Raw genomic sequence first — 72,089 nt, 5'->3', positions numbered from 1 at the left:
AAACATAGAAAAATAGAAGCAGGAGTAGGCCATTCAGCCCTTTGAGCCTGCTCCACCATTCAATATGATCACGGCTGATCCTTTATCTCAATACCATATTCCCACTCTCTCCCCATGGCCCTTTTGTGTCTAGAAATCTATCTATCTCCTTCTTAAATATATTCAGTGACTTGGTCTCCACAGCCTTCTGTGGTAGAGAACTCCACAGGTTCACCATCCCCTGAGTGAAGAAATTTCTCCTCATCTCAGTCCTAAATGTCCTACCCCGTATCCTGAGACTGCGACTCCTTGTTCTAGACTCCCCAGCCAGGGGAAACATCCTCCCTGCATCCAGTCTGTCTAGCCCTGTCAGAATTTTATACGTTTCAATGAGATTCCCCTCTCATTCTTCTAAACTCTAGTGAATACAGGCCTAGTCGACCCAATCTCTCCTCATACGACAGTCCTGCCATCCCAGGAATCAGTCTGGTGAACCTTCCCTCTATGGCAAGTATATCCTTTCTTAGGTAAGGAGACCAAAACTGCACACAGTACTCCAGGTGTGGTCTCACCAAGGCCCTGTACAACTGTAATAAGACATCCTTGCTCCTGCACTCAAATCCTCTTGCAATGAAGGGAAACATACCATTTGCCTTCCTAACTGCTTGCTACACCTGCATGTTTGCTTTCAGTGACTGGTGTACAAGAACAGCCAGGTCCCTTTGTACATCAGCATTTCCCAATCTATCACTATTTAAATAATACTCTGTCTTTCTGTTTTTCCTACTGAAGTGGATAACTTCACATTTATCCACGTTATACTGCATCTGCCATGTATTTGCCCATTCACTCAACTTGTCTAAATCGCCTTGAAGCCTCTTTGCATCCTCCTCACAACTCACAATCCCACCTAGTTTTGTGTCGTCAGCAAACTTGGAAATATTACATTTGCTTCCCTCATCCAAAGCATTGATATATATTGTGAGTAGCTGGGGCCCAAGCACTGATCCCTGTGGTACCCCACTAGCCACCGCCTGCCACCCCGAAAAAGAGCCATTTAGTCCTAATCTCTGTTTCCTGTCTGTTAACCAATTTTCAATCCATGCCAGTACATTACCCCCAATCCCATGTGCTTTAATTTTGCATACTAACCTCTTATGTGGGACATTATCAAAGGCCTTCTGAAAATCCAAATACACCACATCCACTGGTTCTCCCTTATCTATTCTACCAGTTATATCCTCAAAAACTCCAGTAGGTTTGTCAAACATGATTTCCCTTTCATAAATCCATGTTGACTTTTTCTAATCCCGTTGATATTTTCAAAGTGTCCTGTTATCACATCCTTTATAATAGGCTCTTGCATTTTCCCTACTACTGCTGTTAGTCTAACCGATCTGTAGTTCCCGGTTTTCTCTCTTATTACCCTCCTTTTTTAAATAGTGGGGTTACATTTGTCACCCTCCAATCTGCCAGAACTGTTCCATAATCTATAGAATTTTAGAAGATGACAACCAATGCATCCACTATTTCCATGGCTATCTCTTTTAGTACTCTGGGATGCGGATTATCAGGCCCTGGGGATTTATCAGCTTTAAGTCCCATTAATTTCTCCAGCATTACTTTTTTACTAATACTAATTTCCTTTAATTCCTCCTTCTCACTAGACCCTTGGTTCCCTCACATTTCTGGGAAGTTATTGGTGTCCTCTTCCGTGAAGACAAAACCAAAGTACTTGTTTAATTGCTCTGCCATTTCCTTGTTCCCCATTATAAATTTTCCCATTTCTGACTGTAAGGGACCTACATTTGTCTTCACTAATCTTTTTCATTTTACATACTCGTAGAAACTTTTACAATCCACTTTTATGTTCTTTGCAAGTTTACTCTCATATTCCATTTTTCCCCTCTTGATCAATCTCTTGGTCCTTTTTTGCTGAACTCTAAACTGCTCCCAATCCTCAGGCTTGCTACTTTTTTTGGCAACTTTATGTGACTCCTCTTTGGATCTAATACTAACCTTAATTTCTTTTGTTAGCCATGGTTGGGCCGTTTTTCCTTTTGTGTTTTTATGCCAGAAAGGAATGTATAACTGTTACAATTTATGCATTCATTCCTTAAATGCTGGCCATTGTAAGAGAGGTTCTCTACCCACAGGGGCCAGGAGGCCCTCCAGAAAGAAGGAAGTGGGACCAAATCACAGAGGCCGTCACTGCTAGCAGTGTTACCCCCATCACCTGGCTCCACTGTCCAAATAAACTTCATGACATCAGACCACTGGTCAAGGTTAGTGAATGCATCTTCAAAAGCCATCTCCTAACTGAACCATTAGACTCACACACTGTTCATTGCATGACAACAACCATTCCCTCCCCCCTTCCAATCACTCACCTACCAACAATCTCTATCAAACATGATGCCCACCTTCCATTCCTAGTTTCACCTCACCCCCTTGGAGGGGATGGTGTTGGCCATTCTTGGCAGGGGCATGGCTGAGTCCTTGGCCAGCAGCAGGGCTGAAAGGATACAAGATGCTGGTATCCTCATACATTATCCTCCTTCTCGCATGCACCTTTTGCTTTCCCACCCTCCCCTCACCACAACTCCACCCTTGTGCCTTCCTCATTTCACACCCCCAAGAAATGCAGCCTGCCCAGCCAATGGTTGACCAAGAAGAGGGAGAGGAGAGAGAAGAAGAAGAAGAAGAAGAAGAAGGAGAAGAAACACCGTCACTCAATTTGAAACTCCCAGTCACCAGTTCCTCAAGGTTGACCCACAAGGAAATCTGCAGTGTCCCCCACTGAACATCAGCTGCCTTCCACCAGCCATGCTGCAGCCACTGGGGTAGCACAGCATTACATCAGTAGGATAAGCAAAGGCACATGCAAGACAGTCACTAAGAGAATGAATAAGGGTGATTAGTTGATTTCTTGATATCATATTGGAAGGATAGATGTATAAAGTTGGATTGGAAAGTTTGCTTTGTGGTGGCTTTTATTTCAGCATTGTGGCCAAGAGGACGCTGTGATGGTCAGTAACAGAGGGAGGTTAGGTGTGGGGGTTATTTTGAAAGGGGAATTGGAGTTGTGGTCACTAGGACCGCAGGTGGATGATTCCGTCACGGATATCCTGGTCAGAAAGGGACTGTCTGGGTGGTATCCTTCCCTCCGCTTCCTCCTCTTTTGTTTCTTCCTCTTCCGTGTCTTCCTTTTCCCTCTGTGAGTGGATGCTGGAAATCTGAAATAAAAGCAGAAAATGATGAAGCACTCAGCAGGTCAGGCAGCATCTCGACCTGAGACGTGAACTCTTTTTATCTCTCCACGGATGCTGCCTGACCTGTTGAGTATTTCTAGCATTTTCTGTCTTTTCAGAGGCCTTCCTTTACCATACGAGGCCTTGCAAGCATCCAGCAGCACTCGCTGCACACTTTAAAAACTTTTAACATCTATTGCAGCAAGCCACTAATTCAATAAAATATAAAAAATCCAGTCCAAAAGCTTAAATGCAAACTTACTTGAAAGACTTGTGCGTCCCTTTAAGTAGCACTGACAGCATCTCTGTAGGTCTGCTGTATGCTCGCTATTCAGAGCGAGCTTAGGACCCAGCATTAAAGTCAACGCTAAGATCCAAGTTTGCAGAGCGTGTCATCAAATCAGCGATGCACAACGGCTGACATCACGCTCTGTTGTTTTGCATTTCTAGGGCCAGCGCTGCAAATATGCAAATAGCAGCGCTTTGGCCCTCACCAAAATGGCGGCCGCCGAGTCCCGTGTCAAAGGCAGGCGGAAGTGAAGCGGCCGCCATTCCTTTTCAAGAAACGGCCCTTACCGTTGAGCGGTAAGTACACAAATTTCTAGGCCTAAGATCCTCAATGTTTTAAAAAAGACATGTATACAGTCCATGGGTCAAATTCAGCCTTCCATGTTATCTGGCTTGATAAAAAGCGTGTTAAGAAAAAAACTGAAAAAGGGTTTGTAAAAGTTTTCACTTAAACATAAACATCAGCAGTGTATATTTTAGCATTCAATGTATGTGTCATTTGGGCTCATTTGGTAGCACTCCGAATTTTGTGCTCAAAAGTTACAGATTCAAGTCCCACTCTAGGTCTTGAACACAAAATTTAGGTTAACATTGTTGAAGATGTTATTCTTTGGATGAGACTGAGGATTAAATTGTGGTCCATCTGACAGTTTCAGGTGGAAGTTAAATATTCTATTACACTATTTTAAGAAAAGGAGAAAGTTCTCCCAGTATTCTGCTCAACATTTCTCACTCAACCAACACCACCAATAACAGAATAATGACTCATTCTTCTCATTGCTGGTGTGCACTCTTGCTGTATGCAAAATGAGTATACTATTTGCTTCGGTAGCAAATGTCATTGCATTTCAATGTAATTGATTGTGTATAAGCATCTTGGAATGTTTCTGACATTCAATATAGTGGACAATTTTCAGATTATTCCTACTTCTATTGAAAACTTTGTCTGCCTAAATAGTGACCACATCAGAATTTAAAATAGAGCATATTTTATAGATGAGATCATATTTAGAAATGAGGGCTGATTTTGAGAAGTTGCAAGTCTGACGTTCGAGGCTCCCTATCAAGCACACATTCGTCCTATAGAGACAATCTGGCCTCTGAAATTGAACATGTTCTCAAAACGATTGCCTTTTAACGTTATCTTGAATACAATTGTTAAGTAAACTTCAGTACTCAAAATCTAAAAGATCCTCCACATTTTTGATCTGTCAGTCCATTGACATCAACAGGCTTTGGTTAAAGTTGTTATATAGAGATCGATGGATTCTGATAAGTGCACTCTATTTGTATATCATATAATTTCATACTCAAGCTGCATAGTACCACATTGCAGTTTAGTCTCAGAATGACCCAAATTACATGAATGTTCTACGTTGTAGTGCGTTCCAAATTCAAGGGTCAGAATAGTTATATCAGTAAATGTTTGTGAATGTACAGAATTTGCTGGAGCGGGGCATCTCACAGCATACTCGGTTAGTTAGACTTGTTCCTGCACGCTTCAGCTCAAAAATGTTTTGCCCATAATGTTGCTAGAAGTGCGAGCTGATAACAGCATGGCAAAGACAATGGGGCATCTGGGACCTCGGTGAACAACAGTCTATCTCCTTAACGAATGAGCTTTAAGGATTGAGAAATAAACAGAAGAAGGACTGAGAAAGTGGGGAATTAGATTAGGTGAATTAGAGTCAAATCAGGTACAGAAAAAGAAATAAAGAGAAGGAAAGAAAGATTGGATTAAGAGAGAGCAAAAGAGACAGAAAGGAAAAGAAAGAAAAAAATAATTACAAATTTGACAATAATTCACTACATGCAGGAATGAAACTCTACATTTTTAATTGTGCACTTTCTGGTCCGAAGAGGTTGATTGGCAGACATTAACAATTATCATGTCATTAAAAGGGTACGAATTACTATTAATTACTAGACTAAACTTTCTGTGGCAAGTTTAATGGGCAGTTAACATGCACATGCAGCAACTTTATGAAAATCACGGGGAGGTTAAGGGCGAGATGCCATTTTCACAAAGCTATCGGCGGGGCGGCGTAAGACGTCCAGCAACTTGTGGCGATTTGTAATTCACAGGCTATCTCTTCCTCGCCACAAGTTGCTGGCTGATTTTCACGTTAATAATGGCGTGCATCGTTCACCATATTTTTTCAGCAAATTCTGGGCCATTGTTTCCAAGTGAAATAAAACTTTAAAACAGTAGTAAACATTAAAACATCAGTAATATGTTATAATTTATATCATTAACATTTGCATCTCACATAGCTTTCCCACACTTGAATCCATTTAAATGATTCACAACAAGTTGATAGATCTATGCATGTCCCAGGGTGTGGAATCCCCATGTAATGATCTCTGATGATATAGATGGTAAATCAAGCTGTGCAGTAACCATAGCTTGAGGTGTTTGACTTGATTTAGTTTGATGCGCACCAACAATTCCTGCCATCTAGCAATGTAATTACAACTCTGAGTTCCAGTCTATGGTTAACTATTGGAATGATACTAACTGTTAATATCCAAATATCTTGGTCTCCCATTGACACATAATTTGCTTAATAGGCTAGAAATTGCTGTTGGTGTACAATTCAGGAGTTAGCTTACTAACTTACTAAGAGTTTTGGGGAATAAAGTTAAGGCAAGGTTGTTAAGTATGTGTATTGTATTGAACAATTAACACAAAGACTTAAACGTATAACTCAAACAGGTCTTTACTGGTTGGAGGTAGGGACTGCACGTAGGTCTTTACTTCATGCCCACAGGCGGGAACTGAGGGGAGATCAGTACCCACAGTACTATTTATACCCCATGGCCAGGAGTGGTACTGCGTATCACTACGCCCTACAAGTAGTGCAGTCCTGTCCATAGGTTCAAAGTAGCACACATATTACATACACAACATTCCTCCCTTCTTAGCTTTACAGTCATCTCCCCATTTAACATAACGTAATAACCTATATACATATATAACTTCAGGTTTACATAACAGAATAACATAGATACATAGATAACTTCATGTCAAAACAGATCACAGATTCAGTCTCTGCGGAAAACAGTTCACAGATTCAATCTCTGTGGTGTAGTCGGTTCACGTTGCTGGAGTGACTCATTCAATAGTCCTTCCATGGATTTAACAGTTTGAACTTCCGAACTGAATTGGCTCCGTTCGGAGGGACCACGTGTGTGATCTGGTAGAGGTAATAATGGTTCAGATGGGTCATCTTCTGTTTCGACTTTTCCTTTTCTGCTTCTTGGAGACTCTCTGGGCTCCACTGTCAGCTGCCAGCTGCATGCGCAGTTCCTCCTTCTCTTCCTCCTTTTTCCGTAGTAGAGCCACCTTCTCCCGATGTTCCGTAGACTTTCGGTGCTCCTCCATGATTTCTGTATGGTGGGAGTCGAAGTTACAAGTTGGGCAGGACAGGACATAGTAATATTCGGTGTCGTCCTGATCTAGGCCAGCGAGAGGGTCTTCTATTTCCTCCATACCCAGCTGGGCGTTAGCCAGCTTTTGTTCCAAGTCCAGACATCTTTCCTGAAGAGACTTCTTCATGCGTACCTCTTCATCCAGCTTTTTCTGGGCTTTCAGCAAGTCGTTTACTAATGACCTCATTTGAGATTTTACTACTTCAACTTCTTTTGGAGATTGATTGATCGGACTATTCAATCCCTCTACCGGAGCAGCTGTTTCAGCGGTCTGTTGTTCTACGTTGATGTGAGTCAGCGTACTTTTGGCATCCAAGGGCTGCTCTGTTGCAGTCATCTCAGTCTGTGTTGCCACCTCAGCTCTTCCAATAACCTTTGAGAGCTCCGAACCCCTTTCGTTTGAATATTGAAGTTCGTGTTCAAGTTTTTCCCATTTCAGAGTCCTGTCCTTCAGCATATGCAGGAGTTGGCTGACCGTTAACTCCTCTGACATCAGACGTTTTGTGTGCTCCTGCTCCATTTTCTCCATCAGCTGCTTCTGTTGTCTTTCCAGATTCTCCAACTCGATATCAAAGAACTCTTTCGTTGCATTCAACTCTTGCTCAAAACGGCGAAGCATTTGTTCTAATTGCTGTTGTAGTTTGAAATGGAGTTGAGTTCGAGCCCGGTGTCCCTCAGAAATGGGCACATCAGTAGACTTGCCAGACTCAGAATCCACAGTTAAACTATGTTGTTGTTGCTCAGTGGAATTCTGTGCTGAAACTTTGTCTTTTGCACCTGAGTTGGGCTTACCATCATCCGTTCCAGAGTCTGGGCCGACTATCTTCACCGAGTTCTCACTCGTTATTGTTTGTAGGAAATGCCAGTCCATATTCATTTTCCTAATCCACTCCCGTCCTAGTAGTGGAGGACCTCCTTCAGATATCACATATAAGTCCATTATTTGACTGTCTTCGCCCTTGTGGACCACTGCAACCTCTATTTTCCCGATGGGGTACACTCTTTGCCCCGTGTATGTTTTCAATATAATCCCCGTATCCTGTAGGGGAATATGTTGGAATAACTTTCCGTAATCTTTCTTATTTATGACCGTCAATGCCAATCCAGTGTCCAATTCCAGTTTTACTTGGACTCCTTCTATCTGAAGAGTGACCCAAATTGTCTGGAGGTCTGCACCCTTACCAGCGTTGAGTACTCTTAAGCTAGCCAGTTCATTACAGCTTAAGCTAGCCAGTTCATTACTGCTAGCGTCTGAATCGGACTCCTGTTCGGTCACCTTGTGTACCTTTGTGTATTTTCCTTGCGGTGACTTCTTGTTGCTGGTCTTCTTCCCTGACCTGCATACTCTAGCTATATGTCCAAGCCTACCACAAGTTCTACATTCTTGGTTTTTAAACCAACACTGGTTCTGATCATGCGTTGTCTTTCCACAATGATAACATTTGCCAGAACTCACACCCAATTTGTGTGCACTGAGCTCCGGTGACCGTAGCTGCATTACTGCCGTGCCTCTCGCTGCGGCTTCGTGTGCTGCTGCCATAGTGACCGCCTTCTCAAGCGTCAGCTCATTCTCCTCGAGCAGTCGCTTTTGTGTATCCTGTTTAAATAAACCACACACAAATTTGTCTCGTAGTGCATCTGTCAGTCCCGTTCCAAACTGGCAATATTTCGCTAATTTACGCAATTCCAGCAAATATTCAGCATTGCTTTCATGCTGTAGCTGCCTTCTGTCGTAAAATTTAAATCGTTCCGCTAGCATCAGCGGCGTGGGGTTTAGATGATCTTTCAGGACAGTAACAACCTCATCGAACGTCTTATCCGTCGGTTCATCTGGTGATAACAGATGTTTCAATTGCCCGTATGTCTTCGCACCCATTAAATTTAATAATGTTAGAGCTTTATCTTGGTCACGAATTTTATTGGCCTTACAATAATTTTTTACTCTTTCAACATATATGGCCCAATCTTCGAGGTCACTATCAAAGGTGCTAATATTCCCGTGTTTAGGCATTGTAGATTTGCAATTTCTCAGATTTTCTTTTCTTTACTTGTTATCAAAGATGGCGGCTTCCCGCTCTTGCCGTCGTCCTCCGCCCACAAAATGGCAGTTTTCCCGCGCTTGGCGGTCTTCACCCGTCCCCCGACGCCGTCTCCCTTCAGCCCCCGAGTGCGGCCCTTAGCTTCGCCGCGATCGCCCAAGTGCGGCCCTTATCTTCGGTCCCGATCGCTGGCCCGCGCTGCGCCTCGCACTTGAAGCGGCTCCCGGCCTCTGGCTCACCCGCTCGCGCGGCTCTTGCTCGCTCCCTCCCGGGCTCTGGCTTACCCACGAGGTTATGGAGGCTTCAGGGTCCTAATGCCTGTTAATTCCAGTCGCTGGAAGCTGTCAGGATTTCTGCTGCCCTTCAGTTTTGAGTGGGGTGTTGAGGATTGAAACCTCTCTTCAACGTCCTGTCTTTGGACGAAGCCGCCGTGGAATAACTGCCGCAGGGTTCGAACTGACTCGTCGCCAGTGTTAAGTATGTGTATTGTATTGAACAATTAACACAAAGACTTAAACGTATAACTCAAACAGGTCTTTACTGGTTGGAGGTAGGGACTGCACGTAGGTCTTTACTTCATGCCCACAGGCGGGAACTGAGGGGAGATCAGTACCCACAGTACTATTTATACCCCATGGCCAGGAGTGGTACTGCGTATCACTACGCCCTACAAGTAGTGCAGTCCTGTCCATAGGTTCAAAGTAGCACACATATTACATACACAACAAAGGTTTAATAGAAGTGTTGAAATTATGAGAGGTTTTGATAGAATAAATGAGAAACTGTTTCCACTGGCAATAGGGTCACAGATTTAAGATCATTAGCAAAAGAACCAGAGGGGAGATTAGGAGAATTTTTTTTATGCAGCAATTTGTTATGATCTGGGATGCACTGCCTGAAATGCTGGTGGAAGTAGATTGATTAAGAATTTTCAAAAATATATACTTGAAAAGGAAAAATTTGCAGGGCTATGAGGAAGGAAGCAGGGGAGTGGGACTAATTGGATAACTCTTACAAAGAGTTGCCATAGGTGCGATGGGCTGAATGGCCTCCTTCTGTGTTGCATGATTCTACAACTAATGGTTTACACACTGTATGGGGTGGCGTGTGCCCAGTCAGCTCTGCCCCTGACTGTCTCTGAGCAGTTCAAATCGCTCCCACACCCCTGGGTTCTAGACACCGGACTTAGATACAGGCGGTGATACAGAATTAGAGTAGACAACTGGTTTGGTACAAGAAAACCGTAATTTTATTAAAGGCACAACAATATTACAACACTGGAAATTACTAGAATAATTACAGACATATAAAAGTACACTTACTTGGGAATGGGGAACACACGGCACAACGAGGGAACAATCACATTAATAATCCCTCTACCCTTGTCCCACCCCCAATACCTAACTAGATTGAGCTAAGAAGGGTCAGGGATTTATGCTCACCAATGGGGTTTCATTGACAGTTCGAAACCTGTCAGTTAAGCTGGTTGCGGTTTTTTGGGGTTCGCTCTTTGTGTCCTTTGGGGCCTGCTGTCCCCACGTGGTCTCAGTCTTGGGAACTGCAAAGGTCCCTCAGTTGTGTTGAGTCTGCTGATGCGGTAAGGGCACGGTTATGGATTTGTCCAGTAAGTCCCCTTTTCTTTTGCTAGAAATAGGGATAGTAAAGTTTTTGTTGGATACCTTAGTTTGTAGAGTGGAAACTTCGGGTTTTGTTCTTCTTGTGGTGGTTTGGTCGTCGAGTTTCATTGCGGCTGGGGCTCGGTTGGTGGTCTTCGGTGTAGGCTTGGTCCTTTGCGGCCTAGTTGTCCTCGGTTGAGCCTGCCCAGCTGTTGCGTCGATCTTGCTGTTTGGCTCTATTCCTTATCGTGTCCCGATGGCTGGCTCTCTCCTGCTGCGCGTTTGGCCCCCGGTGTTATGGTGGGCGTCCTCGGTGTCAGCGCGGGACGAGAAGAGAAGAAGAGAGCTTGGCTACCGGTGGGCCTACAAGGGGTTCTTCACCCCTTATCTGCGTGCCAAATCAGGTTGAGTTCTTTGTTTAATTTTGGCGGGCTCGTCTAAAGTGTTTACAGTCATTCACCTTAAATGCTTTTGGGGCGGTTGTCTCCTTGCTTAACGGCTTCAATATCTTGGCTGTTTGTCATTTATGAAGTTTAATTGTCTTTTCCTGGCTTGGTAGCTACTTTGAGCTGTTACCGATTAGTTATGCAGAAAGTTAATGGCTTCAAGATTAGGTCTATCCTGAGTCGATCTGTTTCAAGATGAAGAATGCATATTCTATGTTTATCTAGCTGTCTGGCTTTAAAAATGACAAAGTCTTTCACAGGTCCATGCATGCCAGGTTTCTCTTCAAAGCTTTGAATGGGCCTGCTTTTGCAGGGCCTTGCTTTTTAAAATCCTGCAGGCTTCTGTCACAAGTTTTCAGAAGTCATTTTCCTTTGGGTACCTTTTTTAATAACTTGTCCATTCAGGGTCCCTTTTCTTGATAACTTTTGGGGATTGTGGGAATTTTGAGGACCCTACACTCCCCCCTGTTGATACTAAACTCGCTTTAAGTATCATACTTTCAAGGTGAGCAAAATTCCCGACCTTCCATAGTCAACCTTCCCTGTAATTAACTACCCATGATCCCATGACACATGCACTTCCCACTCTTTAAAATGTAGTGTACATAAGCATACATAGGCAGAATACAGTCGTTTACACACATCCAAGCATGGAGGGGGTCCAACACCCCTGCACCACTCGGTACATACACATCTTTATTAAAAATAACAAATTGAAAAGTCTTTATTAAAAATAACAAAAACACAAAAAAAACCAACAATCTTTATTCAGAAATACAAAAACAATTCAAACAGGTGTGTCTCCCTCCACCTTAACATAATGTTCCTTCCAGGTCCTTTGGTTTCGGAATTCTAGCATTTGGCCTTTTCCCTTGCACTGAGTGCACACTAGGTACAATACTATTCCCAACTGGCAAATCAGAAGGATGTGGGAAGCCAGTCTAACCCATGAAGGGACTTCTATGTTTTTAAAAATGTCCCACAAGGGTGGAACCACAATATCCAATATTTTGGCCCCTATCTCTATCGTCTTCTGCTCCAGAGTGTAGAAATGTTTCTGTGAGACTATTACTGCTTTTAGTATTTTGGTAAGGTGTTCTGGGAGAGGGGGGATTTCGTAGCCAAAATGCACCACATATTTTTGCAGGTTGGTGAAATTCTCTTTTACAGTGAGGTGAACAGTGGAGGGTTCAGGAATGGGGAAATCCGTTCCTGGGCCACTTGAACTTCTGCCTCGGGTTTAAAGCAGAAACTGCTGTCACTTACTGGACACCAGCTATGCTGTCCATGCTGGTAGTGGGGCATACCTGTGGTGACACACTATGTCCCACCTCCTATATATGCTACCTGTGGGGGAACATGGTCTTGTGCCATTACCTCCATGGTACAGTTAATAGGTTTTGCGTCAGCAGCTTTAAACCCGCACTGTGGTTTTGAATAGGTGTTCAAGTGCTGGGGACACAGTATTATGTGTGCTCCCCGGCTCTGGCACCCCGAGAGGTCAGTACCTGTCATAGCGTGCTCCCACTTTATGACATAAGGTGGGACCACCGTGAAACGGATGTGTGCACCCCCTTGAATGACTCCAATGTTCTCTACCCTGTATACCGGTGCGAGTCGGGCTGTCCCACCCATGACCGGCATCCTTACTACTATACCCATGATAGTATGGTTGGACCGTCCACAATCTACTGGGACTGGGTAGGCCTCAGAAGCTAGCCGGAGTTGACACGGAGTTGACATTCTCAAATGGATGGAGGGCTGCAAGGTGCTTACTGCTGATCCAGGAGGGGACTAAACCCAGTTTTAAATCCTTCAGATTACTGCAGCCCTCGCCCAGCAACCATGCCCCATACAGTACGCACACCTCGTTCTGTGCAGCCTGATCTGAAGCATTTCTGTCCTCTCTTATGAGGGCATTTACAGTCTTTGCGTGCTTCTCCAGCTCAGCTATTATCTCCTTTAAATGGACCGTCATGGCCTGATCCTCATGTAACTGAGCCTACTACCTTATTTTCTTCCATTAGGATTTTCCTCAATTGTGTTTTTAGACCGTTTATCTGTGTCTGCAATTCTGTGTCATCCAGGCTGTTGATGACAGAGGACCCTGTGTTAAACGCTGTAAAAACATAATTCCAGGCTCCCCTTCTTTGTCTCCCCGCATTACCAAAATACTCCGTGTGTGTAGTGTACAGTTCTGTTTTGTCTACATTGGCAAAATCGAACTCGTAGAATTTCCGAAACATTTCTTTCAACAGCGCCTGATATAGCTGTTCTGTCTCTTTGGGACACCACTCAGGTAAGTGTACCTCGGTAAGATTCAGAATCACGGACGCTACCGCGCAGTGTACCTCCTGGTATAGCACCTTTTCCATCGGCACTAGTACCAGCCCATTCCCTGGTCCCTTGGTGGTGGCAGGGCACCACTCTCTGTGTGTCCTTGCTGCCTGAGTCGTGGGCAGGGGCTTTCGGGCGCGTGCCACTAGTTCAGTGGCTTTGACTGGGGCTGGGTAGCGTGGGGCTATGCAAGTGTGTCGGTGGGAATCCCATTCCACCCCCTTCCCCTTATCCTGCCATGATGCGGAGAAGATGATGGATATGCCTTTGTGACCCCCACATGCAGACATAAATTCCCTGTTCCGACTCCCACCACTTATCCCAGCATACTCTAGTCCCTCCTCGGGTCCCTGTGACCGTCCGGTAGGTGTCGTTCCCCATTCATTCCGAGTCAGCTGTACGATCCCCCATGTCTCTGCTCAGCTTCCTGAGCCACCACCACCCTCCCAGGGGAATCTGTCCTCTGCAAGTCAGGCACACGCGTTTCCCCTCGGTGACCCCGACCCGTGAGGCCACAACCTGTACGCTGGGGCAGGGGAGGGAGGCCTCCCCGTAGGTGAACCCGGTCTGGCTGGAGTACCGGGTGGAGTTGGATCCCAGCCACCCTGGCCATCTTCCCTCAAGGGAATAGATAGCGAGCTCCTCCACGCCTCGTTCGCCGCCCCCAGCAGTCACAACCGGTGCTCTCTCTCCTGAGCACCCATAGATATGGGAGTCCTCCACGTCACCTCACTTCCCAGTGCTCATTCCTATCAGGGCGAGTAGGAGTATGCCCCCCTTCATCTTGAAATCCTCTCCTGCAAAGAGACACAAGAGCATATAGCCAGGTCCCGAGGAGATTCTCTGGCTTGGGTAAAGCATAATCGAGTCTCGCGACCTCGACTTAATACAAGCACTCTTAACAATACTGCTACTTTTCAAACTACCAATCACCTCGTTTAAACTTAAACTAAACACCCAAACTTAACTAACAGAAGTTATGTACATCCGCCGCCCATCTCCGGGCGGCCAGGCTAATCCCTGTTCGGGCTGTGGCACACTGCTCCCTTTGGTGTGGCCGCACTGTCCTGTACTTTTGGTCCCTCGCAGCCTGTGGCTGCTGGCTGGGGAACTCTGTCCTTAGATTTACCCCTGACTCGGGAGGCTGTCCCTTTAAACTGGGGAGCCGGTGACCATGGTTTCCTTGGCTGGGGCGTTCGTGGGGACCTTCTAGAGGCTTTGGCGGGTGGGGTTTTTCTGGCTGGTGGGCCTTTAACCCGAGCCACTGCCCCATCCGGTGCGGTCTGTGGGATTCCCACTACCGCTGGCTGGGGATCTTCCTCCTCAGGCTTTACCTCTCCTGAACCTGGGCTAGGGGCAGGTAGCCCTTCGCAGCCTGATGCTGTGGGCTGGGGGTCCTCACTCTCAGGTCCCACCTCATCTAAACCTGGGTCAAGGGCAGGTAGCCCTTCGCAGCCTGACGCTGCGGGCTGGGGGTCCTCGCTCTCAGGTCCCACCTCATCTAAACCTGGGTCAGGGGCGGGGTCTTCGCCCTCACATCCCTTCTCATCTAAATCCCAGTAGAGTGGGGGAGTGTCCCAAATGTTGGGTGGGATGGCTCCTCCCCTAAAACAAGCCACTGCACCTGCCTGTGCAGTCTGAGAGTTTTCTCCTGCTGCAGGCTGAGGATTTCTATCCTCAGACCTTGCCCCAACTAGCTGTTCCCTTTTCTCGGGCTTAAACAATTTGCATTGGTTAATGTAACTAGCAGCCTGCCTTAAAGTCTCGTCCGCTGCCCTGAACGGGCCTTCTATGGACTCCCCATTCTTCTCCGTACTGGGACGGCCTTAAGGACGGGATCTTGGGCTTGGACCTGCTTTAGGTCCGGGGCCAAATCTACCCACTGTGTGCCTCCCTTGTCCTGGATTGCGGCCACTGAACCTGTCCGATAGGGGTCCCAAGACTCTCCTTCCCTAGCCCTCTGCTTGGCCACCTCGTTGGTCTTTTGGTTACCCTCCCACGTGGCATGGAGGGATCCTAAATCTATGGCCAAATGTTTGGCCATTTCCCCAGCCTGCTCGTTCCCTGTGAATCCCATTAGGCTAAATGGGACCTTGTTAGTCCTGGGTGAATTGGTCGGGTCTTCCGAATGGACCACCATGCTGGAAGCTCCAGTGTCCACCGAATATCTCCCCTGCACCGTCTTCACCCGCATCTTAACACAGGGCCTGCTGCCCTCATCGTTTTCAAGGGGACACAGGTCGACAGGCTGCGCTGGTTCTAGTCAGGGCTGTGGGTTGGATGGGGCGGATGGGGTCAGAGCACCGGTAGTGGCTGCTACCTCCCCTGAGCTAGTCAATAGGGACCTCATTGCGTCCAAAAATGACTCGACCGTGGCGGGAGGGATTCCTGTCTCTGTCTTTTGGGCTGGAGCTGAGGAATTCTTTCCCTTGTTATCCTTCCAAGGATTTCTACACTCCTTCCTCCATTGTCCATCCTTCCCACACCCGTAACAATTAAGCTTCATGCTGGAAGGGTTATTCCCTTCCTGGTGCCACTCCTTCCTACCCTGTCCGGGTTTTACTTCATGCACCTTCCCCTTAGGTGGGTGTGCATCAGTTCCCCTACCATTCCTGTAGGCTAGGGTCAACTGTCTGATCACCGTAAGTTCGGTGGTCAGGGGATTCTTAAGGTCAAACCAGACTTCCGCTTTGGCCCTGACCAGTGGCAAGCTGTTTGCCACCAGGCAACGGAGCCAGTGGGCCAGCTGATCCCGGTCCAGGAACATCTGGTTAGGTGCCCCTGTGCAGGCGCTCCTATACACCGGCCACAACCGGTCCGCGAAAGCCTGCGGGGTTTCCTGTAAGAATTCGCAATAATTTACAGTTCTGAAGATTAATTTTTTGGATTAAAGAATCCCTAGGCGTTGTGCTTTTAAATTTCCAGGGATAAAAATGGCTGTCATACCACATGGCCGAAGACAAAGGGACTTGGAAAGCAGCTTTCTGTGTCTGGAAGTAAGGTTCAATGGAGCTGCCAATCAAAGGGGTGTCCCCGCCCCCCCTGCAGCAGGACAATCGATGCCTGTTTACAAAACGTTACTACAGGACAATGCTTTGTTTACAAAGCAATTGAATGCTATTAGCATTTGTTTGTATATCGAGTGGATACATCTAAACTGCAGAAGAGGCTTTTGTATCTTGAATGGGAACCGTTTAAGAACTGAATGGGTTTTAAATCACCTAGCATTCTGGACAATAGAGCAGTTGTATTTCCCTTTTGTTTCAGCCCAGGGAGCTCCGGAAGACACATGAACCCAGTCCAACCACTCTGAGTTAGCCAATCACAGCTTTCTCTTGTGTATTGGACCCTTTGGGCGGGAATTTTGCACACAGCCCTTGCAGGGCAGAATGGCAGGACCTCACCAGGTGTATAAGATAGCTGCTGAGAAGCTATCACGCTCTTTACTTCCTGGGACCAGAGGTGAGCGGGGTGTTCTAACTCCTCAGCAAGGCAACCTAGCAGGAGTTAGGGGTGGTGATTTAAGAGTAATTGCTAAGATTGTTTAAGTAACATTGGAGCCATTTTATCCCTCATTTTTGCCATCTGCAACCCCCTGTTATATAGTTTTACTGTAATTACTGTGTTCATGTGGTCTAGTTTATTCTTTTGATTGTAGTTTATTTAGGTAATAAAACTTGATTTTTCTCTCATCCAAACCACTTGTCCATTTTAATATCATTAATTATAAGTTCCTCCACTCAGAACTGAAGGAGGGGTAGCGATTCGAAACTGCTGTTTGTAAATTGGTTTAGAGTGCAGCAGCAAAAGGCTGCTGACCAGGTGAATTACCGTAAACCAGGTAAAAGGTTGGAATTGGTCAGAGCTCAGAGGCAAAGGCCGCTGGCCAGGTAAATTACCATAAACCAGCAAAAAGATGCCCCCCTTACATTCCCCTGCGAGCTGCACTGTTTTCTCCACCTGGGAGAAAGGACTTCCCTGATTCATCCCCATGGCCTCCAGAACTTCCTCCTTGAGTTCCCCATACTCGCACTATCCCTTCTTACACTGGTCAGAGAGGGACTGGAGGAGTTTACTCTCCAGGGGGAATAGCAGCATTTTGGCCTGTTCAACATCATCGCACTCGTTGATGCTGGCTGCCAGCTCCACTTCCCTGAAGTGGATCGAGGGGTCCCCATTCTCTGCGAGCTTTGGTATATGGCTTACCATGGCCCTAAGCTGTTGGGTGCCGTAGGGAACTACAAACTGGTTTTGGATGGGGTCCCTCTTCCCCGTCACGAGCGGGCGGACCAAACCTCCTCTGCCGGTCCGGGCACATCGGCCCCAGTTCCAGCCTCTCTTGCGGGGGTTGTTCCACCTCCGCTTCTACCCCTAACTCCAACCCCCTTGCTGCCAGACCTCGCTACGGGTGGTGGTCGTGGGACCTCCTGTTCCTCAATTGGGTCGTCCCTTGGCACTACTACTGGTGTCTGAACCGTTCTCCCCAGGTTCCCTGTAAAGTCGACCTGGGCTACCTTCGGGCTTATGAGGTGCACCATGCCCTTTGCCTTCCTTAGGGCAAGGCTCAGATTCTCTATCTGTTCCTTGCAGGGGCCATGATCTGCGTCTTCAAACCCCTGTTCGCTCGCTAACTTATAGGCTGCCTTTATGTCTTTCACTTTCTCCTCCTGCTCTCTTACTTGTTTCGCTAGGCGGGCATTCTTCTCCCGCAACCTCAGCTCATTGCTCTTGGCCTCGGTGATCTGGCACTATAGGTAATACAACCTGGCCTTATGCTCCCCCATTAACTGTACCCTTTCCTGATTTAGGGCCGGCAATGCTACCAGTAACCTCTCCCCTGCTAGAGTCCTGTCTTGGACATCCAGGGCTGACTCCCGTATCTCGGCTGCCTGTGCCTCAATGAACCTGTCCAAAAGCTGGACCTGCTTCTTGAAGCACATCAGCCAGACTGCCTTCTCTAGGGATTTCTTGTGATCCTTCCCTTCTGTCCACTTAGCTGCGGCATCTACCGGACGCCCAGCCTTTAACAGATTGGTGATCCACTTCTTCGTGATATTCACTTTACTGAATACATAGTCAGAAATCCTCTCTTCCATTACAGTTCGCTCTCCCGAATCAGTGTCTACTGTATCGCACCCCTGTTGCCAGAGTCCTGCCGCGGTCACCATTTCTGTAGGGGGTTGTATGTGCCCAGTCAGCTCTGCCCCTGACTGTCTCTGAGCGGTTCAAATCGCTCCCACACCCCTGGGTTCTAGACACCGGACATAGGTAGAGGCGGCAATACAGAATTAGAGTAGACAACTGGTTTGGTACAAGAAAACCATAATTTTATTAAAAGCACAACAATATTACAACAGTGGAAATTACTAGAATAATTACAGACATATAAAAGTACACTTACTTGGGAATGGGGAACACACGGCACAACGAAGGAACAATCACATTAATAATCCCCCTACCCTTGTCCCACCCCCAATACCTAACTAGATTGAGCTAAGAAGGGCCAGGGATTTATGCTCACCAATGGGGTTTCCTTGACAGTTCGAAACCTGTCAGTTAAGCTGGTTGCGGTTTTTTGGGGTTCGCTCTTTATGTCCTTTGGGGCCTGCCATCCCCACGTGGTCTCAGTCTTGGGAACTGCGAAGGTCCCTCAGTTGGGTTGAGCCCGCTGATGCGGTAAGGGTGCAGTTATGGATTTGTCCAGTAAGTCCCCTTTTCTTTTGCTAGAAATAGGGATAGTAAAGTCTTTTGTTGGATACCTTAATTTGTAGAGTGGAAACTTCGGGTTTTGTTCTTCTTGTGGTGGTTTGGTCGTCGAGTTTCGTTGCGGCTGGGGCTCGGTTGGTGGTCTTCGGTGTAGGCTTGGTCCTTTGTGGCCTAGTTGTCCTCGGTTGAGTCTGCCCTGCTGTTGCATCGATCTTGCTGTTTGGCTCTATTCCTTATCGTGTCCTGATGGCTGGCTCTCTTCTGCCGCGCGTTTGGTCCCCGGTGTTATGGTGGGCGTCCTCGGTGTCAGCGCGGGATGAGAAGAGAAGAAGAGAGCTTGGCTACCGGTGGGCCTACAATTATACTGGTTCTTCACCCCTTATCTGTGCGCCAAATCAGGTCGAGTTCTTTGTTTAATTTTGGCGGGCTCGTCTAAAGTGTTTACAGTCATTCACCTTAAATGCTTTTGGGGCAGTTGTCTCCTTGCTTACCGGCTTCAATATCCTGGCTGTTTGTCATTTATGAAGTTTAATCGTCTTTTCCTGGCTTGGTAGCTACTTTTAGCTGTTACCGATTAGTTATGCAGAAAGTTAATGGCTTCAAGATTAGGTCTATCTTGAGTCGATCTGTTTCAAGATGAAGAATGCATATTCTGTGTTTATCTAGCTGTCTGGCTTTAGAAATGACAAAGTCTTTCACAGGTCCATGCATGTCAGGTTTCTCTTCAAAGCTTTGAATGGGCCTGCTTTTGCAGGGCCTTGCTTTTTAAAATCCTGCAGGCTTCTGTCACGAGGTTTCAGAAGCCATTTTCCTTTGGGTACCCTTTTTAATGGCCCAGAAATTCAGATCGGGGTCTTCCCGCGGGTGCAAGCCCCCGACCTGCACTTACCTTGCGCGCTGGCAGTTGAGCTCTGGGCTCCCGTGGAATTCCGCTCCGGGGCCTGCTCCAACTCCCGGCGCGCTGTGCTTGCGTGCCCCAGGGGCGTAGTTAGTGCGATGCGTCCCCTGGGATCACGTGAGCCATGGGCAGCCAATCAGAGGAGGGAAAAGCCCATTCATAAGATTGACAGGAAGACCTGTCTAAACTTATGAATATACGGGCCCCAAAATAACAGTAAACCTTCAAATAAATTTTTTAAATAAACTATAAATTACATTAAATAACTATTTTAAACAGTAAAAAACAGGGCTAAAAATAAGCTTACCTTGCTTTAAAGTAATAATAAACCTGTGGAAAAAATGTTTTAATTTTAATTAATTGACCACTTACCTTTTAAAATGCAGGCCTTACGCCTGGTTTTTGCATTTCTAAAATCTAAAGACTTACCTTCACGGAAAAACCTGTAAAAAAAATGTAAGTTCAAAGCGCACGCGCAGACTCCCGCGCGCACGTGTTCGACCCCTGAACGCCTTCGTTCAGAGGAACGGAAGTGCCGGTTTCCCGCGCATGCGCAGTGCATGCAAGAAACCGGCACTTCCATCGGGTCCACGCGGGAGTACCCCGTGCGTACTCACGCGTTGGGACCCGAATTTCTGGGCCAATAACTTGTCCATTCAGGGTCCCTTTTATTGATAACTTTTGAAGAATGTGGGAATTTTGAGAACCCTACAACACCATTTTCATATTTTCAACCTGTGAGCTAAACTGCCCCACACAGCTGATCAGCCAAAGAAAAGGGAGATGCACTAATCGTATTAATTATTTGTGAACTGATCGAGAAGGCAATTTAACACACAAAATAACATTAGGAGAGCAAAGGAAAATTTGCTGTCGAATTGACATTACACAGTGAGAGCCAGATTTACACATTAGATTAACAATCACTACTCTGAGGAATCAGCAAGAAGAGGTGCACAATTTATGGGACTGATAGCCACTTCTCTCTCTGGAAGGGCTTGGTGTACAAGAATGGAAGCATAGCAGCACCAGTCAGCCAACGCTGTCCTGAATGCAGCAGACTAAGAAGCATGGCCTTCACAATGCATGTCTCAAAAAAGTCTAGGGATACCAGGATCTCAGCAGGTTGTCAGTGTAAGCCTGCAAACAGCCAGTACACTTATACCTTCTACAAGGGAATCACTTAGAGTTACATAGAAATTACAAAGCATCCCAATCAGTCGTGTTGACGTTTATGCTCCGCATGAGCTGTCTTCATAATCCATATGCCTGCTATATTCCCATATCCCTTTATTTCCTGTTCCATCAACCACTTATTTAACCTATTCATAAATGTTGCCACGCGCTGGGAATTTCCTCAAGGCTTCTCCCACTCTCCACCATAACTTTAGCAGAAGTTCAGAGGAAACCCCATTTCCGCATGTGGACAGGATTTCTGCCAAACCTCTACCTCAGTTACAGCAGTGGCGTGGGAATAGCCCCGAGGGAATTTACCCCCATGGTCTCTGCTTCAATCACTAACTCTGGTCATGCATTCCACAGCCTAATAACCCTCTGTGTAGAAAAAAAGCTTCCCCTGCTCTCTGTCCTAAATTATTTTTTATATATAATCTTATATGCCCCCTCATTCTAGACCCCTCAATCACTGGAAAAGGTTTGTATTTGTATACGCTGTTCCATCTCTTCATAGTTTTAAGCACTTAATTCACTTTCTTTAACTATCTCTCTTACAAACTTCTTTCCAAATCTTTTCTGCGGTCATGTTCACTTTACCTCCCAGCACCTCCCTCCCTTGCAGCAGTGGAACCTCTGACTCATTGTGAGCAATGCCATGGGAGATCTGCTAGAGTATTTGTGTATAATATTTGTGACATATTTAGGATTAAGATTATTGGATATATTTTTATTATTCACATGCTCCCATCTGCAAAATGATTTTAGCTGAGAAAACCCTACTCCATTGAACTGCTGGGACAATCTCAGAAGAAAGTATATTGTTTTTCAGATAGCTAATTTAACTTTCTTAACTCAGTGACTAATTGAAACTGTAAGCATTACAAGAATTTAAAATTCCTGTTAAAAATCAGTTGACTGGTAAAGAACTGGCCATGGAGCATATTTCTGTTAGTAACTGTTAACAATGATTAAAATATATTTATGTACTTGTAAAACTTAAGAGTGGTAATGAATCACAGAGCGAGGAATTTAATCTGGCTTCATTGCCAACATAAGCTTGGAAGCAGGGAACAGTACATGATGCAGAGGGAATCAAATTGGCGGAAAAAACGTGAAGTATGTTTTATTTTCTATACTTTTTTTTCCATTTGCTCCTCGACATAATTCCTAACATTGAGTGATAATGTGAGAGTGGGGCAGGTGGACTTCATAAGCATTGCAAAACCTGCTGAAATGTCATTATTATGCATTTCTTAGACTAGGTTTCCACAGAAAGTTTCTCCTTTTGACCTAGTTGTAATTTTTCTATTTTCTCTTCCCTGCCCTTTCCAAAGCCCCAGTTAACTGATTTACTATTTGATCATATATATTAATTCTTTGAGCCCTATTTTTCATTTTTTTAAGTCTCTCATTTGGGGTCTTCTTGTGCCTTGAAGCATCTCTGGCCAAAATGGCAGAGTGGAAACTCTCTCCCGGAACTCTACAATATAGCTTTACAGTGAACTGCTAGGATGAGTGCGCTACTGATCTTTTGATATTCTTTCCCTTCCTATAGGGAAGCTCCAGCTTCTCTTTAGTGTCTTCGTGCATCAGCACAGCTGAGATCAGGCACTAACTATGTGAGGAATGAAGGGCATGGATTCCCATCCTATCTTCCTAAAGCACAGCATGTTGGAATCTATAGCAGCGTGCCATCCTATTGCTACAGGTCCAGAAGAATCACATTCTTACAACAGAAATATCGCAGGCAAGCAACCCACTCCTATCTCTTCCATGGACCATATGCAGCGTAGACTATCACAGACTCCACTCCAATTATTTAATCTCCCAAGGGAAAATTACAAATCAATAAGTTATGAATTACCAGAAACAGCATTCACAAGATACATTTGGATAAAGAAGGCCCTTCAGCTCACTTGATCTCATCATTTTAGAATATTAATCCTATAGTTTCTTAAACGATTGAATGTTTCGGCTTCAGATAGCCTTTCTGGCATTGTCATCATTTATTTGTCATCTTAATTGCCATGATGCAAGCACCGCAGCCTTCTTGGTTGACCTTTAGAGGTTCTGTGGAAATAATAATACTCTACAATCTGGATCCAAATATTTCATGGTAAGAGGGAAAAGCGTTATCTTGTAAAAGGTTCATTTGAGGAGTTTCTGTTCCAGGTTACAGTGAAATGTTGCACTGCTACAAAAATATCAGATGTAGCAACAGTCAGATTCCTTTAGTAGCACACTGCCGGTGCTATCCTTCTCAAATGCAGCTGGGAACTTAACTACAAATAAATTGGAAAGTACACATTTTACAAAGGTACCTCTATCGTGATTGGGTTACCACAAGCTCTAAAAAATGATTCTGAATTTTTCTCAGGTCCCTGGGTATAACACTGAAAATACATTGGCCCAGAAATTCGGATCTCCACGGGTGAGTACGCACGGGGTACTCACCCGTAGGCCCAACGGAAGTGCCGGTTTTGTGCATGCACTGCGCATGCGCGGGAAACCGGAACTTCCGTTGCCTTAAAGGAAGGGGTTCAGACGTCGAACGCGTGCACTGGAGAGGCAGCACATGCGCATGGAACCTACGTTTTTTTTGCAGGTTTCTCCGGGAGGGTAAGTCTCCAGGAGTTACACATGTAAAAAGCAATTTTATGAATGGGCATTTCCCTGCTACCATTGGCTCTCCATGGCCCACGTGATCCCAGGGGACGCATTGAACTAACTGAGCCCCTGGGATATGCAAGCACTGCGTGCCGGCAGTTGGAGCAGGCCCAGGATTGGAATCCCACACGGGCCCACAGCTCAACGGCCGGTGCGCTAGGTAAGTGCAGGTCAGAGGCTTGCACCCGCAGGAAGCCTCCGACCTGAATTTCTGGGCCATTAAGCAGGGAATTCCAGAGTTTAGGGCCTAGACAACAGAAGGCACGGCCGCCAATGGTTGAGTAATTATAATCAGGGATGCTCAAGAGGGCAGAATTAGAGGAGCACAGATATCTCGGGGGGTTGTGGGGCTGGAGGAGATTACAGAGCTAGGGAAGGGCAAAACCATGGAGGGATTTGAAAACAAAGATGAGAATTTTTGAAACCGAGGCATTGCTTAACCGGGAGCCAATGTAGGTCAGCGAGCACAGGGGTGATGGGCGAACTGGACTTGGTGCAAGTTAGGACACGGGCAACCGATTTTTGGATGACCCCAAGTTTACGTAGGGTAGAACGTGGAAGGCCAGCCAGGAGTGCATTGGAATCGTCAAGTCTAGAGGTAACAAAGGCATAGATGAGGGTTTCAGCAGCAGATGAGCTGAGGTAAGGCCGGAGATGGGCAATGTTACAGAGGTGGAAATAGACAGTCTTAGTTATGCCACGGATATGTGGTCGAAAGCTCATTCCATCACTTCATCACTGATTGCTGAATGCCTACATGATGCAAAACATTCTGGGTATATGGAAGAGGTCTCTCACACAGGAAAAACTAGCTTGTTCAGTGGTCAGGCTGGCACGCGGGTTAGGCACTTGTGTGCTAAATTAAGATGGCAGACAGCAGGAACTGCTTCATGTTGATGCTTTGTAGTTGCATGTGAAGACAGATGCTCATCGAGAACTCGTTTCTTCCACCCCCACACCCCCACCCCCTTCATGGTATGACAATGATATGCCTCTGGCGATTTGAATGTTTTATTTAATAAAGTAGGATTTTGTATTGTTTTCATTTCATTACATTCAGTCTGAGTAACAGGGAGCTATTGCTTCAGATGCAAAACTTTTGTCATGGTCTGCCAGACAAAGCAGACTTTAACCCTGTGAGTGATGGCCATTTCAATTGAAGAACATCTGCAAAAATGATCTTATGGCTTTCTAATGCTGTTATAAATCACAATTACAGAAATTAATAGGAGCATAGAACTTTTCATCATATGTTATGTTCTTTGCATTAGCTACAGTAAAAAAATATATAATTGTGGCTTTAAAAAAATTCCTCAAAATTCCTGAAGTCCAAAAGAAGGAGCCTGCAGCAAATGCAGTTAATTACATTCTGAGACCTGCCTTATTGGAAAATTGATTAGACTTCCTTGTATTATTGCTGCTATTAGTGTGTTATTCCTTAACACAGGACACTGAATATCCTGGTAAATCACAGTATATTTTTTGTTGTTGAAAGACTGCCTCTTCCTGTCACATGAGAAGACCACACATTGTTTTCCAGTAAAAATCCCTCTTCCTGTCACACAGTGAAGATGTGCAGCAAAACTCAGTAGATTCAATGGCAGAGGAAAAATAAAAACCCATCTCTGATAATTCAGGGTCCAAAACTGAAGGAGAATAAACCAACAGTGGAAACAACTGTGTATCACAAAGGGGTGTGTTTCAATCCTGTGGCATAGCCTGGATAAAGCACTAAAAGTTGGCTTTTACTATTATTACATAACCAGAGCCTCTGGATTATATTATATACTAGCTGGAGTGCCCGGCGGTGCCGAGGGTTTTTTGAGGGCATGTTGTTGTTGGAACAGAGAGAGAGAGAGACTGGGGGGAGAAGAGAGAGACTGGGGGGAGAAGAGAGAGATGGGGGGGAAGAGAGAGAGAGAGACTGCTGGATTTAGTTCGGGATTAGCCCGGAGAGAGAGGGGGGGAAGGAGCGCCTCAGGCCTGGCCCGATCGACCCCTGCGAAGGAAGGAAGGAAGAAGGCGAGCTCTCCCTCCTTGTCCCACCCCCCTCACTCTTTCCCTCCCTCACCCTCTCTCTCTCCCTCCCCCTGTCTTTCCCTGCTTTACTCTCTCTCCCTCCCTCCCCACTCCTCTCCCTCCCTGCCCCCTCTCCTCCCCCTCCCTCCCCCTCTCCTCTCCCTCCCCCTCTCCTCTCCCCCTCTCCTCTCCCTCCCTCCCCATCTCCCCCTCTCCTCTCCCTCCCCCCTCTCCTCTCCCTCCCCCTCTCCTCTCCCTCCCCTCTCCTCTCCCTCCCCCTCCTCTCCTCTCCCTCCCCCTCTCCCTCCCCCCTCCTCTCCTCTCCCTCCCCCCTCCTCTCCCTCCCCCCTCCTCTCCCTCCCCCTCCTCTCCCTGTCCCCCCTCCTCTCCCTCTCCCTCACCCCCCTCCTCTCCCTCTCCCTCCCCCCCTCCTCTCCATCCCCCTCCTCTCCTCTCCCTCCCTCTCCCTCCCTCCCCCTCTCTCCCCCTCTCCTCTCCCTCCCACCCCTCCTCTCCTCTCTCTCCCCCCTCCTCTCCTCTCCCTCCCCCCCTCCTCTTCCTCCCCCCTCCTCTCCTCTCCCTCCCCCTCCTCTCCTCTCCTCTCCCCCCCTCTCCTCTCCTCTCCCCCTCTCATCTCCCTCCCCCTCTCCTCTCCCTCCCCCTGTCTCTCCCTGATTTCCTCTCTGTCCCTCCCTCCCCCTCTCTCTCTGCCTTTCCTCAGAGCCCGGACGTGGTGAGCCGAAGCCTCCGTGTGCGGATCAGTGCCTCAAGGCCGGCCGGACTCACATTAGCCGCACTCCGGGCCGACGTTGACGCGCGCGTTGACTCCCACGCCGCCAGCCTTTACAAAGATGGCGGCGATCGCAGGGCGGGACGGGCGGTGCCTAGCTCGGGTGTGGCTGGCGAGGAGAGGCCGAGGCTTTGAGGCCTGCAGGCAGCTCATCCACCGCCGAGGGGGGGGAAAGCCCGAGTCCCCTTTGCAAAAGGATTTTTTTTTCTTTTAAAAGCAACTTTTTTTTTGCTGGAAATCTATATTTCAAAATAAACACGCAGAAAGTGGGAAAAAGAAATCAATAGTTAGGAATCAAGATGGCGGCCACTCACCTCAGCTCAGAAGGATTAGGCCCGCTCACACACGCAATGAAACCCCCGTGACGCACCAATTGGTCAACCATCAGGTTAATCTGCTGTACGATTGGTCAACCATCACGTCACTCAATGCTAATGAGCAGAATGTTGCCATTTTTTGAACCTTTTTTGTATACTGTCTGAACAATTTTTGTCTGACCAAAAAGTAAATACACCTATTAGACTCCCCTAATGATAAGCTTTCTTTTGATATAACATGTGTAGGTACGCTCTATAGCTTTTGATTGTATAGCCGGACAGACAGACAGAAAGACAAACAGACAGAAAGACAGACAGACCAACCGTTTTATATACATAGATAGGAAAGCATATATAAGGCTAGAAATTACTATCTCCAATATTATTGTCCTAACACTTAACATGCTTGTATCAAATTCTGTATCACATCTCTCTGCTCCTTTTAATGGAGACATTGATTGAATTAGCTTAAAGGAGAGACTAGAATTTGATATGAGCGCATTGTGGTTATAGACTAGAAAAGTATGACGTGCCAAAGTTGCTGGCTTATAGTGCAGTCTGATCACCATGTTTTCCTATATGTAATGCAACAGGACCACATGTAAGCTCCACATCATGTCATAACTGATAAAATTAAGCTCAAGCAACTTATCCATGTCAACTGTTCAGTGCAACATGTTACAACAACTTGCATTTATACAGCTCCATTAATGTAAAAAAAGTCCCAAGGCACATTACTGAAGCGTAATCAGACAAATATCAACAAGCGGAAGAAGGAGATATTAGGAAAGGTGACTTAAAAACTTGGTCAAAGAGGTGGCTTTTAAGGAGGAAAGTAATTTGCAAGGACAGATTCCACCTTGAGTGTGATTTTTCAAAAATGTATTATAAGCTTAGAAACACCGCAAAGAAAAGATATTTAAAAAAATCATGGACAAAATACTCAATTTTTGTCACACATGCCATGTGAACATTTCAGGGCCGAATTTTGTTCCTATTTTCAGGCAGGAATGGGGTGGTAGCATGATGACAGTCATGACACAGGAATTACCACCCCATTCCTGCCGACAATGCGAGATGCCACCATTTTGCTGGGGCCTTGAAATGGGCAGATGAGGTGCCCGCTGAAAGCAGTCTTCGGACATCAATCAGACCCTGATGCAGTTTTCAGGTGCCAATGGGCACAGCATGTACCGTGTAAGCTCCGCTCATTGATACTTGGCGCTGAGCAGTCTAACTCGAGGGCCTTAAGTGGGACCATTGCAGGCTGCTCAGAAAATGGTAAGTTTAAGGTTTTAAATGGACTTTTGCACAAACAGCTCGCTGTCAGAATCGTTATGAGGCCTGACTTCAAAAATTGGTCAGGCATCTCGCCAATGATATAGGGGCTCGTTCGGTGGTGGGTCAGTTGGGAATTTTTTTTTTATTGACAGCGGGTCAGGACCACGCTGTCAACCCACCACCACGTGACTTTCCCAGATGTCGGGTGTGTCAGGGCTGAACAGACCCAACACGCAGCGGCGGGGGAGGCAATTCAGGTCACTATGGGTTAACAGCCCATTAAAAAGTATCTTGAGCTCACCTTACCATTTTATAAGATTGGCCACGGGGTCCATGCTGCTCAGGGATCATGTCAGGTAAGGAGGTCGGGAGGTGTATGACCATGGAATCATCTCATTACTTGACAGCTGAAAATATGCGATAAAAGCTCCCATCTCACAGCTGTTCACTTTCCAAGCTCAGAAGATGTTGCTTACTGCATTTGGAACACAGATTGAGCTTGCTGCAGCTAGCAAGTGTTTGGAGCAAACTCTCTATCCAGTGTCACCTCATTGGAACAACCTCTCTCACCATTGAAAGATCGCTTCTGTCATCTCAAGTTCACCTGCCATCTATTACAGCAGCATCGGTGCCCTTGAAACTATCTCACCTTGGTCCTCAGAATCCCACCACGATCAGCCCCAACACCAGCAGCACCAGGCACACCAGCAGCACCAACAACAACACCAACTTTCTCTGCAATCAACTGATGCTGCACAGGACAGAGGGCATCAGCATCTGCCCAGGATGTCAGGCATGGCCTCACCATGGCCAGATTTACTTCACTTGACGCTGTACACCCTGGCTACCACATGATGCACCAGGTTGGCACCACCCCACAACAACACCATAAAGCATCCCTACAATGCCCAAGCCATTCCTTTCACACTCATGACCATTGCAGGGGGTTCCGTTATGTCTCACCGTTCACTGCAACTCACTAAGCCACTTCCAAAGGTGCACAGAGATCTGTCCAAGAACGCAAAGTGTTGAAAATAAAGGTTTCGATGTTTGACAGCACATTAACAGAAAATTTACATGAACATTGGCTAAAACACACAAGTGCCTATCATTGTGTGTTGTTAGTTGGTATGATTGGACTAGGATGAGGGTGAGTGTGAGGGGTGGCTAGTGAGATAGGGAAGTGTTAATGCAGATAGAGAGGGATGGGTGGAGGTACAAGGTAAGTTGGTGTGAGTAAAGATGTGCAGGAGTATGGTAGGAAAGGCAGAGTGATAGGGATGTGATGAGTGGCAGAGTAGGATGAGGTTGAGTGTGGCTTTGCAGTAACATTTTGTTATCTACTGAGATCATTGAAAGGTTTGTGCCACTGCAGCCTGGTCCTCCTGACGACATCCCTGCTTGTGCCCTCCTGTGCAATGTGCAACCAGGCTGCATTGGTCTCCTGGGGAGGTCTCTTCCGCCCATTGGAAGGGAAGAGAACCTCCCTGTGTGCTGTGACTCCCTCCATAAGCATCTGGAGGGAGTCATGGGAGAGCCTGTGTGCAGCTGTGCACCTCTGTACAGTGCTTGTCAGTGTTTGCAGCACCTCAATGCTGTAGAACACTGACAGCACAACTGTCAAAATAAATTTGCACATGGTCCCTTTAAGGAAACCGGCTGATGACGCATCATCAAATGACGTCACCAGACCCTTCAGTTGGCCAGCAAATGCGCTGGGTGGGCTTAACAAGCCCAATCAATGTAAAATAATTCTACACAACGGGCTGGAGCCAGCAGCAGGCTCAGGACCTGCCACCGACATTGCCCACCACGGATCCGCCGAGATAGGGGAAATCGCAGCCATTGAGTTGGAGGCGGGTATAATCTGACCACCAGCCACACCCTGATGTCTCATGAAATCAGAATTGGCCCCTTCTTCTCTATTGCAATGAAAATGCATCTTGCTCAGATGCAAGTCCAGCAAATGGGTGTTTGACAGATGTGCTGCCTTCCTTTAGGAGTTTATGTTAGTTTCAAGTTAATTCAGGGGTTTGAGTAATTTGGGTCGATTTCCATTGTGTGCCGCCACCTAGTGGATATTTGGTACATAGCAAGCGCAGTAAAGCGCAGTAAAGTGCAGTAAAGTAAACTACTGTATAGCACAAGACCTGCAGCTCGACACATGGTCTGGCAGTTATTTTCTTGTTACACTTCAGCCTTGGACACGATTTGTCATTTCACAATAAGAATCTTTCAGTAAAGTTTACAAGAAAAGTCAAGCCTTGTGATTTTTATGGGAAGATATCAAATTGTTAGCTACCTGTCTAGCTTTGCATAGGAATGCACTGCAAGGGCAGAATAGTGGAAAGACAACAGCACAGCGGGCTCAAGCACAAGAAGATACCACTCAGCTACCATGAGTCTACGCTCAGGAAGACAATATACCATAGAGGATGTCGACCAGCCAACCGAGAAGCATGAGTCTCTTCAAGCAAATGATGCCAAGTCACAGTCCTCTAAAGCATCTTCTAGATCATCTCAGCGGTCCAGCAGACCGTCGTCATCGACAGCTTCTGCAGCCGCCAAAGCACATGCCAAGGCAAAAGCTGCCCAGGCTCAATTGTTCTTCGCTGAAAACGAAGCTAGTGTGATGAAGCAGAGAGCCGACCTCGACGCTAGTGTGATGAAGCAGAGAGCTGACCTCGACGCTAGTGTGATGAAGCAGAGAGCTGACCTCGACTCCAGTCTCCACATTCTCCAAAGCCAGAGAGCTGCCGCTGCCGCTGAAGCTGAAGCTGCAGCTTATGAAGAAGGTGAGGAGAACGAAGGCGGGGAGCACAGCCATGAACCATATGTTCCAGAACAGCCCCTCAGTCCAGTGCAACATACAAGTGAGTATGTCCAACAACACTCCAAATTGTTCTTCAAGGAAACACCCAGGTATCTCGACGCAGTAACAAACAGCCTGTTTTCGGAGACACTGAGCTTAAAAGAGAAGAAACAAGTAAGACTTACCTGCAGAGACCTCCACAGCACTCGGCCAATCCAACCAAGCAGTCCTCACCCAAGCCACAAGGTGCACAAGACCTCGCTAGGTACCTCATCCGCCGAGAATTGTTAAGTTCAGGTCTTCTAGAATTTGATGACCGTCCTGAAAATTATTGGTCATGGAAAGCGTCCTTCCTGAGTACCACCAAGGACTTGAATCTGTCAGCCAGAGAAGAACTAGATTTGATGACAAAGTGGCTCGGAGCTGAGTCGTAAGAACAGGCGAGGAGAATTCGCTCAGCGCACGTCCGCAATCCCACAGCAGGCCTCAACCTGGTTTGGCAACGTCTCGAAGACTGTTATGGGACACCAGAAGTCATTGAACACGCACTGCTTAAGAAGATTGAGGACTTTCCGAAGCTAACCAACAAAGATAATGTCGAGCTTCGAGAACTGGGTGACATTCTCCTCGAACTGGAGTGTGGTAAGGGAGAAGGTTACCTGACAGGCCTCGCGTATTTGGATACAGCTCGTGGGGTAAACCCAATAGTGGAAAAGCTCCCCTACAACCTTCAAGAGAAATGGATAGCTAAGGGATCCAAGTACAAGGAGGTCTACGGAGTGGCATTTCCCCCCTTCTCTCTCTTCTCCAGTTTCGTCCAACAACAGGCAAAGGTGAGGAATGATCCAAGTTTCACTTTCTCCACCTCCAGCAGTTACGCTCCTTCGAGAACAGAGAAACCCACAAAGTACAGCAACAAAGCCTCTGTGAGCGTGCACAAAACAGATGTTCCAGCCGAACCCTCAGTCAACCAATCCAGTTCTGCTGGGAATAAAGTGGATGACCCAGATCGTCAGTGTCCAATACACAAGAAGCCCCACCCACTCAAAAAGTGTCAAAGCTTTAGAGGCAAGCCTATTGATGAGCGCAAATCATACCTGAAAGAGAATCGCATCTGCTTCAGGTGTTGTGGGTCGACTATGCACATGGCAAAAGACTGCAAGGCGACAATCAAGTGCTTCGAGTGCAACAGTGAAAAACACATCGCAGCCCTGCATCCAGGTCCTCCCCCTTCGACAACCGTGAGTGCTGCGGTTGACAAAGAGGATAGCGGGGAGCAAAGCGAAAGCGCATCTTCTTCAGTCACCTCCAAGTGTACAGAGGTTTGTGGAAATGCAAGCAGCCCACGCTCATGCTCCAAAATCTGCTTGGTTAAAGCATATCCTGCAGGGAGAAAGGAGAAGGCAATCAAGATGTATGCAGTGCTTGATGAGCAAAGTAACAAGTCTCTAGCGAAGACAGAATTTTTCAATCTCTTTGAAGTCAAGGCCAGCGCAGCTCCGTACATGCTAAAAACCTGTTCAGGGACAACAGAGACTACGGGTAGGAGAGTTGGCAACTTCATGATCGAGTCCATGGATGGGAAACTACAGCTTCCCCTCCCCACCTTAATTGAGTGTGACATGATGCCAGATGATAGGACGGAAATTCCCTCCCCAGAGGTCGCACGCCATCAGCCCCACCTACAGCCAGTTGCCAACAAGATTCCAGCTGTGGACCCGGACGCTCCAATCCTCCTGCTCTTGGGAAGAGACATCTTAAGGGTGCACAAGGTGCGTGAGCAAATCAACGGGCCCCACAATGCTCCTTATGCGCAGCGGCTTGACCTGGGATGGGTCCTCGTGGGTGGAGTTTGCCTGGGAACAGTCCACAAACCAACGGATGTCAACGTCTATAAAGCAAACGTGTTGCACAACGGTCACACATCCTGTCTCAGCCCATGCCCAAACAGGATCCAGGTAAAGGAAGACTACGATGGCATGACGCAGCATCATAGGTCAACCTCCTCTGCCTATGAGGAAGAGGCAGGCCTCACTGTGAGCACAGACAGCCTAGGATGCTCAGGGCTAGATTTTCAGTATAGACAGTTTTGGGGCGCTAACCTTAGCGCCCGCCCGAAGTTAGCGCCCGCCCCAAAGTAGCGCCCCGTTGCCGGAAATTCAGTGGCTTCGCCCTAAGAGAGTGGTGGAGCGCTAAAAGAAGCGTTCCACTCCTACCTTTAGGCGCTAAGCCGGCGGTCCAGAGGGATAGCGCCCAGGCGGGGCGCAGCGCGGGTGCGGTCATTTTTGCACTGACAGCAGACCCCGTGGTGCCAACCAGCTGTTAAAGGGGGAAGGGACGAATTGGTCTGCTGCCACGCCCGGCACACTGCAGCCTTGCAAAGAGGCCTCAACACTGCTGCTCAGCCCCAGGGAGTCATGGCAACGCCAGAGAAGGCCCGTCAGCGTGCCCTGCGCTTCTCAGAGGGTGATCTGGACATAATGGTCACAGCTCTGGAGGTGAGGCGCAAGATCTTGTTTCCAGAGAGTGGGAGGAATCCAACCCACCACGACTACACCAAAGCCTGGAAGCAGATCGCCCAGAGGGTGACGTTCACCGGCGATGCCCCCAGGACCCACAAACAATGTCGTAAAAAATACAACGATCTGACCAGGATTGTGAAGGTGAGTAGCCTTTCCAGTCTCCTCCTCATTCTTGCATGTACACCTGACATGATGGGCAAAGGGAGCTGAATGTCCTATTGGCCAGCCCTCAGCCAGCAGCATTGGGACAGTCATGAGCATCAAATGGGCATTCGGCACTCTACACTTTGGCCAAGCTATTCCACCATGGGAGGCAGTGCACACTACATCAGGGCTTCACTCTGTCCAAGCTATTCCACCATGGGAGGCAGTGCACTCTACATCAGGGCTTCACTCTGTCCAAGCTATTCCACCATGGGAGGCAGTGCACTCTACATCAGGGCTTCACTCTGTCCAAGCTATTCCACCATGGGAGGCAGTGCACTCTACATCAGGGCTTCACTCTGTCCAAGCTATTCCACCATGGGAGGCAGTGCACTCTACATCAGGGCTTCACTGCGCACTTACAGCCCGTCCTTTCTCTTGCAGGCTAAAGTAGCGTTTAATCGCCAGGCCCGTGCCAGGGGTGGCCGCGCCAAGCTGCAGAAGCTCACTCGGCTGGAGGAGCGCGTGTGTGTGCTCATGGGAGCCCGTGTGATCGTCCCCACAGCGTGCGGTGTATCCGACCCTCCACTGCCTGGCAATGGTAAGGACCTCGCCTTTTGGCCCTCTCGCGTCGCACTGGCCCATCCGAGCTACCTCCTTTGCCACTGTCCCACCAATGCGCTGAATGCCACCAGTCCTAACTCCCTCGCTGACGCCGTCTCCTCACTCTGAAGCTACTCTTGTGCATTCCTGCTTTCAGCTGGTGACGACCAGGACCCTGAAGCTGCCAGTGACAGCACCTCCGACCAGGAGGAGGAGGAGGAGCAAGCCGGACCTTCGGGGGAACAGTCACGTCCCGCAGGAGAGGAGGAAATGCTTGACACCTCCTCACTGGACGAGTGCCTGGAGGAACTGTCGCAGGGCAATGCAGCTTCTGGGACCAGTGGCGTCCAGCCACCCAGCAGCCGTGCGCGTGGCCCGCAGCCTTCCCCCCAATGGGGGGAAGGATCAGAGGGGAGTGCTGCTGCTCGGCACACTCGCCGCCACCAACACGGCAAGGGTCCCCTAGTTCGGCCCCCTCCTCCCCAGCGGGAGAGTCGCGACTCCAGTCCGGACACCTTCACTTCAGAGGAGGTGCGGAAGCTGGATAAGATGGCCGAGGACTCGGACCGGCGCCACACGGAGCTCATGAGCGTGGTGGGGCGCATGCCTGAGGCCATCGAGTCGCTGGCGACCAGTGTGCGCGAGTTCGGGGCAGCAACTGCCGCGAGTGGCCGCATGCTGACTGATGCCGTCAAGACCCTGGCGGCTGTGATGCGCGCGCACACCAGGACCACAGGGGCACTCACTGCTGCCACACGCGCTGTCTCAGGCAGGCATCGCCAGGGCAGCCGCCGCGCTGGACCATCCCAGCAAGCTGCCCCTCGGCTGATTGCTGCGGATCCTGCAGTGCGGGCCCGGCCGAGTGCCACCGCACCACAGCACCAGCCAGCGCATCCCAGACGCCAGCTGGCCCACATTGCGCCATCCGTCGCCGCCATTCCCCCACTGGGGCATCAAGGGCAAGCGGCTGCAGCTGATGGTGGCCAGGCTCAGGTGCGCCACTCAGCAGACGGCCCCTCGAGGCCCAAACGCCATGTAGGCCGCCCCCCAGCGGCATCTGGCGGAAGGGCATCTGAGCCTCAGGCGCCTTCCCCCAGCCTCGCAGCAGCCACTGGGCAGAGCTTGCGAAGGAGCAGCAGGCCGGGCAGGGGAGGCAAAAGGCTGGCCAAGGTCTCGCCCTCGCGGGCCACTCAGTAGAGGGTGTGGGCAGCTTTCCTTTAATATGGCGGTGGCCATCTTTATTTTGCCCATGGTTGTGTTGTTGGAGGGCTTATTTTTTGCGTTAGGCCGACGTTGAGGCCCGGTTTGAAGAAAGGTGGAGTGACTCCTCCCCAGTTTGTGGGAGTGAGTCGTTTGTTGGGCTTTTTGTGGGGCCCGTTTATTGTTTTTGGGGATTCATGTGGGAAGGGCTTTTCATTTTTGTGCAATAAAAAATTATCTTTAATCATGCAGTCTCCATGGTTGTTCTTCTTAGTGTTTGTTGGCTTCGCCGGCTGAGGGCTTGCGGAGCGGCTGCATTCATCTTCCCTCATGGCCCCTGGCCATTCCCTGACAGGGGGCTTAGAAGTACCATGTAATAAGGTGGCGTCGTGCGGCCCTTGGCCCTGGTCGCTCCCTCCTGGGAACGTACTCCTGCTCCTCCTCCTCCTCCTCCTCCTCATGCTCCTCCTGCTCCTCCTCCTGAGGTGCTGGTCCAACGTCAGGTGGCAGTGCCTGAGTCCTGCGGATAGCCAGGTTGTGTAGCATGCAGCAAACCACCACAAATTGGGAGACCCGGTCCGGCGAATACTGGAGAGCTCCTCCGGAGCGATCAAGGCAGCGGAACCGCTGCTTGAGGACCCCAATAGTTAGCTCGATGATGTTGCGGGTGGTTTTATGGCTCTCGTTGTAGGCCTCTTCAGCAGCGGTCCTGGGCGCGCGGAGCGGGGTCATGAGCCAGGTGCACAAAGGATAGCCTTTGTCCCCGATGAGCCATCCTCTTGGGGGAGGCTGTGCCTGGAACATGTCATGCACAGTACTCTGCCGCAGGATAAAGGCATCGTGGCTGCTGCCTGGGAAGCTGGCATTGACTGCCATGATGCGCTGCTTGTGGTCACATACCAGCTGCACATTCAGAGAATGGTAGCCCTTCCTGTTGCGATACTGCTCGCCATGCTCCAGAGGGGCCCGCAAAGCCACATGCGTACAGTCAATGGCGCCCTGCACCAAGGGGAATTCCCCGAGTCTGGCAAATCCCAATGCGCGCTGATGCTGGCTCTCGAGGGCCATGGGGAAGGAGATGAATTGGCTTCTCCTTCTGAACAGCGCTTCGGTCACCTGGCGGATGCAGCGATGCGCGCCATACTGGGAGATGTTTGCTATGTCCCCAGCAGCGTATTGGAAGGAGCCGGTGGCATAGAAGTTCAATGCCACCGTCACCTTCACTTCCACCGACAGAGACGTCCTGCACCTGAGCTTTGGCCGCAGATCTCGGCGAAGCAGGTGGCAGATCTCTGCAATCACCTCCTTTCGGAATCGGAGCCTTTTAACACATCGCGCGGCACTCATGTTTAGGTAGGAGCGCTGCTGACGGTATAGCCTGACTGGGTAAGGCCTACGTGGCCGACGCCTGTAGCCCCCTCTGCCTCTAGCCAGGGCTGCCCCTCTCACAATGCGTCTGCGAGCCCTACGGACATGGCGCTGCAGCTCCGCGTTGGCACCCCATGCAGGCCCCATCAAATCCTGGCAAACAGTCTAATTTCCAAATGGCCACTTGCAGCGCTATGGCCTGAGTCCAAAAATACCTGGCTCTTGCTGCTTGAAGCCAGTTAGCATTTTCTGTAGCTATCCTCCTTGTTGTGTCTCCAGAAATGCGTTGCACAAGACTGTTTTCTGAAAAAAGGCTGGCCTTTATACTGGAGAGGACGTTCCCTTTAATTAGCGCCCCCCGGGGCCCGCGCTGGTTGTGTTGCGTTCCTTTTTCCAAACGCTCCGGCCGCCCGCCGCACAATGGGGCGGTCCGACTGAAGTTTGGAATCGGGGCGGCCAAAGGGCGTTGCACGAGGATGTGACGTCATTTTCTGCGCGCGCATCCGGGCGGGCGCTAAACTTTGCGCCGGCGCTAACGGGCAACATAATTTGGGGCGGGGCGCAAACTGTGCTGCGCCCGGGCGCTACACGCATAGCGCCCGGAAATCACTTCTCTTAAGGCGCTAACTGCTGGCGCAAGCGACTGAAAATCTAGCCCATAGTGTTTGAAAGGTCCAAGGATGATGACAAGCCAGCACTATCCATGGACGACAAAGCTTTCCTAACCATCAATGCCCCGAGGAGGTTTTTCTCAATCCGTGGTCCAGCCAAACTTCTCCGCTCTGACAGAGGGACTAACTTCGTGGGTGCCTGTAAGGAGTTGGACATCCATACGGACGATGCAGCGGTAAGAAGCTTCCTCCAAAAGAAAGGATGCACGTGGGTGTTTAACCCCCCGCATTCATCCCACATGGGCGGTTCATGGGAGAGTCTCATCGGTGTTGCCAGACGTATTCTGGATGCTATGCTGCTTCGGACGGGACCCACTTGTCTCACACACGACATCTTGCGCACTCTCATGGCTGAAGTCATGGCGATCATGAATGCAAGACCTCTGGTGCCGGTGTCCACCGACCCAGACATGCCTGCAGTCCTCACCCCAGCGATGCTCCTGACTCAAAAGATGAGTGCTACTTCAGCCCCCTCTGGAAACTTCGACATGGCTGAGCTGCACGGGAAGCAGTGGAAGCAAGTCCAGTGTCTTGCAGACACTTTTTGGAAGAGATGGGGAGGAGAGTATTTGTCCACCCTACAGAGCCGTAGGAAATGGACAGAAGACAAGCCAAATGTCAAAGTGGGAGATGTTGTCTTGCTGAAAGACAGCCAAGCACACAGAAATGAATGGCCAGTGGGACTGGTTGTCAAAACTCTGCTGAGCAGGGACAAGAGGGTCCGCAAGGTGGAGGTGAAGATTGTCAAGGAGGGGACTGTCAAAGTGTTTCTGAGGCCAGTCTCAGAGATCATAGTCCTCCTTTCTGAAGAAACCTAGAGAAAGGATTCTGAGTATGTTTGCAGCCAAAGGATGTTTTCTTTAGGTTTTATTTTGTATCTGTAGTGGTACAATACCAAGCGGGGAGTGTGCTGCCTTCCTTTAGGAATTTATGTTAGTTTCAAGCTAATTCAGGGGTTTGAGTAATTTGGGTCGATTTCCATTGTGTGCCGCCATCTAGTGGATGTTTGGTACCTAGCAAGTGCAGTAAAGTGCAGTAAAGCGCAGTAAAGTAAACTACTGTATAGCACAAGACCTGCTGCTTGACACATGGTCTGGCAGTTATTTTCTTGTTACGCTCCGTCCTTGGACACTATTTGTCTGTAAGTACTTGAGAATGTTATAGATGATTAGTGTACACTATATTTTGCAGAAAATGTTTAGTTTGTAACCTTTCTCTGTAAGCAAACCTGCACAGCTAGCCGTGAAGTGCTCGCTCTCTGCATCTAGCTGGTTAACTTGTAGCTGTATTTTGATGCACTATGTACAGGGCTAATTTGAAGTGAATGTAAGAGGATGCCTTTCAGTTTGCTAAATATATATTCACAGTAAGCTGTGTTTCCATGTGTTTTGGTAAGTTACATGCCAAATGTACTGTGTTGCTCAGGCTTACCTAAATTTGTGTATGCATATCAGTTATGTGCTTGTGTACTAATGTGTGCTTCCATTTCTGTATTGTACTTCAGTTTCACAATAAGAATCTTTCAGTAAAGTTTACAAGAAAAGTCAAGCCTTGTGATTTTTATGGGAAGATATCAAGTTGTTAGCTACCTGTCTAGCTCTGCATAGGAACGCGCTGCAAGGGCAGAAAAACAGACATCAAATGTTACAGAAACATACGCATTATAGGAGAGACTGGTTTAGAATCTTCCTCATTGTTAGCAGATTCTCATTACTGAGACAATACTTGGCACGTATCAGCGCAGCAATGATAAATGTGAATAGTGCACCTGGTTTTTCACCTCCCCATATAATGACTGTTATCCATAACCTCATCATGCAGTAGGAACAGTAGGTGAGGGTGGCACAAGTAGCGTAACATGTGACAAACTTAATAACCCCAAACTTTGCTGCTGGTGCAGGGCCTTACTCAACAGGGTTGAAGTTCAGAGAATCGTGTGCTGAGGTCAAAGTGCACCTGATTTTCCAGCCATTCATTTTACTGCCTAAAAAATTAGGAATGCTGCCAGCCACCTGCGCTGAATTGCATGCCTGATTGTTTAATCTATGCACCAGAAGCTGAGATTTGCAATTTTGGGACTAATATGCTTGTAGACAGCTAAGTATGTTCAGTTTGGGAAAACAAACTCTTTTCTGCAAAATAAAGGTATGACAGACTGCAAAATATATTAAAATTTAGATAATTCTATTGCTATTACATGCATGTGATGCTTGAGTGTATTTGCATGTGCATATCCCTTCTCTATGTATCTGAGATTGACTCATAACTGCCCTCTCAAGTAGACCTAGAAAGCCACACAATGGTGTCAAACCACTAAAAAGACTGCATCAGTTCAAGGGCAACTATGGATGGGTAATAAATGTCGGTCATGCCAGTGATACCCACATCCCAAGTATGTAATTTATAACTGCAGAGGGGCAGAGTAGAAACATAGAAACATAGATGATAGGAGCAGGAGTAGGCCATTCGGCCCCTCGAGCCTGCTCCGCCATTCAATGAGCTCATGGCTGATCATCCAAACTCAGTACCCTGTCCCTGCTTTCTCCCCATATCCCTTGATCCCTTTAGCCTTAAGAAATATATCTAACTCTTTCTTGAATATATTTAATGAATTGGCCAACATTTCCTGCACACTCAGGGAACCAAACAATGAATTGCCTCCACACTTCTCTCGCTCCACCGCCGTAACTTCAGAAGCCCCGTCTACATGCGTAAAGGGAGTTTCTGCTGAGGTTATGGTAGCAGAGCAGAAGGCCCAAGGAAGTTCACCCCTCCCCCACCAAGTAGCTGACAAGCTTAGGCTGGAGCACATTAAGAGGAATTTGAGCTTCAGGTTCAGATTCTTATATTGACATTCCATCAAAAAGACTCGGGTTTTCCCAGCTGTTTGTGGAATAAAGCAGAAATGCACTTTTTTCAGCTGGTCGTGGGTGCTATACAAGTAGCTCCAAGTTCTCCTTGTTTGTTCCACTGAATTTTTTCAACAAAAATTTATCACTCAACCTTAACTAAATTCCAAGAAATTACTTCTCTGACAACTGTGGTGCACAAATTAAATCTGTTTGTATTATATGAGCTCACAACATAATCCTCATCCCAGTTGTCAGGCCTCACCCTAAGTGGTGTTGTGAGTTAACATCGTGTTCTTTCAGCTCTAGAAAGTCTCTTCTCTTAGGGTGCATTTGCACTGCAGCAATTAGTCTGAGTTCAGGTTCCACTCAGGCACTGCTTGGTTCCTACTTGGCTGTAATTCAAATCATTGTGCCCAGGAGAAAGCTCTGTGAATGCTTGAATATGATAGAGCTCTGTCCCAACATTGTTAGAGTGCACGGAAAAGAGAGTTCCTTTGCGATAAACTTTAAACCTACCTGAGCTTAATTTTAAAAAGTGCCTGGTGAATCCAGTGGAACCACTCAGCAGATTGTAAACCAGGTTTGATAGGGCACTGGATTAATACTGAAGAATTCACTCTGGTTGAACTCTGGCTTTGGACTAGTACTGCAAGTTGAGTGTAATTCTGAAGCCCAAATTGCTTCGCATCAATGTAAAGCTTCCAGTATAAATGCACTCTTAGATATCTGTAAGGGACCTAATTGAAATTAGTTTGAAGCAGTTTTAATATTGATCTTTTTGGACATTAAACCACAGCAAAAATACCTACAGTTTAGTACAAATTTGCAACAAATTGGCAATCTCTCTCCAAGAAGTTATAAGGATAGCTGCAGTGAAAAATGGGAATACACTGATGTAATAGAGATGCTCTCAGTGCATTGCTACATTGTTAAGGCACATTGTTGGAATAAAGTAAGAGAGGCTTCCCTCACTTTCCAGTTGTGTTATATTCCAAGAGCATATTCGGAGTTCAATTCCTTAGGCTGGACAGCACCCCACCCCACCCTGCCCCCTCCCAGTAAGCACAAAAATTCACCCCCTCCAAAAAAAGTTGTCTCACCCTGGCATCCTGTAATCCAAGTTTGGGGAATTGAAATGTCAGCTAGTTTTTTTTGGTTCATGTTCACTTTCACGGTCAGTAGCAACCCTTGTCCTGTGAGGATCAGAAATGAACTACATGTTTTGCAGAGTTTATGGCTTATCCCAGAAGATGGCAGTTTCCCAAGTAAAAAAAAATGGTGCAGTATGATACAGCTCAAAACACTAAATCAGGACTGCAATCCCTGAGATTGTTTGATGAATATGGGTGACAATATCCAGTAGGAATTACTCACCTAGACGACTGCCAACAGGTAATCTATCACTTCTTTATACTAATGCCAATATTCAAACTTAAAGTTGAAAAGAGGAAAGCCTTCATACAGAAGGAAAGTTTTACGCACAAGGGGTAATATTTAGACAAGGTAAGAATTCAGAAGAACCTTCTTAATATTCTGATTGTTTTATGTTACAAAATAAAGTTATTTTTACAGATACGTTTCCAAATATTGAGGTTCCTAGAGCTGTAAAATCAGATTCCAAAAAATAAAGAATGTTTATTTTAGTTTTAAATTTATTTAATATAAATTGGAAGTTATTTTAAACAACAGTATCAATTCATTTGCAAATTGAAATTTGTGTTTAAAGGGCAATGGGATAGTGAGTCAGCAGCCCATTTTACATCTCTCCAAATTTTTATTTCCATTGAAGTAAAAAATCGGGAGAGATGTGAAACGGGCAGTTGACTCACTGTCAGCTGTTTTACACTATTGCACAAAGTCAAAATCTACCCCAATGTTTTCATGATAAATTGTTGCTAAATGTATTTTGTTTTTTTACAAACACCCACCTCAGTAATGTAAGTCACATTCAAACATAGCATCAAATCATTTTATGAAGAAACCAATGTATGCTCTGCTGACTTCTCTTTCTTGAAAAATGAAAAACTTGGCAAATACTTCTGTATGAAGGCAGTAGCACTTTAAAGGATTAATATCTCTTAACAATCAACAGGCAAGTTTACTCAGGAGGAAATTCACAGTAAAGATTAATATTGATAGCTTTGATGAAGCCAAGTCAATCTTGAATCCCATGTCATTTCATTGGCTATGAGGACAGCTTTTGATGATAGTTTTTAGCTAATTAAATAACAATTGTTTTTCAAAGTTGATTCCAAAATTCCTGGTTGAGCAAGGAGGGAGACGAAAAAGGGTTTAAAAGTTTAAAAATTGAGGGAAAAGGTTGAAAAAGGTGCAATACTTAGAAAAATTGTAAAATTAAAGTCATAAAAAGACAGAAAGAGAACAAGGTAAAGACGATGGGAGGGATAAGAATGAAAGAACAAAGGCTAACTAGTTTTCATTTAAAATTGTGCTTTTAGGCCTAGAAATTCAGTGGCCTGCGCCACCAGTTTGCGCCCAAAGAGGGCTTTTGCGCCACTGGCCAAACCTACCGCGATATTTAGTGGGGCGCTAATGGCGGCATTAGCCTGTAGCGCTGCGCCGCCACCGATGACGTCATCGGTGTGCGCAGCGCCCCGCTATCGCCCTGCTGGCCATATTTGGTCGCTGCCGCCTCCTCCGCGCCGGCCGCAAACAGCGACCGGTACACAGGGGCCTACCTGTGGCGGTAGTGGGGCGAGTTAAGGTGGAGGTGCGGCCGGCCGCTTTTTCAGCGGCCGCCTGCCCGCACCTCCGTCCCCGGCCTCCTACACCCGCCCCCATGGCATTGCCGGCTGTTTCCCGAGAGCCCGGCACTTCTCCTTGGTGCCGGGCTCATTTGCCGGCACTCGCGAGCGGGGATCGCGCTGTTGCAGGCACCTCCCCCTTAAGAGTGAGAGGAAGGCCTGCAGTACCGCAGGCTGTGTTGCCGCAGCGGGTGGCGCTGCGGCACTTTGCGCGCCGATATTCAGTTTCAGCGCCCCAAGCGGGGCGCCGAAACCCTTGTTTAGCGGCCGGCTTCCACTTGGGGCGCTGAAACTGAATATCCCGCTGGCGCAAGTGGCTCCGCGCGCAGCGGTAATTCCGGTGCCCAGGCGAGCTGGGCGCCCCAAACTGAATTTTTAGCCCTTAGAGTTCAATCTACTGTTTTCTTGTGACTGCTATTACTGATATTTAAGCAGCTTTGTTATTGTAATATCAGTGTGTCTAGCATCACTGTGCATTCTATGAAAACTTACAAAATTACTGAGAGTTATTACTAAAACTAAATGCCTAATCATACCAAATAAACAGGGAAAGCAGTTCTGCCTAATTCTTAGTACAGCAGAGAAACAGGAACACAGAGATTTGAGAAGCCATCTTCATTAATACAAGTGGTAGCTTCAGGAAACCTAATACTGAAGCAAAAGGCTGAGAAATGTCAAATACCGTGAAGGGGACTTAACACGCCAAGGTCATGCTGTGAACACAGACACTATGTCATGCTGGATGGCGTGTAGTGCAACAACAGTATCAGCAATAGTATTTCTCCAACAAGCCAAATGAATTAGAAGGTTTCAACTCCACAGCTTGTCCCTCAGAAGGTCTGTCAGCAGCTACCTTGTATAAATATTGTGCGCCATGTAGGGAGAGCAAATCTTGGCCCAAACTAACATGAAGTAACATAAGAACTGCACTGGCAAGGATATGCTAGATTAGATGAACTGCAAACTGAAGACAACATGGATTGAATCAGTTAGTCACTTTCAAATATTGTAAAGAGCCCATTGTGTTTTCACAGTTATATGCATCTTGGAACTTTCTTTCACAGCAAAGGTGAGCAAGGACTTCTTATTCATACATATTGTTTCATGAGTTCCTCAAAAAGCAAGTACTGTTTCTCATGCAATCACCGCGTAGCGTATTTGTGATCACTTTACACTTGGTGGCAGAGTAGGATACTGGAGTTACTGTACATCAGGACAACAAGGTTAAATTACAGCATTCCAGGACCAAAAAAGCTAAGGAGGTTGCTGTACAAATGAGTCCAGAGGAACAAAACAGGATGCATAAAGCTATTTTCAGTACTGCTATTAGCTAAGCTGAGTTGAAGTGAGTCAAAAATAGCCAGGAATAATTGTGACACTTCTATCAATATCTAACTCGTTCTCAGGCAGGGAATCTGGACTTGCTTAGGATCAACTGCATTTCACAAAACAACGCCAATCCTGACAAAAAAGACAATGAAGCTTAAAAGGCATGCTTACTCTGATAAACGATTTCTTGCAATGCAAATATCTTGCAATTCTTTTATATAGTTACCAATATAACCTGGACTTGGGAGCACAGGAAAAAGCTTGTTTTGTATTGACTCTCCATTTAGTAATGTCTACCTCAAAATTAGCCTGATTTACTTCCCTCCTCTCCTGAAGGTGTTGAGCCTTTGGTCGAGTTTGATTCCATGGGTGCCAGTCACCCTCTGGTGCCTTGTTCCAGCAGTAATTATCCACATGTGAGGCTTGACGATGAGTGCTAGAAAGCTATTCTTTGCAGGGAGCATTACAGGTGAGCCCCACCTGATGCTGACAAATGCACTTTCAGCATGGGTCACTGGCCAGAAAATAGATGCAGGAATTCTGGTTGATTTTTCCCTCCCTAAAAGCAGGACCCTGAAGCCAGTTGTAGCATCACCCTGGCTAAGGTCAGGAAATTCAGCATGGACTGGGGATTGAACTTGGGATGTTTGTTGATCTGTATGGTGCAGCTACTCACTTACTAAGCCATCAGGAGAGGCAAGGTTAACTTTTAACCTTTGATCATCTCATTGGTGATGGTATTGAATCCAAAAAGACACTTGCATCTCACACTTCTGTGGTCTTCTAGATATAAGAACATAACATAAGAACATAAGAAGTAGGAGCAGGAGTAGGCCATATGGCCCCTCGGGCCTGCTCCGCCATTCAATAGGATCATGGCTGATCCGAACTTAGGCTCACGTCCACTTCCCTGCCCTCTCCCCATAACCCCTTATTCCCTTATCAGCTAGGAAACTGTCTATCTCCGTTTTAAATTTATTAATGTCGCAACTTCCACAACTCTCTGAGGTAGTAAATTCCATAGATTTACTACCCTCTGAGTGAAGAAGTTTCTCCTCATCTCAGTTTTGAAAGGGCAGCCCCTTATTCTAAGATTATGCCCCCTAGTTCTAGTCTCACCCATCAGTGGAAACATCCTCACTGCATCCACCCGATCAAGCCCCCTCACAATCTTATATGTTTCGATAAGATCGCCTCTCATTCTTCTGAACTCCAATGAGTAGAGGCCCAACCTACTCAACCTTTCCTCATAAGTCAACCCCCTCATCTCCGGAATCAACCGAGTGAACCTTCTCTGAACTGCCTCGAGAGCAAGTATATCTTTTCTTAAATATGGAAACCAAAACTGTACGCAGTATTCCAGGTGTGGCCTCACCAGTACCCTGTATAACTGCAGCAAGACTTCTCTGCTTTTATACTCCATCCCCTTGCAATAAAAGCCAAGATTCCATTGGCCTTCCTGATCACCTGCTGCACCTGCATACTAACCTTCTGTGTTTCATACACCAGGACCCCCAGATCCCTTTGTACTATAACACTTTGCAGTTTCTCTCCATTTAGATAATAACTTGCTCTTTGATTTTTTCTGCCAAAGTGCATAACCTCACACTTTCCAACATTATATTCCATCTGCCAAATTTTTGCCCACTCACTTAGCCTGTCTATGTCCTTTTGCAGGTTTTTTATATCCTCCTCACTCACTGCTTTCCCTCCTATCTTTGTATCGTCGTCAAACCTGGATACGTTGCACTCGGTCCCTTCCTCCAAATCATTAATAGAGGTTGTAAAGTGCTGGGGTCCCAGCACCGACCCCTGCGGAACACCACTAGTTACTGATTGCCAACCAGAGAATGAACGATTTATCCCAATTCTCTGTTTTCTGTTAGATAGCCAATCCTCCACCCATGCCAGTACATTGCCCCCAATCCCGTGATTTTTTATCTTGTGCAGTAATCTTTTGTGTGGCACCTCGTCAAATGCCTTTTGGAAGTCCAAATACACCACATCCACTGGTTCCCCTTTATCCACCCTGTTTGTTACATCCTCAAAGAATTCGAGCAAATTTGTCAAACACGACTTCCCCTTCGTAAAACCATGCTGACTCTGTCCGATTAAATTATGCTTATCCAAATGTCCTGTTACTGCTTCCTTAATAATGGACTCCAACATTTTACCAACCACAGATGTTAGGCTAACTGGTTTATAGTTTCCAGCCTTTTGTCTGCCTCCCTTTTTAGCAGTTTTCCAATCTGCTGGGACCTTTCCTGAATCCAGGGAGTTTTGGAAAATTACCGCCAATGCATCCACAATCCCTAGCGTTACTTCTCTCAAGACCCTAGGATGTAGGCCATCAGGTCCAGGGGATTTATCCGCCTTTAGTCCCATTATCTTACCGAGTACCACCTCCTTAGTGATTTTAATCGTGTTTAGCACCTCCCCCCCCCCATAGCCCCCTGTTTGTCCAGTGTTGGGATATTTTTAGTGTCCTCTACTGTAAAGACTGATACAAAATATTTGTTCAGCGTTTCTGCCATCTCCATGTTCCCCACCACTAATTTCCCGGTCTCATCTTCTAAGGGACCAACATTCACTTTAGCCATCCTTTTTCTTTTTATATAACTGTAGAAACTCTTGCTATCTGTTTTTATATTTTTTGCTAGTTTACTTTCATAATCTATCTTTCCTTTCTTAATTAATCTTTTAGTTATTCTTTGCTGGCTTTTAAATGCTTCCCAATCTTCTATCCTCCCACTAGATTTGGCTACTTTATATGCCCTTGTTTTCAGTCAGATACTATCCTTTATTACTTTACCTAGCCACGGATGGCTGTCTTTTCTTTTATGCCCCTTTTTCCTCACTGGAATATATTTTTCTTGAAAGTTGTGAAATATCTCCTTGAATGTACACCACTGCTCATGTACCGTCTTACACTTTAATCTATTTTCCCAGTCCACTTTAGTCAACTCTGCTCTCATACCTTCATAGTCTCCTTTATTTAAGCTTAGTACACTGGTTTGAGATCCAACTCTCTCACCCTCCAACTGAATTTGGAATTCAACCATGTTATGGTCACTTGTTCCAAGGGGATCCTTTACTAGGACATTTTTTATTAATCCTGTCTCATTACACAGGACCAGATCTAAGATTGCCTGCCCCCTGGTTGGTTCAGTTACAAACTGCTCAAGGAACCCATCCCTAATGCACTCTATGAACTCTTCTTCAAGGCTGCCCTGTCCAATTTGATTTGTCCAGTCAATATGAAAGTTATAATCCCCTATGATTATAGCTGTTCCCTTATTACAAGCCCCAACTATTTCTTGATTTATTCTCCGACCAACAGAGTTGCAACTGTTAGGAGGCCTATAGACTATGCCCACGAGTGACTTTTTCCCCTTATTATTCCTTATCTCCACCCAAACTGTTTCACTATCCTGATCCTTTGAACCAATATCATTTCTCACTATTGCAGTGATTCTATCCTTTATTAACATAGCCACCCCACCTCCCTTTCCTTCCTGTCTGTCCTTCCTAATTGTCAAATACCCCAATCTTATTATGTGGGTATTTTTTTTCAGCCAGTGATGATAATTCAATGGGAAAATCTTAATGGTTTTCCCAAGCAGGAGCCACCATGCTTTATAATTGATGATTATAAGTATTTTGTCATCTAGGGTAATCACAGGGGAAAGAGATTGGGAACTGAATGCCTTTTTCGCAACCCTGACTTTTCTTGCGTTTAGTTGTAAGGCAGGTTCTGGAATAAACGGAGTTTTGGGTTTGGGACAAATTGTTTATTTACTGTTGGCTTTAATTTAGCCAACATGTCTCAGCATTGATAATGAAATTGTATTTAGTGATCACAAATATTTCTAATAACTCACCAATCACAACATTAAAAAGATGCTTGCCAATCATGAAAAAGGTAAAGATTTTGTGACTTTAGTTACAGTATATGTCCTTTTTAACAACAGTGTTTTAAAAGGAGGAAAAATATAAAATTTATGACAACTTATGTTCTTAAATGCTAATGAGTCAATTAGCTTTAAAGAAAAACAGATCAATAACTATTGTGCAAAATGCTCTTATATTACAGGGCTGCTGCTGATCACAGATTGTCTCTGAATATAGACTGTAAGAGAAACCCACAGAGACCTCCCCACAATAACTTATAAAGAGCAAGAAACAAAGGGTATTGAGCCTGAAGATGCTTCGATTTCCCAAGACGCTCAGCCCCTGTCACATCAAACTACCAATTAGTCACAAATTTTTACGACCAAGGATCAGCAGGCTTGAGCAGTCTCTTGTCATCTTGGAAGATATACCAATAAATGGCATATATTAAGACAGCCTTGTAGCAAATCTACAGAAAGACAATTCATGTAGTATGGCATCAGCTTTAGATAAAGAGAATTTTTACTCCTCATTTGAAGCACAGCCTTGCCGTGTCCTACGGCCGCCTCGACATTTTCTGTCTCTTTCTCCTCTAATCAGTCACTCTCAGTTAAGTGACCTGTCCACATCATTATTGCCCTATTAATTGCTTCTACCTACATTTTTTTTAAGTGGTTGCCCTATGAGATGTCCTTCTCTTCAAAGTTTAATGCAGCTAGACCAGCAATCAATGGACCTTTAACAGAATAATTGTGAAGGTTGATTAGCTGTCAAAAACTCTTTTTACAGTGTTCGCAAGCAGTAAATCTAATTTCTAAGCCTGAGATACTTCACATGTCACCTGGTCCTTCATCCAAGACTGATACATTGTGAAACAGTCAATGACAAATTCCACAAAGTCAAAAGAATAAAGAGATACATAAAGTCAAACTGCCTACTTTTATAAAGATGGTAATCCACAGCTAGCATTACATCGTATAAAACTGCACCACATGGTGTGATAAAATATATTAGTTCAACATTTTCGTTCTCAATAGCCAGAGGGAAATCAACACATTTTCAAGGTTAGAATCATGACTGGCACACGATTTCAGAAATCAAGTTATGGACAAGTTATATCACTGTTCACATCATTTCACAGAACAAATTGTATTACACCACTTTATCATCACGTTAAAAGTAAGACCCTGGCAACCACTGCCAAGCATATTAAAGTATCGTTATATTAAAATGACTACTGCCTACTTTGCAGTAGGCTTTTAAAGAACCTTCAGAATTATACTGTATCTGGTGAACGTAAGCCAACCTTAACATCATAAATCCACTAGGATTGAGCACAAACGCGGGCTGGAAATCCCAAAATTCCGATGTTGGTCACGTAAATTGACCTTTCTTTTTGGTACAAGCTTGATTTTTTAAGATGGTGGAATGCAAAAATGGGGCCAAAACCTAATTTTTCCTGCCAAGAAAGCTAAGGAAAATGTTTGAAAACGATCACATATGGCCCATCCTTCAGTCAGACTATGACGTGTACAATCTTAGGTGATCAGAGAATGTCATCAGTAGAAGCTGAATGTTGGTGGAGAGGCAGCAATGGGAGTAATTTTCTAAGTATATTTTCGTGGCAGGGAGACAATCCTGCCATCACACTTACTCAGAAAATAACCGCTGAGATATATGACTCTCTGCACTTACAGTAATCAACAAAACAAACTTTGAAAAAAATAGTTATTGATTATAGCCCTTTCTTTATACGCATGCATAGGTGCACAATCATTCTGTAGAATCACAGAATTGTACAGCACAGAAGGAGACCATTCAGCCCATCATGCCTGTGCCAGCTCTTTGAAACAGCTATTCAATTAGTCCCACTTCCCGCTCCTTTCCCATAGCCCTGCAATGTTTTTCTTTTCAAATATATATATTTAGATGAGATTAAAAGCAAAGAAGCAGTAAATGGAGGATGAAGAAAGACAACAGAATGGATAGAGAAACATAGAAGATAGGGGCAGGAGTAGGCCATTCGGCCCCTCGAGCCTGCTCCGCCATTCAATGAGATCATGGCTGATCATCCAAACTCAGTACCCTGTCCCTGCCTTCTCCCCATATCCCTTGATCCCTTTATCGTTAAGAAATATATCTAACTCCTTCTTGAATATATTTAATGAATTGGCCTCAACTGCCTTCTGTGATAGAGAATTCCACAGGTTCACCACTCTCTGGGTGAAGAAATTCCTCCTCATCTCTGTCCTAAATGGCTTACCCCTTATCTTTAGACTGTGACCCCTGGTTCTGGACTCCCCCTCCATCGGGAACATCCTTCCTGCATCTAGTCTGTCTAGTCCTGTTAGAATTTTATAAGTTTCAATGAGATCCCTCTCATTGTTCTAAATTCCAGCGAGTATAAGCCCAATCGACCCAATCTCTCCTCATGTGTCATTCCTGCCATCCCAGGTATCAGTCTGGTGAATCTTTGCTGCACTCCCTCCATGGCAAGAACATCCTTCCTCAGATAAGGTGACCAAAACTGCACACAATACTCAAGGTGTGGTCTCACCAAGGCCCTGTACAACTGCAGCAAGACATCCTTGTTCCTGTACTCGAATCCTCTCGCTACGAAGGCCAACATACCATTTGCCTTCGTAACCGCCTGCTGCACCTGCATGCTTACCTTCAGCGACTGGTGCACAAGGACACCCAGGTCCTATGGTTACCAATGGTTACCAATATGGTTACCAATTAGTAACTGAAATATAGGGACTAATAATATGGTTCCGTCGCAGAGGTACCATAGCTGCTGCTCCTTCGACATCCTGTGCACCTGTAGCACAGTGAGTTGGCAGCATTATAGTGTGAGGTCAATTGGCTTAAATAAATTTGCTGCATCCCAGCTGTAGGCCAAGCGCCACCAGCTCCTTTAAAGTACTGCTGGTTACCCATAGAACTGTTACGCTTCTGAAGAGAAGGAATGGTTGCAGCAAGCTCCTATGCTAGAACAGCTCCATTCAGTGAGGCAGCGTGGTTCTTTCTGGAGCTGAGGGCCACACTTCAGCAACACCTGAGCCGCCCTGATGAAAGTAGCAGAAAGAGTCAATGCAATCGCACCTGCGCCCTGAACCTGGGAGCAGGTGAGAAAATAATTTGCTGGTCTCGGGAAGGGTGCTAAGGTAAGTTATACTCGCAAGTTGCTTATTTTTATAATGTGTACTTAAAAGGCATTTTAGCAGCACTTGGGCAGTATTATGGAGGGAGAATATACAACAATATTGCAGCTATTCATGTACTTTGCAAATGAACACGCACGCCAATGTTTTACCAGGGCACAATGTATAGTTGTCATGGCACTGTGTTTGCTCTATTGTCCATTACATTTAGCAAGCAACAAATACCAAGCCTGCTGCCAACACAAAAGCCTCGATTTTAAATGACTGGGTAAGGTTAAAATTGTCCCCATGGTAAGTTATACATCATGTATGCTCACACATTCACATAAGGGTTCTGTTCCTGTGATTCTTTCATCATTCAGTGGTCAAGCGTGCCAGTGCTTTTTGAAAGGTCAAGATGACTCCAGGGATTTCTTGGGGGAGCAAGGATGTGACGTCAACTGCTAAGTCCGTGAATGATTGAGACACGGACTAGCAGGAGAGAAACAAACAGAACTTTACTGGTGAAAGGCATAAACGAATCTAACGAAACAGAGGCTCTCTAGCGCCTTTTATACAGGGGTGGTCACTGCCGGTACAGCAATCTGAGACCAGTTATTCTCTTAAAGGTACATACACAACAATTCCTCCCCTTTTAGATAAACAGTACATAACATTCATTTAACAACTAATGATAACGAATTACAATCACAATTACTGTTGCTAGATACATTGGTTAAGTTTAAGCAATTATAAGCTCAGTCTTTGAGGAGACTTCCTGATTCTGTCTGGATAACGCCTCTTTGGGGTATCAGGTTCTTCTGGCAATGTTGAGTCGGAATCAATGTCATTGTTTGGTTCATCTGCTTCCAATATTACCGGGTCTGCGGTAGCTGCAATTGGAACATCGATTTCATTACCAGGTGTATCAGATCGTGGTGTGGAGTTGACGTTTTCCAGTGACTCTAGAATCTGGTCAGCATGTCGTTTTACAATGCTCTCCCCAACGTCCACGGTATACATGAGAGGTCCTTGTCGTGTACAAATTGTTCCTGGCTGCCATTTCTCAGTGCGGTAGTCCCGGGCCAAAACTGGTTGACCTATCTTAAAACTCCTGGTCGGCCTTTCATTCATATTCTGAAACTGCCTGTTCTCCACATCTCTTCGGACGTTTGGCTTAACCAAATCCAAGCGGCATCGTAGTCTTTGATTGAAGAACATCATGGCTGGAGTTTGGTTGGTAACCGCATGTGTCGCATTCCGGTAGGCAAACAAGAAGTTGTCCACCTTGTGTTGTAGGGGTATATCTTCATTACACATTGCCTTGATAGCCTTCTTGAATGTTTGGACAAACCTCTCGGCCAATCCATTAGTGGCTGGATGATATGGGGCAGATGTGTAATGCTTAACACCATTGTTCTTTAAGAACCTCCGGAACTCTTCAGACACAAACTGTGGTCCATTGTCAGAGCAAATCTGTTCAGGCAGCCCATTCCTGGTGAATATGGTTCGTAAAACTGTGATAGTTTTTTCCGTGGTGGTTGAGGACATTTTTATTACCTCTGGCCACTTTGAATGTGCATCCACCGCAATTAAAAACATCGAGTCCATGAAGGGACCAGCAAAATCAATGTGCACCCTTTGCCATGGAGATGAGGGCCACTCCCATGGATGCAGAGGAGCTTGTGATGGGGCGTTTTGGACCTTCTGGCATCCTGCACAGCTCTTGGTCATCTCTTCGATTTCTCTATCGATTCCTGGCCACCACACAAACGCTCTGGCTAAGCTCTTCATTTTTACCCCACCCAGATGACCCTCATGAAGCTCATTGAGCACTCTATCCGTCAACTTAGGTGGAATTACTACTCTGGATCCACACATCAAGGTTCCTCTGCACACTGACAGCTGTTCTCTTCTCGGCGAGAATGCTGGCAGCAGTGGTTCGCCATGTGCTGGCCATCCCTTCACCGTTAAATCATAGACCCGTGATAGTGTCGGGTCATTCCGTGTTTCCTTTTCTATGTTTGCATTCGTCACAGGGAGACATTCGACTATGGTCGAGTGGAATAACTCCATTGGATCCACTGCAAGGTCTTCTTCTTCCACCGTCGGCAACGGTAGACGTGACAATCCATCAGCATTTCCATGCTGTTTAGTTCCTTTGTACTCGATGTCATATTGGTGTGCCCCTAGGAAAAGGGACCATCTCTGCAGCCGTTGTGCTGTCATTATCGGTACGCCCTTCTGAAGGTTGAAAATGGAGACAAGAGGTTGATGATCGGTTAGTAGAGTAAATTTTTGACCGTGCAGATAGTGATTGAACTTCTTCACCCCCCACACTAGGCTGAGGGCCTCTCTGTCAATCTGGGCGTAGTTACGCTCAGCAGAAGTTAACGAACGTGACGCAAAAGCTATCGGCCTCTCTGAACCATCAAGGAATTTATGTGACAGTACCGCCCCAATGCCGTAGGGAGACGCATCACACGCCAGCCTGATTGGCAGTGCTGGGTTGTAGTGAGCCAATGCTTCCTTTGAAGTGATTAAGTCCTTACTCTTCTGAAAAGCACGCTTACAATTATCGCTCCATTTCCATGCTACCCCCATTCGTAGCAGGGCGTTCAGTGGGTGCAGAATTGTCAACAAATGCGGCAAAAACTTATGATAGTAATTCACCAACCCGAGGAATGACCTCAGCTGTGACACATTTTCAGGCGCTGGGGCCTTAACAACCGCTTCAATTTTGTCAGGGGACTTATGTAACCCCTCTTCATCAATCACGTGGCCACAATACGATATCTGTTTCTTAAAAAATTCGCACTTGGGGCGGTTGGCTCGCAGCCCATGTTCCCGTAGTCTAGTGAGCACCTGTTCTAGGTTGTTAAGGTGTTCACTGTCATCTTCACCTGTTACAAGGATGTCGTCCAAGTAACACTGAGTCCCCGGAATCCCTTGCAGGACTTGTTCCATCGCTCTTTGCCATATCGCCGGAGCCGATGCTACTCCGAATACCAATCGATGATACTGGTAAAGACCTTTGTGAGTGTTTATCGTGAGATACTTCCAAGAGGACTCTTCAACCTCCATCTGCAAATATGCTTGTGCCAGGTCAATTTTTGTAAAACGCTTCCCTCCAGACAGCGAGGCAAAGATGTCTTCTATCCTTGGAAGAGGATATTGTACTGCGCGAAGGACAGGGTTCACCGTCACCTTGAAATCCCCACAGATGCGAATCTTCCTTGGCTCTCCGGACTTATTGGTTAACGTTTTCTTCATGACAGGAATGATGGGTGTCGCCCACTCGTTCCAGTCGACCTTAGACAACACGCCCGCCTTCTCCAGATTCTCCAGCTCTGCCTCGACGGCTGGGCGAATTGCATATGGTACCAGTCTCGCTTTGAAAAACTTGGGAACTGCATTCTCTTCTATTTTTATCGAGGCGGTTATGCCTTTAAGCGTGCCCAGTTCTTGTTGAAATACCTCTTTGGCATTAGCTAAGATTGTTGACAATCGTCCAGGAGTGATGTCTTCATCTTTTTTACCATCCACCGTCATTGCATGAATGGAATGCCAATCTAAGTTTATCTTCCTGATCCATTCCCGTCCCAATAACGGTGGTCCACCATTTGGCAGTATGTAGAGATACAATTTCCGTATTTTCTTGCCATTGTATTCGACAGGCACCCTTATTTTTCCTCTGGGGTATATTTTTGCCCCATATACGTCGTCAAGACGATGGATGTCTCTCTCAAGGATATGTGTGAAAATAGCCGCTCGTAGTCTCGTCGATTCATGATGGTTAGCGCTGATCCTGTATCCAATTCCATTTTAACTTGGGACCCTGCTATCGTGAGAGTGACCCAAATGGTTTGGTGATCCTCTTTTGCAATTACATTGTGAAGTTTGAGACAGCTTAGTCTTCTGTTTCCGGATTCACTATCGCTCATCTGGTCTTCGGAACTACTGTCCGTCATCTTTTGTACTTTCTTGTACGGTTCCTTAGTAGCCTTTTTGTTGTCACTGGTCTTCTTCCCAGACCTACAAACTCGTGCAATGTGTCCAATCTTTCCGCATTGTCTGCATATTTTGTCTTTGGACCAGCAGTCCGTCTGGTCATGGTTAGTTCTGCCGCAGCGATAACATTTTGCAAATCCCCGTGTCATTTCATGGGTGCCGTATTCCTGTGGTTTTTGTTGAATTTCTGCAGCTCCCCTGGCTGCTGCTTCATACGATATTGCCACGCTGAAAGCCTTATCTAGCGTCAGCTCTTTTTCTGCGAGTAACTTCTTCTGTGTTCCTTCACTCAGGAGTCCACAGACAAATTTGTCCTGTAGGGTATCTGGCAGTCCTGCTCCGAACTGGCAGTGCTTTGATAGCTTGCATAGTTCCGTAAGATACTCAGCATTGCTCTCATCTTTGTGCTGAGTTCTCCTGTGGAATTTAAATCATTCTGCTATCAACAGCGGTGCAGGGTTTAAGTGCTCCTGTAGAACAGCAACAATTTCGTTAAAACTCTTCGCCTTCGGTTTTGCTGGAGTAATCAGGTCCCGCAATAGGCCGTGCGTTCTAGCGCCCATTAAGTTTAACAATACCGATGCCTTTTTCCCCTCCGCTACATCGTTTGCCTCGAAATATACCTCTACTCTTTCCACATACGTGGTCCAGTCCTCTAATGTATTATCAAAAGCAGTGATACAGCCAGTCTTCGGCATCTTGCAAATCTAAAATGGCGCCTCCCGCGCGTTGCCTTCTTCTCCGATTTAACAAAATGGCGCCTCCCGCGCTTTTCCTTCTTCCCCGCTGTTGTTAGCGCTGCTTTCCACGGTTTCCTGCGCGTTAAATATTAATTTGTTTTCTTTTATTATCTTCCCGTCGTGGAGCGGACCCTCTGGGACACTTCCCTCCCTCTTCTGAGGTCCGAACGCTGCCCAGCTTCGAAACACCGGCCTGTATGCTCCACCCTCTCTCTCTCTCTCCTTGCTTCCCGACTCGCTGCCCGGCCCCGTTGCAGCCCAGGAAGGATCAGAGCACTACCTGCCACCAGCCCGATTAGGTGGGAAACCACGGACCGAGGAACCCAGCCTGGCTCTGGACAGTCTCTCCTGCAAGTTTTGAAATCGATGATTGACGGTCGACACCCGTTTCTCGAGTGTCAATGGCCTATTTTTTTTTTTCTTTCTTCTGGCTCCGAACTTCAACACGTCGTCGGAGCTGCTGCTGAGTTGCAGGTAAGTTCGTTTCTAACTCGTCACCAGTGTTAAGTCCGTGAATGATTGAGACACGGACTAGCAGAAGAGAAACAAACAGAACTTTACTGGTGAAAGGCATAAACGAATCTAACAAAACAGAGGCTCTCTAGCGCCTTTTATACAGGGGTGGTCACTGCTGGTACTGCAGTCTGAGACCAGTTATTCTCTTAAAGGTACATACACACCATCATCCATAGCTCATGTCATCACTGCAACAGCCATGGACAAGAGCTGAGAAAAGTCCAAGGTGACCCGTGCTTATACCAGGGTCATGTCTTTGACATCACGATTCAGGTGCTTGGGTAAATTGGGGAGAGTACTGCAGTGTTGCCAGTCAAGACTGCCAGGATTATTGTTACCTGATGTGTCCTGCACAACTTATCCCTGCAACGGGGCATAACTGTGGAGCAATTAGGAGATGAAAAGCAGACACAGTAGAACAAGACAAATTTGATCAGGAAAAAAATTGCACACTGAGTTCTCAGGGGTAACTAACTTTAGTGGGTGCTATCGATTCAGCTGCTTTTCTCCTGATTTTTATTTCCTTTGACTTCAATGGAAATCATAAAGAGGTATAACGGGCAGCTGAATCGATATCACCTAAAGTCAACATTACATCCCCAGGCTGTGAAATTCAACTCCGTAGCGCTGGTAGTTTAGGCCATTTTTTAAAAATGGCATCCGTCTTGCTTCCGCCTGGTTTGGGTGTGACCCGCGCTGTTCACCATCTTAGTGGGGGAGATAGCATGGGCAGTACGTGTGTGCGCCAGGAGTATGCAGAGTAGGCAAATTGTGACGTCAGTCAGCGTGTAACGCTGATTTGACGCACGACCTGCCATTTTTGCCGCCGCTCCATTCAACACCTTCTCCTAAACACGCACAGCTGAACGTGCGTTCAACTGCACGAGGGACCCCCCACCAATGCTACTTAAAGGGATCCCTACCAATGCTACTTAAAGGGATACATCCAACTTGAAGGTAAGTTGCTTATTGCTTTTGTACTGGCTCTTGCAGAGATTGTAGGAATACTAGGTTGCTGCAAGACATTTAAAAAGTTGGTAAAGTGTGCAGGGAGTGCTGCTGGATGTTGGGAAGGCGTTGGCTGCTACTGGAAGGCCTCTGAGTACATCACTTGCTCTCAGTCCTGGGGGCTCTAGTTGCAGTCCCCCTTGCAAGGAGATGGAGCAGAGGGAGCAAAAAAGACAAGTTGCTCGCAGAGGAAAGAGGAGAAGGGGTGAGGAGAGCTCTCAACAGGAGGCTTTACCCACCTAGGGTCTTCAGGGGGCACTTCTCCTACCTGCACATAAGCCAGGAGCAATGTGTTTTGTGGCTCCGCTTCACCAAGGAGGTGGTCACAGAAGTCTTCCGCCTCTTGGAACCAGACATCCAACCTCAGAGCAGAGTGACGATGGCACTGCTAGTGGTCCTCAAGGTGACCACTGTTAGATCCGTGTATTTTTGATGTAGTGTGTCCTTCAATAACTAGACACGAGACTGCAGGAACAATCAACAGGTATTTACTGGATGAGGGTTACTCTAAAACTAAACGTACAGATCCCTACTCAGGGTTTATATACAGGTGTGGTCACTGCCGGTACTACAGTATACAGGAGCTGTAAAAAGTAGTTCTCCCCTTAAAGGTACATACACTACAATTCCTCCCCTTTTAGATTGACAGTACCATAACATTCATTTAACAATTAACACTTTTAACATGCACATTAACTGAAAATAGTCCATTTATAAATTCAGTCTTTGGGGCGGCTTCCTGATCCTTTCTGGATAGCACCTTTCCTGAGTGTCTCGTTCTTGGTGCGGAGGCCCCCTGTCGTCAGTTGGTTCATCAGTTTCCGATGCTACTGTTTCTGGGGTAGATACTACCTGTATGTCGGGTTCATCACCAGGTGCGCGAGACATGGGGTTGACTCGTTCCTGTGACTCTAGGATCTGGTCGACATGGCGTCTCACAATGTTCTCCCCAACATCCATTGTGTACATTAGTGGCCCCTGCCGTGTGCATATCGTTCCTGGTTGCCATTTCTCTGTTCGGCGGTCGCGGGCCAAGACTGGTTGCCCTACATTGAAGCTCCTTGTCGGCTTCTCAATTATGTGCTGGAATTGCTTATTCTCAACATCTCTTCGTACATTTGGTCTGAGCAAATCCAGATGAGATCTCAACCTTCGGTTAAAGAACATCATGGCCGGGGTCTGATTGGTGACTGCATGTGTCGCATTTCTGTAGGCTAACAGGAAATTGTCCACCTTATGCTGCAGTGGAATGTCGTCATCGCACATGGCCCTTACTGCTTTCTTAAAGGTTTGTACGAACCTCTCAGCCAATCCATTTGTGGCTGGATGATGCGGGGCGGATGTGTAATGCCTTACCCCATTCCTTTTCATGAATCTTCGAAACTCTTCGGACACAAACTGTGGTCTGTTATCAGAGCAAATCTGCTCTGGCAAGCTGTTCCTGGCAAATATGGTCCGTAGGACTGCAATAGTTTTCTCCGTGGTGGTGGAGGACATTTTGATCACCTCAGGCCATTTCGAGTGCGCATCCACGGCTATTAGAAATATTGAGTCCATGAATGGACCGGCAAAATCAATATGCACCCGTTGCCATGGAGATGAGGGCCACTCCCATGGGTGTAGAGGGGCATGTGGTGGTGCATTTTGGACCTTCTGGCATCCTGAGCAGCTCTTTGTCAGGTCCTGGACTTGCTGATCGATCCCCGGCCACCACACATAAGCCCTAGCAAGGCTTTTCATTTTTACCCCTCCCAGATGGCCTTCGTGAAGCTCATTGAGCACTCTCTCCCTTAACTTGGGTGGAATTACCACTCGGGATCCACACATCACTGTCCCCTGCCATACTGACAGCTGTTCTCTTCTGGATGAGAATGCTGGAAACAGTGAGTCGCCATGTGTTGGCCATCACTTCACCGTCAAGTCATATACCCGAGACAGTGTCGGGTCATTTCGGGTCTCCTTCTCTATAACAGCGTTAGTTACTGGCAAGTGTTCAATTATAGTTGAATGAAATATTTCGACAGGGTCCACTGCTGGTGCTTCCTCCGCAGTAGGCAGTGGCAGGCGTGATAGCCCATCAGCGTTTCCATGCTGTTTCGTGCCCTTATACTCGATTTCATATTGGTTCGCCCCTAGAAAAAGCGACCATCTTTGTAGCCGTTGCGCAGTCATCACCGGCACGCCCTTCTTTGGATTAAAGATGGAGACAAGTGGTTGGTGGTCCGTCAGCAAGGTGAACTTCTGCCCGTGCAGATAGTAGTTGAACTTTTTCACTCCCCACACTAGGCTGAGGGCCTCCCTGTCAATCTGGGCGTAGGTACGCTCGGCTGAGGTTAATGACCGAGACACAAAGGCTACCGGCCTCTCCGAGCCGTCCGGGAACTTGTGCGACAGCACCGCTCCAATGCCATAGGGTGATGCATCACACGCCAACCGAATTGGTAGTGCTGGGTTGAAATGAGCCAACACCTCTTTTGATGTGATCAATTCTTTGCACTTCTAGAAAGCTCGTTTACATTCGTCATTCCACTTCCATGGTACCCCCGTTTGCAGTAGGGTGTTCAGTGGGTGTAGTACTGTAGACAAATTCGGCAAGAACTTATGGTAGTAGTTCACCAGCCCGAGGAACGACCTCAGATGTGACACATTTTCCGGTGCTGGAGCCTTGACTACTGCCTCAATCTTTTCAGGGGACTTATGTAACCCCTCTTCATCAATAACGTGGCCACAATACGAGATCTGCTTCTGGAAAAACTCGCATTTGTGGCGATTAGCTCGGAGCCCATATTCCTTCAATCTAGTGAGCACCTGCTCCAGGTTGGCAAGGTGAGCACTGTCATTTTCGCCCGTGACCAGGATGTCGTCCAAATAACACTGGGTCCCTGGAATCCCTTGCAGGACTTGATCCATTGCCCTTTGCCAAATAGCCGGAGCTGATGCTACCCCGAACACCAGCCGATTGTATTGGTAGAGACCTTTATTAGTGTTGATCGTGAGGTACTGTTTCGAGGGTTCTTCTACGTCCATTTGCAGGAACGCCTGGGCCAGATCAATCTTAGTGAAGCGTTTCCCTCCAGATAGCGAGGCGAAAATATCTTCAATCCGCGGAAGCGGATATTGTACCGTGTGAAGGATTGGGTTCACTGTCACCTTAAAGTCCCCACAGATGCGAACTTTCTTTGGTTCCCCAGGCGTATTACTCAACGACCTCTTCATTACAAGAACAATGGGTGTGGCCCACTCGCTCCAGTCCACTTTGGACGGTACTCCTGAACGTTCCAAACCTTCCAGCTCTGCTTCGACAGCTGGGCGGATTGCATAAGGCACCGGTCTGGCCTTAAAAAACTTTGGGCTTGCATTTTCCTCTATTTTGATCATCGCTGTTATGCCTTTTAGTGTTCCAAGTCCCTCCTGGAACACTTTTTGTGCATCAGTTAGCATTTTTGACAGTCGTCCAGGTGTGGCGTCGTCATCCTTTTTGGCATCTACAGTCAGTGCTTGTATGGAATGCCAATCTAGCTGTATCTTCTGGATCCATTCACGTCCTAGTAGTGGTGGTCCTCCATCTGGCAATACATATAGGCCCATTTTTGGTGTTTCCTTACCGTTATATACAACGTTCACCCTTATTTTTCCTTTGGGGTAGACTTTTTGCCTGTGTACATCTTCAAGACAATCTCTGTATCTCTCAAGGGTATATGTGAGAATAGCCACTTGTAGTCCCTTCGGTTTATGACTGTTGGGGCTGATCCTGTGTCCAATTCCATTTTCACTTGGACTCCAGCTATCCAGATAGTTTGATGATCCTCCGTTTGGATCACCTTATGTAGTTTCAGACAACCCAGCTCCTTGCTTCCGGAGTCTGTATCACTTTTCTGTTCATCTGAACTACTCTCCGTCACCTTATGTACCTTCTTGTACTTCTCCTGTGGAGATTTCTTGCTGCTGGTTTTCTTTCCCGACCTGCAGACTCTTGCTATGTGTCCTACTTTTCCACACTGTCTGCACACTTTGTCCTTAAACCAGCAATGATTATGGTCGTGCGTTGTTCTGCCGCAGCAATAACACTTCACTGTTCCGTATGACATTTCATTTGTGCCATATTCTTGCGGTCTCCGTTGTATCTCTGCAGCGCCCCGTGCTGCTGCTTCGTGTGATACTGCAATGCTGAAAGCCTTGTCCAGCGTTAGATCCTTTTCTGATAGAAGTCGTTTCTGGGTTCCTTCACTTTGAAGCCCACACACAAACTTGTCCCTTAAGGTATCTGCCAGTCCCGCTCCAAACTGGCAGTGTTTCGATAGCTTACGCAGTTCCGTTAAATACTCAGCATTACTTTCATCTTTATGCTGGTTCCTTTTGTGAAACTTAAATCTTTCTGCTCTCAGCAGTGGTGTGGGGTTTAAGTGGTTCTGTAGGGTTGACACTATGTTTCCAAAATCCTTGTCCACTGGCTTCTCTGGGGTTACTAGGTTTCGCAGTAAGCCATACGTTTTTGCACCCATGGAATTCAACAATACCAGCGCTTTCCTCTCATCTGGCACTTCATTCACCTTGCAGTACACTTCTATGTGTTCGACGTATGTCGTCCAATCTTCGACTTCATTGTCGAACGCTGTGATACTGCCACTCTTCGGCATCCCTGGGTGTGGTTAGACTGGCTCAAAATGGCGTTTTCCCGCGCTTCCCTTCTTCTCCGCTGCGGCTCAAAATGGCGTTTTCCCGCGCTCTCCCTTCTTCTCTGCTGCGGCTCAAAATGGCGTTTCCCACGCTCTCCCTTCTTCTCTGCTGCAGCTGCTCGACCCTTGAACACCGGCTGCACTCTGCGCATTTCCCTTTCTCTTCTCCCGTCGACGCCGCTCGGTCCTGAACACCGGCTGCGCCCTGTGCGCTCTACCCGCTCTCTTCTCCCGTCGACGCTGCTCGGTCTTTTCTGTGCCGTCGGTCGGCTCTAGCCGCCACTGTCCGGGAAGGGTCTGCGCCGTACCTGTTGCCAGCCCATTTCGCTGGACCACCGTGACTGGAGAACCAAGCCCAGCTCTCAACAGCCTCCCCTGCGATGCTCAATCTCTGCTGGATGACTGGGCGGTTGCTTGTGGTCGACGCCCGTGCTTCTGGCCTCAACTTTCTTCCACTGTTCTCCAGGAGCGAATCCCTGGGAGGTAATGCAGAGTTGCAGGTAGGTTCGAATCTGCCTCATCGCCACTGTTAGATCCGTGTATTTTTGATGTAGTGTGTCCTTCAGTAACTAGACACGAAACTGCAGGAACAATCAACAGGTATTTACTGGATGAGGGTTACTCTAAAACTAAACGTACAGATCCCTACTCAGGGTTTATATACAGGTGTGGTCACTGCCGGTACTACAGTATACAGGAGCTGTAAAAAGTAGTTCTCCCCTTAAAGGTACATACACTACAACCATGGCCCTAAACTTTTTTTGCCTGCAGATCCTTCCAGGCTGGAACAGGCAATATAGCAAACATCTCGCAGTCGCCCTCCATCGCTGCATCCGGGAGGTCACAGAAGCTTTGTACGCTAGGAGAGGGGACTTCATTGTCGTCTCTCTAAACAGAGAAAAGCAGGAGGAGGGCGCATGTGGCTTTGCCAGGATATCGGGTTTCCCCATGGTGCAGGGTGCCATCGAGTGCACACATATGGCTTTGCAGGTGCTGCATCTCAATGGTGAGATGTTCCATAACCGCAAAGGCTACCACTCACATAATGTGCGGTTGGTGTGCGACCACGTCCAGCACATTATGCTGGTAAATGCCTGCTATCCTGGCAGCAGTCATGAAGCATTCATCCTGCGCCAGTTCGCTTTGCCAGAAATCTTCCAACCACCACGAGTGTGAGCTCGAGTGATGGTGTCTCTTCTTTTCCATCACTCTCCTCTTGCTCTTCCTGCACTGGCTGGACAGGTTAGAGTTCTTGCTTATCTGAAAGAAGTAAGACACAAGGGTAGGGTTGTGATGAGGGTCAGGATATGGCAGCTTGCCCATCCCTCACAGGTTAACTGCTTCTGCTTGCGGTTATGAGCCACATCGCCCTGTAAGAGAAAGGGAACTATGTCAGTGAGTGTGGTGCAATGTGTTTGGGTGATGTGCCTGTCATGAACATAAGAACATCAGAATTAGGAGCAGAAGTAGGCCATACGACCTTTTGAGCCTGCTCCAACATTCAATAAGAGCATGGCTGATCTTCGACCTCAACTCCACTTTCCCGCCTGATCTCCATATCCCTTGATTCCCCTAGAGTCCAAAAATCTATCTATCTCAGTCTTGAATATACTCAACTATTCAGCATCCACAGCCCCTTGGGTAGAGAATTCCAAAGATTCACAACCCTCTGAGTGAAGAAATTCCTCCTTATCTCAGTCTTAAATGGCCTACCCCTTATCCTGAGACTATACCCCCTAGTTCTAGACACTCCAGCCAGGGGAAACAACCTCTCAGCATCTACCCTGTCAATCTCCCTCAAAATCTTATGGCCTAGAAATTCATTGACGCCACTTTTGGGGCGCTAAAGTGGGGCGTCCGCTAAAGTTAGCGTCCGCCTCCAAATCTAGGCCACTTCTCCGATATTCATTAGCTTCGCCCTACTAGTTCGGGCGAGCGCTAAAACTGCTGTTGGACGCCTCTCTCTGGGCGCTAAGCCGCAGGTGGTGATCGATAGCGCCTAGGCCGGGCGCAGCGCAGGTGCGGCCATCTCATGACTGACAGCAGACACCCTGGCGCCGGCCAGCTCTTAAGGGGGAAGGGTCGACTGTGTCTGCTGCCACGCCCTGGATAGTGGAGCCCTCCAGCTAGGCCTGATCACTGCTGCTGGACCCAAATAGCGCCTGAAGACATGGAGAAGGCCCGTGAACGTGCGCAGCGCTTCTCAGAGCGTGATCTGAGTGTGCTGCTTGCTGCTGTGGAGAAGAGGCGCCATGTTTTGTACCCGGACAATGGCAAGAAGGCGACGGTCCGCGTCTACAGGAGAGCCTGGAGGCATGTCGCCAGCAAGCTGTCAGCCAACAGCGACGTCCCCAGGACCGGTGCCCAATGCCGCAAAAAGATAAATGACCTCACACGCATTGTCAGGGTGCGTACCCTTTCCAATGACCTCCTCATCCTTGCATGTGCACCTCACATTATGGGCAAAGGGACCTGAAAGCTCTAATGGCCAGCCTTCATCCAGCAGCTATGGCACAGGCATGAGCATCAATTGCACATTCTGCACTGAACACACTGGCCAAGCTATTCCACCATGGGAGGCAGTGCACAGCAGATCATGGCGACACACTGGCCAGGCTATTCCACCATGGGAGGCAGTGCACAGTAGATCATGGCGACACACTGGCCAGGCTATTCCACCATGGGAGGCAGTGCACAGCAGATCATGGCGACACACTGGCCAGGCTATTCCACCATGGGAGGCAGTGCACAGAAGATCATGGCGACACACTGGCCAGGCTATTCCACCATGGGAGGCAGTGCACACAAGATCACGGCGACACACTGTACTTAGAGGCCGTCCTTTCTCTTGCAGGCCAAGCTGGCGAATAATCGCAGGAGCCGGACTGTGACCGGGGGAGGACGACCCCATTTCCAGCCACTCACCGACCTGCAACATCACGTGGAGCGCCTCATGGGTCGCCGGGTGATTGGGCCCGTTGCATGTGGAGATGCCGACCCTGTTCTGGGAAGCAATGGTAAGGACATCACCTTTTGCACCTCTCTCGTCCCACTTGCGCATCAGATCTACATCCTTTGCCACTGTCCGACCAATGCGCTGAATGCGACCACTCATGCATCCCGCACTGACGCCCTCTCCTCACTATAAAGCTACTCTTGTGCCTTCCTGCTTTCAGATGGTCAAGAGGAGGTCCCTCAACTTGCCAGTGACAGACCCTCTGAGGAGGAGCAGGAGGAGGAGCAAGAGGAAGGCGGCCCATCAGGGGAACCCTCAGCCGTGGCCACCCAGGCCAATGTAGAGGACACGTCTTCCCTGGAGGGCAGCGTGGCGGAAGTGTCGAAGGGGAGGGGAGCTCCTGGGACCTGCGTGCTGCAGAAAGGCGAGAGGGGGGTGGAAGCTCGGCGGCCTTCTCCCCAGAGGGGGGATGCGTCGGAGGGGAGTCCAATTGCTGGGCCCAGCGGCCTCCAGCAACGCAGGAAGGGTCGGCCAGCTCGGCGGCCTTCTCCCCAGAGGGAGAGTCCGGCCTCCAGTCAGGAGATGCTCTTCGCCGAGGAGATGGAAGGCCTCGAAGACTTGTCCGCGGACTCGGAGCGCCGGCACACGGAGCTCATGGCGGTAGTGTCACGGTTGCCTGAGTCCATCGATTCCCTCTCTCGGAGTGTGGCCGAGTTCGGGCCCTTAGAGGCCACCAGTCGGGCGGAATACCAGGCAGATCTTGCAGCGACTGGCCAGGTGATTAGTGGTGCCGTCCAGTCACTGGCTGCTCTGCTGCGGGCAGTGAACAGGTCAACACGGGCACTCACTGCTGCCACACTCGCTGTGTCAGCCAGGCATCGCCAGGGCACCCGGCGCGCTGCAGCAGCACATCGGTCTGTCCCTCGGCAGATTGGTGCGCATGCTGCAGTGCTGGCCCGGGCGAGTGCCAGTGTCTCAGGCGACCAGCGAGCGCCTGCCATCCGCCAGCTTGCCCCCATTCCTCCAGCCGCCACTGCCACTCCCCCAGTGGAGCTGCCAGGAGCTGCTGCAGTGACTGATGCTGGCCAGCCACAGCTGCAGCAATCAACAGCCGCCCGCTCGACGGCCAGACCTCGACTAGGCCGACCCCGAAGGGCATCTGCCGTCACGACATGTGCCCCTCAGGAGCCTGCCCCCAGCCTTGCAGCAGCCAATCGCCTTACTTTGAGGTGGAGCAGCAGGGCGGGCAGGGGCCAGCCAAAGATGGCCAAGGCATCGCCCTAGCGGGCCAAATATTCGAATGTGTGGCCATTTGTGTTTGTTTCTTGAGGCCGAGAATTGGATGTTAGTTTTTTGAAGGCCGATGATGTGATGTTTGTTTTGGACGAAGGCCGAGAATGACGGCCATTTTAGTTGCCCTATTTTGTTAATCCTCCCCAGGTTGTGGAGCGAGTAATGTGTTTGAGTGTTTTTTGTGGGTTTCCTCTGTTTTTGGTTTTCATGTGGGAAGGGCCCAGAGTTTGTACAATAAAGCATTTTATTTATTCACATTGTCCATGTTTGATCTTTGAAGTGTTTGTTGCCTTAACCGGCTGCGGGCTTTCGGAGCGGCTGCAATCATGTTCTATCATTGGCGCAAGCCATTCCCTGACAGGGGGCCTAGAAGTGACGTTCAATAAGCCGACGACGGGCGGCCCTTGGACCTTGTGCGTTCCTCCTGGGCTGGTACTCATCGTCCTCGTCGTCCTCATGCTCCTCCTGCTCCTCCTCCTGAGGTGGTGGTCCAACGTGAGGTGGCAGTGCCTGAGTCCTGCGGATAGCCAGGTTGTGCAGCATGCAGCAAACGACGATGAATTGGGAGACTCGATCCTGCGAATACTGGAGGGCTCCCCCGGAGCGATCGAGACAGCGGAACCGTTGCTTGAGCACGCCGATTGTTTGTTCTATGAGGTTCCTTGTCGCTTGATGGCTCTCGTTGTATGCCTCTTCAGCAGGGGTTGTGGGCGCGCGGAGCGGGGTCATGAGCCAGGTACACAAAGGATAGCCTTTGTCCCCGATAAGCCATCCTCTTGGGGGAGGCTGTGCCTGGAACATGTCAGCCACAGTTGTCTGTCGCAGGATAAAGGCATCGTGGCTGCTGCCTGGAAAGCGGGCATTGACAGCTAGGATGCGCTGCCTGTGGTCACACACCAGCTGTACATTGAGGGAATGGTAGCCCTGGGGTTGCGGTAATCCTCGGCATGCTCAAGAGGTGCCCACAAAGCCACATGCGTGCAGTCAAGGGCGCCCTGCACCATGGGGAAGCCCGCTATTCTTGCAAACCCCAGTGCACGCTGCTGCTGCTTGTCCAGGGTCATGGGGAAGGAGATGAATTGATGTCTCCTTCTGAAAAGGGCTTCGGTCACCTGGCGGATGCAGCAATGCACGGCGAACTGGGAGATGTTAGCGATGTCCCCAGTAGCGGATTGGAAGGAGCCGGAGGCATAGAAGTTGAGAGCCACCGTCACCTTCACTGCCACCGACAGAGACGTCCTGTGCATCAGCTGTGGCTGCAGATCTCTCTGAAGCAGCCGGCAGATGTCTGTAACCACCTCCCTTCGGAATCGCAGCCTCCTAACACACATCGCGGCAGACATGGTCAGATAGGAGGTCTGCTGGCGGTATACCCTGCGTGGGTAAGGCCTCAGTTGGCGACGCCTGTTGCCCCCTCTGCGTCTAGCCAGGGCTGCCACTCTCTCACGGCGTCTGTAAGCCCTTCTGGCATAAGGCTGAAATTCAGCGTTGCCACCCAATGCAGCCCCCATTATATGCTGGCAAACACTGAGCTCTGAATGAAGGCTAAGATAATTGGTAAGCTCTGGCCTGAGCCAAAAATACCTGTCCAAGTGTTGGTCCAAACCAGTAAACTCTCCTCCTTGGTCTCTGTCCAAAAAACCGTTGCACAAGAGTGAATGCTGCAAAATGGCTGGCCTTTATACTGCTGGGTAAGTGCCCTTTAATTAGCGCTCCCCCCGGCCCGGCTGGCCTGTGTACCGTTCCACTTCACAGTCGCTCGGGACGCCCGGCGCACAATGGGCCGGCGCGAGTGAAGTTCCGGTTTGGGACGCACAAAGGGCGTTGCACTATTATATGACGTCATGATCTGCGCGCGCAGCAGGGCGCGCGCTAAGACTTTGCGCCGGCGCTAAATGTGTCCTGAAGTTGGGGAGAGGCACAGATCGCGCTGCGCCCGGGCGATAAGCGCCTAGCGCTCGAGATCTACTCCCCCTAAGGCGCTAACGGCTGGCGCGCCCAACTGAATTTCTAGGCCTATATGTTTCAATGAGATCACCTCTCATTCTTCTAAACTCCAGAGGGTATAGGCCCAGTCTACTCAATCTCTCCTCATAGGACAACCCTCTCATCCCAGAGATCAATCTAGTGAACCTTCATTGCACCACCTCTAAGGCAAGTATGTCATTCCTCAGATAAGGAGACTGTGCACAGTACTTCAGGTGTGGTCTCACTAAAGCCCTGTACAATTGTAATAAGACTTCCTTACTCTTACACACCAACCCCCTTCCAATAAAGGCCAACATGCCATTTGCCTTCCTAATTGCTTATTGTACATGCATGCTAACTTTCTGTGTTTCCTGTACAAGGAACTATTTTTTTAAATTTGCTTATGGGATCTGGGCGTCGCTGGCAAGACCAGCATTTATTGCCCATCCCTAGTTGCCCTTGAGAAGGTGGTGGTGAGCCGCCTTCTTGAGCCACTGCAGTCCGTGTGGTGAAGGTACTCCCACAGTGCTGTTAGGTAGGGAGTTCCAGGATTTTGACCCAGTGATGATGAAGGATCGGTGATATACTTCCAAATCAGGATGGTGTGTGACTTGGAGGGGAAGTTGGAGTTGGTGGTGTTCCCATGCGCCTGCTGCCCTTGTCCTTCTAGGTGGTAGAGATTGCAAGTTTGGGAGGTGCTGTCGAAGAAGCCTTCACGAGTTGGTATGGGGCATCTTGTTGATGGTACACACTGCAGCCACGGTACGCCGGTGGTGGAGGGAGTGAATGTTTAAGGTGGTGGATGGGGTGCCAATCAAGCGGGCTGCTTTGTCTTGGATGGTGTCGAGCTTCCTGAGTGTTGTTGGAGCTGCACTCATCCAGGCAAGCGGAGGGTATTCCATCACACTCCTGACTTGTGCCTTGTAGATGGTGGAAAAGCTTTGGGAAGTCAGGAGATGAGACACTCACTGCAGAGTACCTAGCCTCTGACCTGCTTGTAACCGTTTTTTGCGGTGGCCAATTTCCTATGGCCCCTGCCGCAATTGACAATTATTGTAAGTGGTTTCACCCCGCCCGTAGCGAGCACACAATCCCCCTTACTACAAGTTCTGGATGATAGGGATTACTGAGGACAGATTTGAACATGGACAGCGTTTCCGTGCTCAACCATACAGTGTTTATTAAGGTTGACAGAAACCACTCCACTCGCATACAGTATGAGCAGTGCGAACACAACAGTACAGTTTAAAACAGTACAACCCTGACTTGTCCAACAAGCCCCTGCCATGCGGACTTACCATGGCCTAAAAACACCCTCCCGTGAACTAAACTATCACACGACCCTTCCAACGCTAAACCACCTCTGGAACACACAGGCACCCCCTCACACAGCTAAGTGATCTTGTGGGTGTGTAGACTTGGCAATACTTACCTAGATTGCCCCTTTTGATTTTGCTTGCAGCTTCCTCGCATACGCCTCGGCTACCTGGTTCTGTACTGGCCTTGCAGCATGCGAGCCCCAGCCTTAGTCGAAGTCCGTCTCGGTTGGAAGAGCAAGGCTCTGTGCCACTTGACATTCCGTTGTGTGGAGGGCAGGAGAGAGCGAGCTATCCAAACTGCTCTCTAATATACCCCTCCAATACACAGACCACTGTCTGTGGTTTTAATGGGCACCTGCGGGGGGGGGCAATTTTAACTCAGGTGCGGGATGGTGTTGTGTTATCCGAATTTCGTGTTTCCCACACAAATCTAACTGGATGTGGGAGATTGATGCAATTTTAACTGAATTGGCCAATTGATTTCCAACGTGTGGGAAGCCTTTGTAAATGGGTTTTTCATGACTGAAAGTCCCCTCCGATGATGTCATCATTGCTACTGCATTTAAGGTCCACAGCAAGCCTTGCTCCTTCTGCAGACTGCCAAGCTTCTTGACTGTGCAGTGTGAGGGAGCTGCAACAAATATGACAAGCGGGAGGGCCAGATCAGTTCCTCGCTTTAACGAGGTGGCACTGCAGGCATTAGTGGATGGGGCTAGGGCCAACAGGGAGGTGCTCTTCCCTTCATCAGGGAGGAAGAGGCCTCCCACTCAGACCAAGGCCATGTGGATGCAGGTGGCTGAGGAGGGCAACTCCTTGGGAGTCATCCGCAGAACCTGGATACAGTGCAGGAAAAGATTTCATGACCTTCAGCGCATTGGAAAAGTGAGTACGAATTTCCCATCACCCTCAATCTGATCCCCATTGCCTTTCCTCACCAGCACTCAGCTTTAGCAAGCTCTTCCTCCACATCCCACTTGACACTGTCATCCATGCACCCTTACCCATTCCCTCTCTCTCTATGCTCATATTCACATAACTATTCCACCATGCAGCCCTCACACTCCCTATCACTCTGATGCTTTGAACACAACTGACAACACACAGGGAGGGCCCCTGGTCTTGCAACCTCACTCCATCTTTGTCTCCTTCTAAGTATCTATGCTATGCAATCTGTACACTCACTCCTTCATTCTCACTCAACCTCCACTTGTCTCCCTCATTGCAGGAAAAGAGAGCTTACAACAAAAGAGAGCAAGCCAGGACAGGAGGAGGGACAGCCTCAATAGCCCACCTGACCCCCTGGGAGGAGGCCGTCCTGGAAATTATGGGAATAGAGGATGATTCGTGTGTGGGGGACGGACAGACAGGTGTAACACAGCAAGCTGGTGACAGAAAAGTTTCCCATCTCTCTCTTTGACATTGCATGAGTTGCTGATAATGATTGTGAAGCTGTAACAGATGGACTTATGAGCATCTGCAAAAAGCTATGTGCATGTAGCCTTGGCATCACATCACTGACTCTTTCCTTTACTCCCCCACAGGACCATCACAAGCATCTGTCCCCCCTAGCCAGGAAGAAGAGGCTGAGCAGCCAGACTCCTCAGAGGAAGCTGCAACCTCTGAGGGCGCAGCGTCACCAGAATTCAGCACACCCAGCACCAGCGCAGACACTCACACCTCGGTGGGACCTTCGGGACTTAGAGTAGTGTTGTCACATGGTGTATCACAGCTCACAAGTGAGCATCAGCAGATTGTGGAGACAGGGACAGCAGTGGAGAGTCCTAGTCGGAGGGCGCAGGACTCTGCCAGCTCGGCTCAGCAGCAAGTCAACCCTTTGCCTCTGGGTCCACCCATAAGATCAGATGTGATGGAACTCCAGGCACAGATGCAGGAGTCTTGGCAGGTTTTGTCTCTAGGGTCGCTGCGAGCGTGGAGCGAATGGAGGAGTCCATAGCGAACATGAGCAGAGCCTTTGTGGAGTCATTGGCGCATGAACGCATCACCACGGAAAGGATGGCTACCTCCGTGGAAAGGATTGCTACCTCCATGGTAAGGCTGGC

At 47.7% G+C, this 72,089-nt stretch overlaps 1 long non-coding RNA gene across 1 annotated transcript; it reads left to right on the top strand.

Annotated features, from left to right (window-relative positions):
- The first annotated feature begins 22,220 nt into the window (after positions 1 to 22,220).
- Positions 22,221 to 49,353, top strand: LOC147122936 (uncharacterized). The gene is made up of 3 exons (XR_015080368.1): positions 22,221 to 22,284; positions 44,214 to 44,248; positions 48,602 to 49,353. It is a non-coding gene; the product is annotated as an uncharacterized LOC147122936 (long non-coding RNA).
- The last annotated feature ends 22,736 nt before the right edge of the window (positions 49,354 to 72,089 follow it).

This window comes from Somniosus microcephalus, chromosome 2, assembly GCF_052327205.1.
Source record: "Somniosus microcephalus isolate GS21.2 chromosome 2, FLI_Smic_1.0, whole genome shotgun sequence".
In the NCBI taxonomy this organism is placed as follows: domain Eukaryota; kingdom Metazoa; phylum Chordata; class Chondrichthyes; order Squaliformes; family Somniosidae; genus Somniosus; species Somniosus microcephalus.
Note: the sequence above shows the minus strand (reverse complement) of the source record. Positions and strands in the feature narration are given on the sequence as shown.